Source organism: Triticum aestivum, chromosome 2A (genome assembly GCF_018294505.1).
Source record: "Triticum aestivum cultivar Chinese Spring chromosome 2A, IWGSC CS RefSeq v2.1, whole genome shotgun sequence".
Lineage (NCBI taxonomy): Eukaryota > Viridiplantae > Streptophyta > Magnoliopsida > Poales > Poaceae > Triticum > Triticum aestivum.
Window position 1 is genome coordinate 276,630,087 of NC_057797.1, and position 72,089 is coordinate 276,702,175.

Sequence of the window (72,089 nt, forward strand, 5' to 3'; positions counted from 1 at the left end):
CGAGTGGCTTACTTCATAACGCCCCGCTAGTGGAACTCTTCTCAGAAGCCGAAGCAGAACAAGCCCATCAGGATGCTGTCGACCTTCTAGAAGAATAAAGAGAGTTGGCGCTGATCCGGTCGACCATCTATCAGCAAGACCTGCGTCGATTCCACGCCAAAAAGGTGAGAGGTCGAACATTTCAAGAGGGAGACATGGTTCTTCGAGTGTTTCAGTAGAAAGCACACAAGCTTGCTCCTGCTTGGGAAGGCCCCTTCATCATCACCAAAGTACATCACAATGGGGCTTATCGCATCTACAATGTGGAGCACAATAAAGACGAGACACGCGCTTGGAATGCAGAGCTGCACCACCCCTTTTATACTTAAGCATTCAGATTATCATGATGTAATAAGAAATACATTCTAGTTTGAGTATCAAAGACACAGTTTCACATATGATTGTTGTTCCTTTTTTAAGTGTTCTAAATCCCCCAGTGGGTGTCTTAGCTGCAAATCTGCTTCACCTAAGTTTCAAAAAATCAAATCCTACCGAGTGATGAGCAAGTCTCTCACTCGGAGGCTTAGCTGCGAATTCGTTTCGCCTAAGTTTAAGAAATCCTACCGAGTGGTGAGCAAGTCTCTCACTCGAGGGCTTAGGTGCAGTCCAGTACTCGCCTAAGTTTAAGAAATCCTACAGAGTGGAGAGCAACCCTCCCACTCGGAGGCTTAGTTGCAGTCCAGTACTCGCCTAAGTTTAAGAAATCCTATCGAGTGGAGAGCAACCCTCCCACTCGGAGGCTTAGCTGCAGTCCAGTACTCGCCTAAGTTTAAGAAATCCTAACGAGTGGAGAGCGACCCTCCCACTCGGAGGCTTAGCTGCAGTCCAGTACTCGCCTAAGTTTGAAAAATCCTATCGAGTGGTGAGCAACCCTCCCACTCGGGGGCTTAGCTGCAGTCCAATACTCACCGAAGTTTGAAAAATACTATGATCTGTCCTCGGAGCTTCGACAAAAATACAAGGTCCGCTCCATCCTTACCCATAAGGGCGGTGAGGTGCAGGTCGACCACGATCTGTCCTTGGAGCTTCGGCACAAATACAACGTCCGCTCCATCCTTACCCGTAAGGGCGGGGAGGTGCAGGTCGACCACGGTCTATCCTCAGAGCTTCGACACAAATACAACGTCCACTCCATCCTTATCCGTAAGGGTGGCGGGGTGCAGGTCGACCACGATCTGCCCACGATTCACTCGACTGAACCGCATAGTAGCTCAAACTTCAAGAAAGAAGTTCTAAGCAAAGAGTCAAAAGATTCAAAAGCAACCAAAGTTCAGATAAAATCCCAAGGTTCCAGAACACGGATTAAAGTACTCGGGCATCAGGCCCGAAGGAGTTTAATGGTTACAAAATCACTCGGCATTTCGAGGCAAATTTAAGGCGAGGCATAAGGTTTGTTCATTCCGCAGGAGGAGGACTTGCAGGCTCGACGAACTCGTCCAGATCAATTCCGTCATCAATCCGAGTGGCAGCAGCAATGAAGGTTTCTATGAAGGATCAAAAGGGTTGCCTTTTGGTATTGGTAACCTTGATCCCAGCCAGCTTTTCCTCTCGAGCTTCCTTGAAGTGGACACGAACAGCGACAGAGCCACATCAGTACCGCATCGGGCAGAAGACTTATTCCATTCTTGCAATCGACCAGGGACCTCATTGAGTCTAGTCATCAGGGACTCGAGGTCATTTTGAACTGTTGCCCTTGGCCAAAGTGCTATATCGATGCAGGACACCGCCACCTTCAGGCGAGCAAGATAGCTCGTAACACTGGCAACACGGAATTCCAGTCGTAGCACGTTCATGACAGCATCATCACTGATGGGAGAAAGGACGGGGTCCAGACCTGTCTCGACCCGCCCAGTCTCTTCTTCAAAGTTTTGGCAGAATTCTACAATCACAAAGAAATAATGAGTCGACAAATGCCTGATGAATCGACAACAGCTAAACAGTCGAGCAAAGGGAAATACCGTCGAGCATAAGGAACGGCTTTTTGGCGAGTGCCCCCAGAAAAGCCTCCAGGTCATTTCTCTTACGAGAAATGCCTTCGATCTTCTCGTTAAAAGCAACTTTGTCCTTCTTCAGACGGGTCGCTTCTTTGTTGGCCTCGGTGAGCGATGCCTTTAGTTTGGCGTTGTCTTCCTCCAGTGCTCTGACTGAAGCCAGCTTCTTGTCGGCAAGTGCGGTCTTCTCCTTAGCCTCCTTTTGCGCAGCTGCAAGGTCAAGATCCTTTTGTGCCAAGGCTTGCTTCATTTTCTCTAAAGAATGTGCATTCGGGTCAAGGAGAGGAATGAACAGATAACTTGAGCGATGGTCAAAATAAACAGTCGACAGGTCGTTACCTTCTGTACTAGCTACTTCGTCTTGAGCCATTTTCAAGTTTTGATTGGCCAGCTCCAAATCAAGGTCGAGTTGCCTCTGATTTTCCTCGAATTTGGCGAACTTGGAGATAAGCTCACATGATTTCTATAGTCAACAAAAGATACATCAGTGGACAAGATCAAAGATCATTTGCTTTCGAGTGAATAGAATTCTAAGACTACCGCAGAATCAAACATTCTACAATAGTCTCGGGGACTACACCCAGCGGGTGCACTTATCGTGCCCCCACTGATTCGGGTTCCACTCAACATGGCCTTCCTAGACCGAGTAAAAAAAGAGACATACTCAGACTCCAACTAACTGCCAGGAGTCGACTGCGGTCTCGGGGACTACACCTAGTGGGTGCACTTAGCGTGCCCCCACTGGTTCGGATTCCACTCGACATGGTCCGCCCGGACCGAGTGGAAGAGTGAAGCAACAAAGACATTTTTTATCAAGACCTCCGCTGGATCACACATTCGACGGTGGCCTCGGGGACTACACCCAGTGGGTGCACTATGCGTGCCTCCACTAACTCAGAACTACAACCGACACAACCTAGTCGACTCAACTGGGAAAGTTACTCGACATAAATTCCAACACCTAGTGGGTGTGCAGATGTGAAGTGCAGAATAACAGGACAATGCACAAAGAAATTTTTTCAGGTAGCATATGCTAATAGAACAAGCAACAAGATAAGTGTTCAGTCGGAAGCCAACTTACCTGGACATTGGCTCAAAGGGCCGCACTGGCGTCATAAGCAACCCGACTTTTTTCATGCACCACCTTCACTCGCTTCATCATTATGCCAGCTTGGCGAATGGCTGCTGCGGCGGCGCCTGCCTGGTCTTTTGGAATGTGATGAGTAGTGAAGAATGGGGTTGGCGGTTCAGTCGCGGCAGCTTGAAGTTCCAAGGCATGAGGCTGGATAGTTGAAGAAAACACTGGTGCAGTCGACGATGTGGGGCGTTCACTTGATACTGGAACATCAAAAGTAACAGAAGCTCGAGTCACATCTTCAGGCTATTGAATCCTGGCTCTGCTACCGGCACCGATTGGGACGTCTTGCCAGTCGATGCCTACTTACTCCTCCTGGGCCTCAGCGGCACGTCCTCGTCGTCATCCAGAAGATCAATGACATGGGAGGAGCTACAAAAAGTATTAGTCGTCAGAATTCAGTCGGTCAACAAAGTGGCTGAAAAAGCAAACGCAAGTTTGCAAAGGTCATACTCGGGTTAGAAGTGACCATGTCTTCTACGTCCTCATCATCATCCCTGTAAGCAGAAGTCCCAGAAGTAGCAGCTCTGCAAGTATCAAGATTCACTCGGACAAATGAGAAAGAGAGTCGACAGCACAAATCCTTGATCGAAAAGTGGGGACAAGACACTTATGCAGAAGCGATAGGGACGTCGATCTTGATCTTGGGTAGGGTCTTCTGAGGCTCTGGTTCTGCAACTTTTTGTTGCTTTGATGCCTTTTCAGTCGGCACAGGGGAAGAGGTCCGAGTGCGCTTGGAAGTCTGCCAGGTCAGCCTAGCTACCTCTCCACGGACACACACTGGGTCGTGCTTATGTTTGGAACGCTTTTCGGTGCGAGCCGGTGACTCGACTTCTTCACCACTGCTCGAGTCCTCGCTTTCCTCCTCCTCTTATCCTCCATCAGATTGCCAATCCATGCTTTCGCCTCCGCTTTCCTCTCCATCCTGGTGCTGCTCTTGCTCCCCGTTCGGCATTGAGTATGTCTCAGTATAAACCTGCAAAACAGAAGAGCTGACCAGAGGATAGTTGACTCAGTAAGCAACTGCAAGTCAGAATGAAAGCACTCGGAGATAAGAGACAAACCTTGTCTAGTTGGTTGTTGGTGTTGAATGGTAAAACTTTTCGGGACCCCCTGGGGTTGTCTTTGTTCCCTGTCATGCTTTGCACCCACAGTGCCACCGTCTTCTCATCAACGTCCTCCGGATGGATCTGAGTGGAATCTTCAATCCCTGAGTACATCCACATGGAGGGATTACGAGCTTGGAGGGGTTGAAAACATCGACTGAGGAATACCTCTAGCAGATCTATGCCAGTCACTCCCTCGTGAATCAGCTGAACTACTCGCTCCATCAACATGGATACCTCCACCTTCTCTGCTGGAGCCACTCTCAATGAAGTGTGTTTCTGGACTCGTGCCAAGGAAAAGGGGGGAAGACCTATCGAATGACCTGGGGTCGGCTTGTCTTTGCAATAAAACCAAGTCGACTGCCACCCTCTAACCGAGTCAGGAAAAGTCATTGTAGGAAAATCACTCTTCCCCCTCATCTTGATACCTAAGCCCCCACACATCTGGATCACCTGGGTTTTCTAATCACTTGGATTGGCCTTTTTCACAGTTTGCGAGCGGTACGTGAAGATGTGCTTAAATAGGCCCCAGTGCCGTCGACAGCCCAAGAAATTCTCAAACAAGGAGACATAAGCCGCAAGGTATGTGATCGTGCTGGGGGTGAAATGGTGAAGTTGAGCTTCGAAGAAGTTCAAGAATGCTCGTAAAAAGGGTTGTGTAGGCAAAGAAAAACCGCGGTCGACGTCAGTGGCGAGCAAGACGCACTAACCCTCCTGAGGCTGCGGCTCAGATTCATCCCTCGGAAGCCTCCAGCAATCGTGCTCGATTAGCCCACTGTCGGTGTCAAAACCGGTGGATCTCGGGTAGGGGGTCCCGAACTGTGCGTCTAGGCCGGATGGTAACAGGAGACAAGGGACACGAAGTTTTACCCAGGTTCGGGCCCTCTCGATGGAGGTAAAACCCTATGTCCTGCTTGATTAATATTGATGATATGGGTAGTACAAGAGTAGATCTACCACGAGATCAGAGAGGCTAAACCCTAGAAGCTAGCCTATGGTATGATTGTTGATGTGTATGTTGTCCTATGGACTAAAACCCTCCGGTTTATATAGACACCGGAGAGGGTTAGGGTTACATAGAGTCGGTTACAATGGTAGGAGATCTGAATATCCGTATCGCCAAGCTTGCCTTCCACGCCAAGGAAAGTCCCTTCCGGACACGGGACGAAGTCTTCAATCTTGTATCTTCATAATCCAGGAGTCCGGCTTAAGGTATAGTCCGGCCAACTGGACACCCCCTAATCCAGGACTCCCTCAGTAGCCCCTGAACTAGGCTTCAAGGACGACGTGTCCGACACGCAGATTGTCTTCGGCATTGCAAGGTGGGTTCCTCCTCCAAGTACTTCATAGAAGATTTTAAACACAAAGATAGTGTCCGTCTCTGCAAAATAAGTTTTCCACATATTTCCCTAGAGAGAATAATATTTACACAAATCTAATCTGCTGACGTATCCCGTAGTGTGACACACCACGGCCAAGCCTCTATCCGAGTCGTTTCATTATCCCACCTCAGCGTGTCATGCGAGGCAGTTTCCTTGGCACGTCTTGTCAAAGCAGAGATCGTGTCCCCTTATTCTGGGATTCTCATCAATACGGGCGTGGGTAACCCAACTGCGCCTTTGATTACGGCACTTGGAAATAAGCGAGTTTTACCAGGCTGGTGGGGACATGTAGTTGCATCCACCCATATAAGGTGATAAGGATCCACCTTTTTACCCATGCCTTCTTCCTCCTTTGCCTATCCATTCTTGCGCACTCGAGCTCCAGCGCCCAATTCCGCACTCCCAACTCAACCTTCTCCAGTCATGTCCGGAGCGGGAGGCAAGTGGGTGGTCTCCTCCGTCACGGAGGGACACATCAAAAAGCTGAGGAAGGCCGGATACTTGTCTAACGACATCGCGCACCGGCTTCCCGAAAAGGGGCAGCTCATCCCCACCCCTAGGCCCCATGAGAGGGTGGTATTCCTCCCCCATTTCCTCCGCGGACTGGGCTTCCCTCTGCATCCATTTGTCCGGGGCTCATGTTCTACTATGGCCTGGATTTCCATGATCTGGCCCCGAACTTCGTCCTCAACATCTAAGCGTTTATCATCGTGTGCGAGGACTTCCTCCGCATCCACGCCCATTTTGGCCTATGGCTCAAGACTTTCAATGTCAAGCCGAAGGTGGTGCGCGGCAGCCAGGCGGAGTGCGGAGGTCCCATGGTGGGCAAGATGGCCAACGTCCTGTGGCTCGAGGGCTCCTTTGTGGACACCCTGAAGGGGTGGCAATCGTGGTGGTTTTACATCACCGAGTCGCGCAACGCCGAATGGGTCGCACCCCCTGAGTTTTGATCCGGCCCCCTACGCGGCTCACTTCCTGGAACGAGACGGGCCTGTCTTGGGGGTAAAAAAGGAGAGCTGACCGGACTCCAAACATGCATCCAAACCCTGGCGGACAAGAAACTCAAGCTTGTCAATGTAGTCCAGGTTATGCTCATCCGCCTGATCCTCCCGTGTCAACAATGGGCCTTCAACCTGTGGGAGTTCGACCCGGCACAACACTAAACTCTGAACAGGCTCTTCGACACGACGTACGAAGATGCCTGGAGGATGCTTTTCAAGGGCGCCGAGGCTCCCGCATCCACTACCGAGGATCGCAAATTCAGTGCGCAGCGTCACGCTCTCGTGGTAAGCTGTTTTTGTCCTTTTATAGGGTATCAGTTTTTCATAGTTTGACTCCATGCGGGATCTAAACTCCCTTACCTTTGACAGGACTGGCAGGCAACGTCCGGACAGATCAACTGTCTAGCTCCTTTGCCCGAAGGCCCAGCGGACGCTCGCTTGGCGAAGCTGCTGGTTGTGGCACCCTGTGTGGTGCGGGAGAAGAAGGCCGCGAAAAGGGCCACGGGGACTCGAAAGAGTGCCCGGCGCCAGGAGGTGTGGGATTCATCACCCGACGGTTCCGAAGCGCATTCCTCTTGTGAAGACGAGGAGGAAGAAGAAGAAACCTCTCCCCCTCCAGTGGGAGGAGAGAAGAAAAGGAAGGCCGCCCTCTCTGAGGAGGCCGGAGGGTCCAAGAAGGGGAAAACCCTTCCTCCGGACTACTCCACTGACACCGACGATGGCGAAGAGGGGTGGCAGCTCAGCGCCAAGCCCCTGGCAAAATCGTAAGTATCCGGATACCAAAGTAATTCATAGTATTCATTTATTGCGCAGATTTCCCTTACGTCGAACATGTTTATGCAGCCCACCCAGAGACCGGCTCGACGCGTCGTCGAGCGGCACACTGGACTCGTCGGATGTGAATTCGCTACCGACGGCTTTCCCCCCCGCCCTACGGACGACACCGAGGTGTTGTCCCAACAGGTTCCAAGCAGGGAGGAGGTGGTCCTGGAGGCGCCGCAAGGTGACCTCCCAGACTCCAGGAGTAAAGGGGATGAAACCCCCAGGGCTCCAAGTCGGGCTCAGGGCCGGACACCGCTCCGGAACCTTCAAAGGTTCCAGAGTACGGTGGGCGACCTCCTTCCAAGAGGAGCAAGCCTACCGTGCCGGTGACCCCCGTCCAACCGGGGGCGCCGGACAATCTGTTGGAGGTGCTCGAAGGCGCCTCCATCGACGAGGGACACCGCACTATTATGAGTGCGGTGGTCCAGAAGGTTCAGTCCGCCAAGAGCGGACTGACTGAAGCTTGTACTAGCCTGTTGACAGGCTTTGAGGTAAGTAAATAATGTGTAAATAATATTACCGCATAGATAGTAGCCCCTGATGCTCTGTTGGGCGTTCGGGAAGAAAAGCCGAATAGATGATCAAAGAAATCGCAGGAGTCTAACAAAAGAGTCAATATGCGTATGCAGGCTTCTCTGCTGGCGTCCGCCGCACTGACTACGGAAGTGGACACGCTGAAGCAGAGCCTTGAGAAGTCTGAGCAAGAGCTCGGGCGTGCGAAGAAGCAGCTCGAGGAGAAGGAAGGTACGAAATACCTTGTTTGAGTATATATATAAAAAAGATGCAATTGCAAAAAATGACAGGATTAACGTGGCTATTGTAGGGGCCACTTCTGAAGTGGCGACCCTTAAGCAAGCGCTGGTCGAGGCCGAGAAGAGTGCGGGCGCGGAGCGCACCGAGCGGGAGAAGTATGAGGCCGAGGTTGGAAAGGTGCGGCAAGAGCTCCGGGCTCTTATGGAAAAACATGAGAGTTTGGAGCTTGACTCAAAGACGCGAGCGTCCGAGCTTGCAGTGGCTATTGAAAATGCCAAGTCTGCCAAGGCCGAATCCTAGAGGACCCTCCAGGAGTTGGATGAGGTGAAGAAGATAGCGGCGGGTAAGGCATTCTTTATGCAAAGTAAACACATAAACGTGAGTTACTTGATACTTACCCGAATCCGGAGCTCTCCAGGAGCGTTTGCAGATCTTCCCCGGAGTGTATCCGATGCCGCCGCATTCTATCGAGCCGCGGAGGGTAGCTCGACAGAGAAGGTGTTCTGGTCTCAGTACACTGAGGCCGGACACCCGTGCCCCTGAGCGACCAGCTGAAGCAACTGGTCGAGCTCCACAAGGTGGCCGAATAGGCCATGAAGGGCCTCTTGGTTCAACTGTGGCCTGGAGAGGCTCTGCTTGGGAGCTATTGCGGGCTGGTGCGGCGGCTGGTGGGGACCTGTCCGAGGCTCGAAGACATCAAGCACTCCGTCTGCATTGAAGGTGCCTGTAGGGCCCTTGCCCGTGCTAAGGTGCACTGGGGCAAGCTGGATGCTGAGAAGCTTGTGAAGGACGGGCCACCGCCAGGGAAAGAGCATCGCAAGCCCGAGAATTATTATAAGGATGTTCTGAAGGGTGCCTGCCTTATGGCGGATGAATGTAGCAAGGATGTATTTTTTTGAGTAAAACTCGCTCGTGTTATCCTGTGCGCTGAAAACTTGTTCATATGCGCTGAGCAATGCTGTTTGAATTTAAAATATTACCTTCTGTGCGGCTGTTTATCAATTCTGAGAGATGGCGAGTCATCGGCGTCTGCCCCCGTGCCGCTAGTGCTGGGGTGTTCGGGGATAAACCTGGGCGCTCTTTTTCCCATATTTGGATCCTTAGAGGGAGGCGCTAAGCCCAATGAACAAGGCAATCGGACTATAATGTGTGCACACTCTCACTTAGCCATAGAATTCTATAATTTTAAACTTCGGCGATGCCCCTAGTATTCGGAAGACCGAGTTTGGGGCGCTATCCACGCCTTGGCCGGACAGAGCCGGTTCTTCGCCCTAAGCGGCATAAGCCGTTAGGGACTCGAAAAAACCTCTCGACCAGCGACCAGCTCTCGCTTCATCATGACAGTTAGTTTTAGCTTTCTCCACTGTAGTGGTCGGCCCAGCTCAACTGGGGCACAATCGCAGTGGTTCTCCTAGTGCTACCTTAGCCGATATAGCGGAACGTAACGCGCCAAAAATAGGCGCCGGGCAAACCCAACTATTGACCCAAGACATGATTCGGAGCCGATGCATATAATGCTATAAGTTCGAGGTGCTGCACTTGTGAAAGTGTTCGGACTTCTCACACCATATTGAGGGGTACTAAAAGCCCCTGGCGTATTTTGGCCGTACCAAATTGTACGGGTGCAACATCTCGTTAAGGAACATTTATTTATAAAAAGGTATTGCAAAAATAGACAAAAGCTATGCATTGTTTATTAAAGATAGCTGCGATCAAAGCAGAACGATACAAGTAATGCGATAAACAAAAAGTTGGACTATTTAACATGTCTGCTCCAGGGGAAAGCTGCGGAATAGTATGCGAAATAGGTATACTGCTCGTGATAGAGACCACCTGGGAGTTCCGTAATGCGGCATGGCTTGTCTGCTTCCCTGGTTCTTGCATCGTTTGTGCGGCAATTGAACTGCCGAACAGGCCTTCCAAAGAGTAGAGTCCTGAAACTAAGAGAAAATTAAAAAATCGGCAGCCCCTGGTGCGGTTTAAGACGTGTTTTGGGTGTGCCGTGATGGTGCCCCTCCCCCTATGCCCTTGGTATTTCTAGAGCGTAGTTATGTACGCAAAGTACTGGCGTCGCCTTTTTGCGAGGGTTGGGGTTGGGGCCGCATTGCTACGCCTGCTCGGAACGTGCCAGGCGGTCTTGTTGTGGGTTACTCCGGGCGCGCTTGACGGTGTCCGGACGTTTAATGGCCGGACTGGAGAACTGCCTGGAGAGGCTGCTTTGTACTTCTGCTGCAAGGGCCGCCGTGTGCTCCTCCGTTCGGAGGGAGCGTTCGGTGTTTCCATTGACCATAATTTCTCCACAAGGGCCTGGCATCTTGAGCTTAAGGTATGCGTAGTGAGGTACCGCATTGAACTTGGCGAATGCGGTTCGTCCGAGCAGTGCGTGATAGCCACTGCGGAATGGGACTATGTCGAAGATCAACTCCTCGCTTCGGAAATTATCCGGGGATCCGAAGACCACTTCAAGTGTGACTGAGCCTATACAGTTGGCCTCTACACCTGGTATTACGCCTTTAAAGGTTGTTTTGGTGGGCTTAATCCTCGAGGGATCTATGCCCATTTTCCGCACTGTATCCTGGTAAAGCAGGTTCAGGCTGCTGCCGCCGTCCATAAGGACTCTAGTGAGATGAAATCCGTCAATAATTGGGTCTAGAACCAATGCGCCAAATCCGCCATGATGGATGCTAGTGGGGGGGTTTCTTTGATCAAAGGTGATCGGGCAGGAAGACCATGGGTTGAAGTTTGGGGCGACTGGCTCTACCGCATATACGTCCCTTAACACGGGCTTCCGCTCCTTTTTGGGGACGTGGGTTGCGTATATGATGTTCACCGTCCGCACTTGTGGGGGAAAACCCTTCTATCCACTATTGTTCGGCGGCCGGAGCTCCTCGTCGTCATCGCTATGCAGCCCCTTGTCTTCATTTTTGGCATTTAGCTTGCCTGCCTGCTTGAACACCCAACAATCCCTGTTGGTGTGATTGGCCGGCTTTTCGAGGGTGCCATGTATCTGGCACAAGCGGTCGAGTATTCGGTCCAAACTGGACGGGCCCCTAGGATTCCTTTTGAATGGATTTTTCCGCTGACCGGATTCAGAGCCTCTGAATCCGGCATTAACTGTCGTATCCTCAGCATTGTCACCGTTAATGCGGGCTTGTGCTTGTTGTGATGCGACCTACCACTAATGCCCCTAGTGTCCGAACTACCTGGGTTCTTGGTCATATTGTTGCTACGAGCAAGCCAGCTGTCTTCTCCCGCGCAGAAGCGGGTCATTAGTGTCGTGAGTGCTGCCATAGATTTCGGCTTTTCCTATCCAAGGTGCCGGGCCAGCCACTCGTCACGGATATTGTGCTTGAAGGCTGCTAGGGCCTCAGCGTTCGGACAGTCGACTATTTGATTTTCCTTTGTTAGGAACCGTGTCCAGAATTGCCTGGCCGATTCCTCTGGCTCCTGAATTACGTGACTTAGGTCATCGGCGTCTGGGGGTCGCACATAAGTGCCCTGGAAATTGTCGAGGAATGCGGCTTCCAGGTCCTCCCAACAACTGATTGAACCTGTTGGCAAGCTGTTAAGCCAATGCCGAGCTGGTCCTTTAAGCTTGAGTGGGAGGTATTTGATGGCATGGAAATCGTCTCCGCGGGCCATGTGGATATGTAGGAGATAATCCTCGATCCATACCGCAGGTTCTGTTGTGCCATCATATGATTCGATGTTTATGGGTTTGAAATCCTCGGGGATTTGATAATCCATTATTTCGTCTGTAAGCATAGTGGGTGTGCGGCGCCTATATACTGGGCGATATCATGACGTAGCTCCAATGAGCTTTGTCTACTGTGTTCGGCCCTGTCGAATTTGTGGTCGGCGTGACGGTTACCGTCTCGAGTCGTTGGGCGCCCACGCGATCCGTAGATCGATCTTGTTTGCCTTGCCTTGTCCTCCAACATATCTCGCAGGTCCGGCGCATTTTCCCGTGCGTTGGTACGGGGTGCGGCTTGAGTGGAGGGCCGAGAGGCCTCTCTGTCGCGGCCACGAGGTGGCCGATCGGCTGTATCGAGTGCAGGTGATGCAGGTTTGAGTGCTTCCTCCTCTAGTCGGGTAGCAACCTGCGCTTTGGGTAGCTCTTGGAGGGGCGTTCGAGTTTATGCTCTTCGGCCGCAAGGACTTCAGTCCATCTGTCGACTAGCAAATCTTGATCAGCTCTAAGTTGTTGCTGTTTTTCTTGAGGCTTCTTGCCGTGGCCATAGGCCTGTGTTGAAAACACTCTTGCTCAACGGGATCCTCTCGCACGACAAATTCGTTGTCGTCGAGGCTTGCCTCGTCTTCGGAGGGAGGCATATAATGATTGTCCTCGACCTCTCTATCTGCCGCTCTCTCATGAGGGCTTGTTTCTCCATCCTCCTGTGCTATGTCTTACTGGAGGGGGTTTTCTTCGGCACATTCCGAAGTGTTATTGTCTCCCGTGCTGGAATGACCGTTTTTGTTTTGGCAGGATTTTGAGCGGCGCCGCTGACGCCGGCGCTTAGGCTGTTTCTTGGAGGGGTCATCGTCCGCTGTTCCATCGCCATCTCCCTCTTTTGGGGTGTCCACCATGTATATGTCATATGATGAGGTGGCTTTCCAGGGCCTAGTAGGCACTGGTTCTTCATCATCTCCTTCATCGGCGTCCATACCGTCGATGTCTTCGGAGTCGAAGTCGAGCATGTCGGTTAAGTCATCGACAGTGGCTACAAAGTGGGTGGTGGGTGGGCTTTGAATTTCTTCATCGTCCGTACCCCAACCTTGCTGACCGTAGTCCGGCCAGGGCTCTCCTGATAAACAGAGAGACTTCAGTGACTTCAGGATATCGCCAAAAGGCGAGTGCTGAAAGATGTCCGTGGCTGTGAACTCCATGATCGGCGCCCAATCGGATTCGTTCAGCAGGGGCACGGAGGGTTCGGAGTCCGGAGAGGAGTCCGGGTCCTTGGAGTCATGAGTCTCGCAGAGTACGGGGCTGGTGTTTGGCTCAATCGCCATTAGGGTCGCAGCCCCCGAGGTGGCGTCCAACCGCCCATCCTCGATCGGCGACATTGGCTCCGAACTAAGGGTTAGAGCCGATGCGGGTGCGGCCTCCAGGGCACTGTTCAGCGGCAGAGCTAGATCATGCTCGTCGGGACTGTGCGGCGCGCTCGGCAGTAGCTCGAATCCGTTGAAGATCAAGTCCCCGCGGATGTCAGCCGTGTAGTTTAAACTTCTGAATCTGACCTGACGGCTAGGGGCGTAGCTTTCAACCTGCTCCAGATGGCCAAGTGAATTCGCCCGCAGTGCGAAGCCGCCAAAGACGAAGATCTGTCCGGGGAGGAAGGTCTCACCCTGGACTGCATCGCTATTGATGATCGTAGGAGCCATCGGGCCTGATGGCGACGACACATAGGAACTTTCCATGAAAGCACCAATGTCGGTGTCAAAACTGGCGGATCTTGGGTAGGGGGTCCCGAACTGTGCGTCTAGGCCGAATGGTATCAGGAGACAAGGGACATGAAGTTTTACCCAGGTTCGGGCCCTCTCGATGCAGGTAAAACCCTACGTCCTGCTTGATTAATATTGATGGTATGGGTAGTACAAGAGTAGATCTACCACGAGATTAGAGAGGCTAAACCCTAGAAGCTAGCCTATGGTATGATTGTTGATGTGTATGTTGTCCTACGGACTAAAATCCTCCAGTTTATATAGACACGGAGAGGGTTAGGGTTACATAGAGTCGGTTACAATGGTAGGAGATCTGAATATCCGTATCGCCAAGCTTGCCTTCCACGCCAAGGAAAGTCCCTTCCGGACACGGGACGAAGTCTTCAATCTTGTATCTTCATAATCCAGGAGTCCGGCTGAAGGTATAGTCCGGCCATCCGGACACCCCCTAATCTAGGACTCCCTCACCCACTCTTGGGAAGGTCTTACAGATCATCCAGCACGAGCATGGATCGAATCCAGTCACACTGGACCCAGCCGCGCGGCAGGCCAGATCTTAACGACGACCCGCCCCAACTCATCTTCTTCCCTTTCGCTTTCGCCGTTGCTTTCTTCGCACACTCCAGAGCGGTGGTCTTGTCCTTCCCCATTACGACGGAATGGGCTCGAGGTGGGAGGCGGCGCCGAGAGTGGGGACGGGAGCAATGGAGAAACAGAGGAGAAAGAAGCAGAAAAAGAGGCGCCCTGTGCAAATCCCCCAGCCCGACGTCTTATATGGAGTCATTTTCGAGTGACTGACGACTGGGCCCGGGCAATCGTGTCAAATCCTGCAACTGTCGCCCGCCTAGTACGTGGCAAAAAAGGCAACGCAGTGATCGAGGCGCCCCTGCCTAATCAATCCTGATTACTGTGGCCTCCTTCATCCCGCGCGCTTCCCAAAATTCGAATCCCGTAAGATCCGAGAACTGCAGAGCAACCTGTCAGACTAAAGATTTCTTTCATATCAACACTCGGAACTTATCAACAAAAGTTCATTCGACAAAACTAAGAATGGATCAAGGCGACTGAAAAAGAATTTGAAGCCATCATGTTGTTCATTGATCCTAACAAGACACTTCTGAAGTGTAAAAATTGAGTCAGAAGTATTTTTCAACTCCTCCTCCACTCAAACCCTGAACCATTCAGGGGCTAATGATGAAGCTATGTACCTAGGGTAAGGTCATAGGCTTGACCTAGACACCCTCCCCTAGGACATCACCCTAAAGTCAGAAGTATTCAAGGGATACCATCATCCACTCGACCAGAAACGTTCCACTCGCAAGACTCTATGTCACTCGGCCATGGAAATGATCACTCGACAGACAGAAGATCGAAAGCCACTCTAAAAAGCAACGGCCGGGTGTTTACTCTATAGACTTAGTGGTCATTTATGTCACTTTATTACTAGCGTTACCAGAAACGCCCCATCTTTATGGACCTTAAACCCTTTGTAACTGAGGGCAGGAGGGGTCTGGTGAAATCTATATAAGCCACCCCCTCCTCAGGGACAAGGGTTCACACCCCCTGTAACACCACACACATATAATCCATTCGACCGCCTCTGGGCACCAGCCTAGGGCTATTACTTCCACCGTGAAGGGCCTGAACTCGTAAATCTTGTGTGTACAACTTCACCATAGCTGAGATCTTGCCTCCTCATACGTACCCCCATTCTACTGTCATTCTTAGAACCATCACAGCGGCCACTAGCAAACCGCAGAAAAAAAACTGCACTGACTACAAGCAAACAAATAAACAAGACAACAAGGAAATAAACAAGCAAGCAACTTACGCTAGGCTATCACGGATATTACACATATTACATCCACTTGGCATCAAAGTTCACCACCAATGCAAATATAGGGAACAAAGCCACATACCATATACACTGGTTGTCAAACTTCGCGACTAGTGCAAATAAATGCCACAGAGAAACAAGTCCAGAACTGAAACCACTTCAGAAGAGCTCAAGAAACAATATCCTGGGTACCCGTAATGCTGGCAAGATGCTTAGCAAGCTTATTAACTTTCTCTTGTTTGGTGCTTAAATCCTCCAGCACTTGCTATTGCACAAGAAACTACGCATCTAAATTCTGCAGGGACTTCCTTAGTCCTTCGGCTTCTTGCCGCAGCATAGCTGACTGATGCCTTTTAGCTTGTAGCTGAGACTGAAGAAGCCGAAGTGATTCAGACAGCGAGTTCGAAGAGCTTGTGCCAGCAGTACTGGCCAGTAACTCGAACACTACATCAACGCATGACTGTGGGGTTTTCTCACTGTCTACAAGATCATTTTTATGACCTTTCTTGGAGATTAACAGGGTTGTCTCACTATCTTGAACCTTATCTACATTACTTTCCCTACCATTGCATAGTGGGGTGCTCTTCTCCAATATTCTGTTCGCATACTACAAGAGAAACAAGCAGACACATCACAGGTTTAGCATGTAGTATACGAAACTCATTTTGGTAAACCGGTTCAATAGTATAGTGGACAGGATAACAGCATGAAACAAACATATATCTATGTACTATGGTCACTGTATTGTCCATATCATTCTAGTTTATGTTGCCAAATCAAGATAGAGACACAGTTCAACTCATATATTTTTAAGACACAATAGCATAGACAGAATATAAGTGTGAGTAACTACACAACATTGGCAACACTTGTAATGTGCATCACATGAGAACATAACTGTTTATACAACTGAAACTGAAATCAACATAGAGCAAGAAGTTAGAACATCAATCCTGTTAAAGAAATAGGTTTAAAACATACATGTTGTGCCATTGGAGTTTCAATTGGATCCTTCAAATTTGAAAGTAGTTGGTATGAGTAAATACAGTGATGCAACAACAAAGGAGTATGGACCATAGCTACGGAATCTGACCTGAGAACAGTTGCTCTTTTGCTTTAAACGTGGAGTTTGGGTTCGCTGTGGTGGTCTTTGTGCTTTGCGCACTACAGTTGCTTTACAAACAACTCGTGTGGGGGTACTCTATGGTGGACATGGTGCTTTGTCAACTAGAAGTGGTTTACTAGCCGCTAGGGTTGGGGTTAGAAAGGTTGTAGCTGGTTCTCTTCCCGACGGTGTAAGTCTACAATCTGGAGGAGTCTCGATTATGTGTGGTGGGGCTAGTTTGTGGGCCAGTGCAACCATGGTTCTATCTGCATCGACGGGTCGCACTGCCTTTTGTGAAGAACGGGTTTTTGCTCCCTTAGACAGTGCCATCACCCCCTCCAATTCAAATGGCTGATAAACAAGAAAAGAAATTGAATGTACATACATTGTATGATAGAAAAATGTGGTAATTCACATATATGTTGTCTAACCAAACAAGACAACATGACACAATTTCACATATATGATGCCTAACCAAATAGGATAGCATGACACAATTTCAGATATATGATGGATAACTTATGATGAGTATCTAAACAGGATGACATGAAAAAACTATATGATGTCTTTCTAAAATAGGTTGGGATGAAATAATTCACATATATGTTGTCTAACTATACATGATGGCATGATACAATTGATATAATTGATTCATATACTAAGCAGCTGGCACTCACATGTATGATCTCTAAACTAAGCAGATGGAATTCAATATTGTGCATATGATGTCTAAACTAAGCAATGCAAGACACCATATGCATGATATGAGAAATATAAACATTACAACTTAGAGCATACACCTCAGGTGGGATATAGGACTGGTCATCTCTCTCTCAATCCTCCTCTAAGGAGCTCCCTGTAACCATCGAGATATATGCTTCAACAGGTACCATTGCCTGCTCTAAAGACCTTGTTTTCACTACTGATTTTTCCATAACCGGCTCAAATGGCTGATACACATGAAGACTAGTTCAATATACACAGATTGTCGACAAATGGAATATGTAATGAAAAAAAGATGGCATGAGATAATTCACATATATGATGCTTGGCTACATGGCGGTGCATAATTCACATATATGATAACTAGCTGAAAAACATGGCATTGCATAATTCACATATCTGATATCACTGGTGCGCGTCAGTCCTAAACAAACGTTTTAACCCTTTTCCGCGATGGCATTTGGAACCGTCGCCAAGTGAGTGTGGGCGATAGAGGGGTCCTTCCCACACGACCCAGAAATAGTCGGGGATAGGGCCCCTACAGTACTCCTACTCATTTCTGATCGCAGTGCCATTGCAGACGGTATTCTGTGCTGCTACGGTTATGATGCGCGACCCATCACAAATGGTTCACTATTGTAGAACGTGTATGATGTGCGGCCCATCACAAACGGTTCACCGTTAAGAAGATTAGCTAATCGTCGTACGAGTGTCGGCCAGGATTATGAAACATCGGACTGTCGTAACATCATCGTACACGACAACTATCACACAAGCTATCCTGTGGTGCAACATTTATGATGTATACTTCATCAGAAACAGTTCGTGGTTACGAATCATGTACGATAAGGCAACTATCACAAACATTTAGTTTGCCCGCACCGTTTGTGATATTGTTTGACATCGCACACGGTTTGCAAATGGCAACTATGTGCATGCTTGCACACGTTTCCTCTCTGTGAAACGTCTCAGATTATGGTGCATATCGCAAACGTTTGTGTGTTACCAACCATGTGTGCCGTAACAACCCAGAGAGCGTAATTTCACCCTAATTTAATTGCTGCTTTTCCAAATTGTACCGGATTTGGATTTGAATTTGAATGTATGCTACAACATTATTCATATCCATCAGGTTCAAACAACCAATGCATTATTCGATTCATAGGTACATGTGTTCAAGAATTACATAAGAACCAAATAAAAAATGATGAACCAGAGTTTTATACTTGTACTATCAAAGAGGGTAAAGAAAGAGGCGAAATATATTCTGGTTGCTGAACAAGGTGAAGCGAATGCCCATATTGTGCCCTCCTCCATGCAGAAGGCACGCACGACTCTAGTCCAACCCCTTGTGATGGCCAACCGCCCATCCTTCACGGTCTTCATGAAAACATCTAGATAATCATCGTGTTCTAGTAGAAATACTTTAACATTTGCATGCCCACCAATCATGTAGTTTGAGAGGTAATCCTGAGTAAACTACTTTGGCAGCCACTTCAAAGGGAAAAGATTCAGATATTGCCATCTAACACAACTCATTATGGGCAGTAAAAAGAAGGCTGCAAAGTTCTTACTTACCATCCCGCAGTTCTCTGTTGTCTTGGATAAAGTGTAAACAAATAGTTTAATTGCCATCTTTGGACCCATTTTACTAACAATCTTTATCAGATTCCTCACTTGATGCTGGTTCATCGATATCTCATTGCCCCATATGCAGAAAGGATCGAAGAGTGGATCTTTACCAATGACATATGTACCTAAAAGCACCATTTAATATTCGAAGCTAAACAACAATTGCACAATGATGTAGCACAACACTCTTTTATAATATGTCTATATACATCTGTATGTGGTAGTCCATTTGAAATCTCTAAAAAGACAAATATTTAGGAATGGAGGGAGTATCTTATAACATCCAATATGCTCACATATTAGATGAATTAACATCTTATATTATGGGCCAGAAGGAGTTTAGTGCATTCTTACAAATTATCGGCTGATTAACTACTGTTGTATCCAGGGGTTACAGTTAGTTTGAACTAGTTCAGGCTCAAATAGCCCTAAAGTATATCTAAACTGAGGGCTAGTTTGAGCTAGTTGCATCTATAACCCACCCAAAAAACTATCAAACCCAAGAGGTGCTAATTGGAGCTAGTTCTCCTAGTGCATTTATTGTCAATATAACCCTGCCATTCAAAAAACTCTTTGGATGGAGTTAGTTCAGGGTGAGTAATGTGCTAGAATCTAACTCTAACCTCTAGCTAAGTTGAGTATCCAAACAGGGTTGTGTTGTTGTTGTTGTTGCTGTTGCTGTTGCTGCTCTTCTACGTATATCTAGAATCAGTAGAACATTAATGTGACACTCTTCCTTGTTGCTATGTAGCCTAGGATTCCATATTTCGACATTAAGTATAGTGCATGTTGCTATGTAGCCTCACATATATTACTTATGGCCCTAGTTAACCTAACGATAAGTAGGTTGCAGATATATTCAATTAAAAGTCCGATTCACCGATTAGTCGCTTATCAGCCACCGGCCAATATGGTACCAGCTACCGATATCCTGAATAGTGAGAAGATATAAGCCATGGGATGAAACTAACCTCGATGGAAAACAATAGTCGTTCCCAAAATTGTCCTGTGTAGGTACATCGAGAAGCATGTTAAGCACAACAGTTCATACTGGCACATATAGAACATCACGTTGTGAATAACTGGAATAAACAAGGCATACTATGAAGAACCAAAGAGAGCATTTGAAACCGGACATATTCTAACTACAAACAACTGAATAATCAAAAAACTTTCAAAGAGGCATATGCGAGCTATAATAGGCTTAACAGCAAGTAAATATATGCATTCCTATCGGTATGTTTAAAACTGGATTGATGAAATGTACTGCACAATAAATAATTGCACATATAGAGCATCACATTGTGAACAACTGAAATAAACAAGGCATACTGCAAACAAACAGATATAGCAATTAAAACTGGACATAATCTGAGTACACTACAAAAGGGACTCGACAAAACAAATCATGGGTCTCCTCCTATGAAGAGGCATGGCAAAACAAATCATGGGTTTCCTCACTTGTCACAGATGGGCTCGTTCCCGTGGGAAGAGCACAGACCCTGGATGCGCTCCATGTTGTCGCAGATGGGCTCCTTCCCCTTGGAAGAGCACAGCTGCAGGGTGCCATCCCTGATGTTGAGGATGGGCGCTTTCCCCTTGGAAGAGCAGATGGGCTCTTTCCCCTTGGAACAGCCGGAGAGGGTGCCCTCCTCATGGTCCTCGTCGTGAGGTCTGACTTGGCAGCTGTGGATCCCAAGCCAATGTGGCAGAATGTGTCCTTCAGAAATGACAAAAGGGGCTCAATGGTGATGTAGAATGGAAAATTGTTGACAGGGAGCGAGAGGAGATCTGCGGCAAGGCCATGGATGAGATTGACGGAGGATGAACCCGAGGGGTTGGGTGTGGGCCACTTAACCTATGACATAGCCCGCCTCAGGCCGTCACTATAGATAACCTCAATGTCGTAGCCGGCGGACAAGACATGCCCGCACATTCTAGGCCATTGCTTGAGTGTGTGCCGCTAGTAATGGTCGCCAGCTTCCTCAGCAACATCGGGCGAAGAGACCGCTATACACCTCTTTTGGTCCAATCGCTCCTCGAGCTCCATGGGAAGCGTAGCTGGGCTTAGGCTGCGACGCTCTGGAGTGGGGGATAGGGATGGGGATCTGTGGGAAAGGGGGCGTTTGGTAGGCATCATCTAAGAAACTCAGGGCGGCCTAGGTATGTACATCGGTGGGTAAGCAGCATGGGCAAACCGGCAGATGTTGACAATGGAGGCCTTGCGGCGGCGGCGGGGACCTTGCTAGGATTTCGAGCATGGGAGGGGGTGTGTGTGTATGTGCGCACGGACGAGGAGGTTTTTGTGTGTGTGTGTGTGTGTGGAGGGGGGCACGGGGTGTTTGAGGAAAAGACGCGGGTACTGAAAATTTCACTACGCGGGAGTCAAACGCGGGATTGAAATGTCGGGCTATTGAAAATTTTGATGATAGTGCATCGCACACGTTTCGGAGATAACAACCATGTGTTATGAAACAGAAAAACCCTTGAGGCGGGCATATATTTTCTCAGGATGCAGGAGGGATTGGGAACAAGAAACATCACACACGGTCCGGAGATAACAACCGTGTGTTATGAAACAGAAAAACCCTCAAGGTGGGCATATACTATTGAGAGGGGGAGCCTCGTGGATCCCAATGTACTGTGCGGATGTGTGCGTGACAGGTGCACCGGCATGGCACACATTTAGTTTGAGTGAACCGTGTTTGTTGCGACATCCGACTTATCTAATGTTCATAAATTTGGCAAAAAATGACGCGGGAGAGGGTCAGAGAACGAACACACTTGCATGTGGACCAAATTCATGTATCAAAAGGGTGGTTTGATTTTTAGATACCAAATGCAACTTCGATGTGGCACCTCTCTCTCAAAGCGCACTATATTGCTTGCCCCCACCCCCCTCGTGTCGGCACGAAGGGAATCCTAAGCTATGAATGCATGCCCCCTCCCCCCCAACCGAGGTTCACCCTAGGAAAGTGCGAAGTAGCTAGAAGCCCCCCTCCTCCCTCGTGTCGGCACGAAGGGAATCCTAAGATATGAATGCACCCCCAACCGAGGTTCATTCACCTAGCAAAGTGTGAAGTAGCTAGCAGCCCCCTCCCTCGTATCGTCACGAAGGGAATCCGAAGCTATGAATGCATGGCCCCCAACTGAGGTTCACGCTAGCAAAGTGTGAAGTAGCTAGCAGTCTCCCTCCCTCGTGTCGGCATGAAGGGGATCCTAAGCTATGAATGCATGCCCCCCAACCGAGGTTCACCTAGCAAAGTGCGAAGTAGCTATCAGCCCCCCTCGTGTCGGCACGAAGGGATTCCTAAGCTATGAATGCATGCCCCCCAATTGAGGTTCACCTAGCAAAGTGTGAAGTATCTAGCAGCCCCCTCCCTCGTGTCGGCACGAAGGGAATCCTAAGCTATGAATGCATGCCCCCCAACCGAGGTTCACCCTAGCCAAGTGCGAAGTAGCTAGCAGCCACCCCTCCCTCGTGTCGGCACGAAGGGAATCCTAAGCTATGAATGCATGCCCCCCGACCGTGGTTCACCTATCAAAGTGCAAACTAGCTAGCAGCCCCCCTCTCGTGTCGGCACGAAGGGAATCCTAAGCTATGAATGCATGCCCCTTCCCCCCCAGTCAAGGTTCACCTAGCAAAGTGCGGAGTAGCTAGCAGCCCCCCACCCCCCTCGTGTCGCCACGAAGGGAATCCTATGCTATGAATGCATGCCCCCCAACCGAGGTTCACCTAGCAAAGTGTGAAGTAGCAACCCCCCCCCCCCCCACACACACACACTTTCAGTCGGCGAGCCAAAGAGGCATCTATCTTTCCAAGATGGATCATAAAATGGACCAAGAAAAATCCACCTTGGTCGTACAACCTCTCTCTTGTTGTTGGTCAAAGTGATGGCCGTCCATGCGACCCCGGAGATGGGCTAGCTCGCCAATAATCACCCAAGTAGCTAGTCCTCGAAGACAACCACTTCATGTGTGTGGCCCAAACATATGTTTGAATAGGTGTGTTTTTGAGTAACAAAGGAATAACTTTGATGTGGCACCATGATTTCGAACTAGAAATCCCCAGACTGAGTGAGGGTTAGGTTGACGATGCATATGTATGTTACACCACACTTCAAGCCAACGACGGGGATTCATGCATGCATGCGTGCATAGTATATATGCTCAAACTTAATTAGGTCTGAATCTCACCATGACCTATACTATGATAACACGAACCAAATGAAGAATCCACCATGGTAACCTATCTTGTTGTTAGTCAGGTGATCATGGATGCCCACGCCGGCCCCCGAATATATAGGCATGTCGCCGATAACCACGCGAGGGAGTGTACCGTTCGAAGGCAACCACTACATGTATGGAGGTGACGAGTGCATGCATGTTTGAATACACAACATTGATGTGTCACGTGTGTCAAAAATCATACACTAGCTCCCCACACAGAGCGAGATCGGTTCATGATGTGTTGTTGTACTAGCCTCTTCAACTCGATGGGAGGGATTCATGCGTACACATGCATGTGTGTGTGCTCAAGCGGTATCATGCATTTCATCCCAGAGCAAAAAAAATAATCACCTCCTAAGTCCAATGAACCTCTCTTGTTGTCAGGAAAAAAGTAGTGATGGACCAAGCGGGCCCATAAATGGAAAGCATCGATATCATTGATAACCGCTTAAGTGGGTGCGAGAGGACAACCACCACCGCTTTGCGTGTGGGCCAAACATATATATGTTGAATAGCAAAAATGCACAACTTTGATGTGCCACATGCCTCAAAAACCGTAAACCATGCACCCACACAGAGCGAGGTTCATATCAAGCATACTACATATGATGGTCCCCTTGCCCCTCTTCACCACATACTATATGCTCCTGCCATAATATATGTAACCCAAAAGAATCCTCATTGATGGTGAAATTAATTAATCTCTCCTGATGTAGGTCAAAGTGATGCATGCATGCATTGACGATGGCCTCGTGGGCCCACAGATGGAAGCATCACATGTGAGTTTCCAAGCTAGGATATGCATGTGGCCCAAAAAGGTGTTGTGCGATGTTTGAATAACCAATTTCACAATTTTGATGTGGCACGTGCCTTGGAAACCAAAAAGTGACACTGAGTGAGGTGTACTTGTTCACGGACGCATGTGTATAATACATATGCTAGTCCCCTCCCATCTCTTCAACGCGTACTATATACCACCATAAAAAAACAAATAAGATTCTCCCTTGCTGGTCAAATTAACCTCACCGCCGGCTGTTCATCAAAGTGATGGACGACGACCTCAGGGGCCCACAGAAAGCGTCACACGCGAGTATCGAGTGTCGTGTAGGACAACCATTGACTGCATGTGGCCAAAACATTTATGTATGACATGCTTGTGTAATGTTTTAAGTAACAAGTTCACGACTCTGATGTGGCACCGGCCTGCCTAACAAAACGACCAACCCACACGGTGGCTCACAACTCGTAGTGTACTACAAGCCACCCGCCACCCCCAGACGCACACACCCACACACACACCACGAATCTACTGCAACTACGATGCATGTTAAATTAATTATCCCACGGTGAACATACATGTTACCAAATGAGGGCATTTTAATTTCAAAAAAATCACAGAGATCGTTAAGACGTTTTAGTACATTGATTGATTGATTTTCTATGGGTATAATGTGCAAAAATCAAATTTGAGCTACATGCACACGTGACAGTGCACCTAAATAGATTGCAAAAACACATGTGTCTCACTGGGTGCATGTTTACTCCCCGTTCAACAAATTTCAAACATTGAGAATCTTGATTTTTAAATTCTAGTACATCCCAAACTTATTTGAAGTTCATGAAACTTATCGTGTTGTCATATGGACACCAATACAAAGTGGCATTGTACTTTATTTTGTCAAATTTGAGACCAGTTTTGATGTAATCTTTATCAAATTACATACGGGAGATTATTAATAATTGGGAACCAATATCCCAAACGGATTATTTATTCAAACTGTGAGCGTTAGACCAACAATGGATACGTGCCATGCTTCGGTTAAGCAATAAAGCGACAACATTAATCATCCAAATAGAAAAACAATATACATGCTGCCGCGCGACCCGTCTGGCATGCGAGCATGCATGAATTGATGGGACGCGTCCGCCACGCAGGCAGACGGGGAGCCGTGCGTGCAGGTGTGTGAATTGACAGAGGTGTGCTCACTGTGCAGTGTCATTGGGAGGCGTGTGAGGAGTTGTGTGAATCTTTGGTAGGCATGCCAGCAGTCCGGTGCGCAGGCTCACTGGGAGGCAAGCCATCGGTTTGACCGCCGCCCGCCTCTCTCCCACGAATCCCACTACTCCATATTAATGGTGTGCCCAAGCGGCCGCACCCCCCATCCTCGTTGCGCACACACAATACTCTCTCTCTCCGCTTGCATCCTCGATGCCACTCTCAGTCCTCAAAGCCGTCAGTGTATGAGGATGTCGCCGAAGCACCTCATCAGAGGGAGTGGCGACGCCGGGGCTGCTAAAGCACCAGAGCATGGCGTGGAGATGGAGATAGAGGTTGTCGTCACTGCCCACGAGTTATCACTACACACTGACATCATCGACAGCATCTAGCTTCCATAGCCGGAGGCGGAGTTCCACACCGACTCCGACGACCAGTCCGGTGATGACTTTGACGACCACTCCGGCGACGACTCCGACGACGACGTACAGCTGGTTAGTCATCTATACCCATTTATGTGTCAATTAGATCATAGGGTTTCTCTGGTTACTCCTGCCTCCCCCTTTTTGGACTAGAAATTCTATGGTTATGTTCTCCCAATCCATGAAATCTGAGTAAGTTTCCTTCGATTCGTGTAGTGTATTGATTGTTTGAATGGTAAAGGTGATAAGTGATTAGTTGTTTCATCTGTGCAAATGATTTCTGCTAGTAATCCAACTAGCGTTAGTGTTCGTGCTAATAATTCCTAGCCATGGCTTGACAATTGATTTTCAATGACTTACATATGTTTGTTCCATTATTTTCTTCAAGATTGGTCTGTACATAGATGACTATGCTTAAAAATTGAACCATAATCTCTGGATATGTATAAATAAATAGCCATAAATTACTAATCCTACATCACGACATGTAATCATTGATTTGATGCCAAATTTGTTTAACTATTTGTATAGGTGTTGTCTGACGATGTGGATAACAAGGATGAAGATGTCCAGAGGAGGTACAACAGGCAAATCCTGAGGGAGCTTTATGCGGGAATGCATAACAGACGTATTAGGACCTGGAACGGCAGCTACGGATGCCCATTTTGCAACCAGAAGCTTCATGACGTGTATCTAAGTGTTCTGGCGCATGCAAGAGGACGGGCCGTTGGCTCCTTCAAGCAAAAGTATTCTCGCAGGGTGGCGCATAGTGTGTACGCCAAGTACTAGGAGAAGCTTCAGGATCGTGCCGGCCTGTGAGATAAGATGTGGGATGGATGGAACTATATATGTACGCTTGAGTATGCTTAATACTATTGAACTATGTACTACTTATGGTTGAACTATGCTTATCTACATGTACGCTTATTATCTATGTCTGAGTATGTTAAATATTTCACCAAATTTTGGTAAAAATTACAACGGGGGACCAATAAACCAGGATGGAGGTAGTACGTCAATCACACACGGTTCCCAAAATTGGAACCATGTGCAAAGACTTTCATTTTGCCTGTTGCGTCAATCACACATGTTCGCTCTAGCAAACCGTCGCCCCCAAAATTCTTTGGGGGACAGAAAACCCTCACCGCCCAATTCAAAAAAGAAAAAATAAAACCCTCACCATCCCCACATCACAAAAACCCTCACCCCGCCCGCCACCCCCTCGGCCGCTCCAATACATTCCTCATTCACACCCGCACATGATCCTCCGCGTCTATGCCATGGCACCGCCTAGCGCGTCGGTAAACACTTAGCTCGACGCATGCCACCGCCAGGCTGCGGCAAAGCCCACCGCATTTCGCCACTTCCGCTTGCCGTCGCCTATCGCCATCGACTTTCTGGACGCTACTCGCGGTCGACTCAGCTCCGCTCGGTTGGGGAATCTACCGTACTGAGGGTTCTTTCTCATGGACAACAAGGTAACTAGTTTAACAAGATATTATCTCATCTCTTATCCCAGTTCATCTGCCTCCTTTAATCACCTGGCGGAAATCGCCGTGAATTCATTTTTATTTGAGATGATCTGAGGGTTTTCTTTCATTCATTGAATGTATAGTGCGCCGACACTTCAGGACTTTGCGACCGCCGCCAAAGATTCCATCTCTCCATACCAGATAGCATGAGCACGCGCGCGGTATGTTCAATCTCACCCTAAATCGGTTAGCATGGCCTACTTTCCTGAACATATTCTAAATATTGCTACATTTGGATAAAAGGTGCCACATGCACCATATACGTCAAAAGGGATTTCCCCCTCTTCTTTCTGTATTAGGAAAATTAATGATTTATTGTTCTTTCGATTACTCTCATTTTCCATGACATCATGTTTACCCTATCTGTTTAATTATAGACTTTTGTCCTTTGATTTCAACTGATGTACAGTTCTTTCAATCTGGGCCCATATTTGCATGTTACCATATTTTCTTTAATAAGCCTACCATTTTCTGCAAAACATCCCTCGCCATGCAATAGATTATGTAGTGCACAAATTTTCCCTTTACATACATCAAGGCTCCACGGATGTCATACTGTACACAAAACATGGATTTACAGTCGTTGCTACTGTAAGACTTGATGAACGTGGTGACTCCTATTTTGGCACTGGCTTTTGGAATGAAATTGCAAAGTTTTATGTACTGAAACCTGGCACTAAAATTGCACTACACATAAAAGGGCCTGGTCATGAGATATATGCTAACTTTCCCAACAAAATCATCCATCCAGACTTTGTTCGTTGTAAGTTTTCTTTCCAACTATCTACATATGTTGACTTACGCCGCAATGTCAAATGAATTGTGTATTATTTAAGCAACCAATTGTTATTCCCTTTTCTTACCATATCCCTACCTAATAACTTCTAGTTACCAATACACTTTTCTATTGCCCTGTTTTAACAAATATTCCCTGTACTCCCATTTCTATCAGAAAGCGCCGCTGACAAGGAGACTCCGGCGGTGCAGTACGCGGCTGCCAACAAGCATAGGCGGTGCGAGCTAGAACCTCAAGCAACTCCAGCATGCCTAGACTTAATCAGCAGCCTCCCTGATGATATGTTGAGAGTCATCATCTCCCTCCTCCCTATCAAATATGGGGCGCGTTCAACCCTCCTTTCTTAGAGGTGGCGCCCCCTATGGAACTCCAGCCCTCTCGACCTCATCGACACCCACGAGCTCTGCCATGGCTATCGCAAAAGCTTGGATATGTTCTCCAAGATCCTCGACAGTCACGTTGTCCCAACCAAAGGCCTCAGAATGGGCAAGTTCCGTTCCAAAAGCAAGGACCCAGCCAAGCTTGACGACTGGTTCCAATCCCCCATCCTAGATCAGCTCGAGGAGCTCACTTTCGATGATGGGCATATGCGGTCGCTACCAACGTCCGCACTCCGTCTCGCACCCATGCTACGCGTCGCCAAGTTCAGGAACTGCCATTTCCTGCCCCTTAATGATGCGCCCGCTCTTATTCTACCACGACTGAAGCACCTCGAGCTCCTCGCCGTCTGCCTCTCAAAGGCTGACATGGAGCGCCTGCTCCGTGGCTGTACTGCACTCGAGTACCTTCATCTTCAGGCGATCAATGGGTTGAGTACCTTCCACATCACCTCCATGACTCTCCGGACTATTTACGTGTGTTGTTGGTGCGGCAGGAAGACAACACAAGATGTGTACCCTAGTATGGTCATCCAAGACACACCCGCACTTGAGAGATTACTTGTAGTTGATCAAGAAGGTCCAACAAGAATCAATGTCATTTCTATGCCAAAATTGACAGCGGTGGGCTACTCGTCTGACAAATGCTCCGAACTTGTTATTGGATCCACACCCGTTCAGGTACAACACCCGCCTTCTAATTGTACTTCTACAAATTAACATTATTTCTAATTTTGAAGATGTTTGTTCGTCTGTCATTTAGAAAATGATTCTGACAAGCTTGACCCGAAACTGCGCACAGTGAAGGTCTTGGCACTAGAATCTATTTGGCCACACCTGGAGCAAGTTGTCAGTTTCTTGAGATGCTTTCTGTTGGGGATATACCCCATGGTGTAACCCGACCGGAAGTATGACCCTGCCGGACTTGGAGCTTCATCATAACCCGCCAGAGGACTGGCGATTCATGGGTTTGGCGGTTCACTGGTCTGACGATTCACGAGCCTGGCGACTCACGAATGACCCCGACGACGGGTCAGATAAAGGACTAGGCCCAAGGCCCAGAAGGCCGGTTCATGTTATGGTGGGCCGCCTTATGAGAAAAGCACAAGGAATATTCTCCTACAAAGGAAGCAAGACTAGGACTCCACTTGTAATAGAATAATCCTAATCCAACTAGGACTAAGTCATGTAAACCGCCCCTTCAACATATAGGAGGGGCAGGGCTCTCTAAAGAGGGAGAAGCAATAAAAAATAATCTCTAAGGATAAACACAACTAATGAGAGCCGGTTATGCGGTGTATCCCTCATGAGCATAATGAGACCTAGCCACAAAGAGCATGTAGGGCTATTACCGGATGATTTTTCCCAGGGCTGAAAGCTGTCTAATTCCTTGTCTTGTGTGTTGCGTCTCTCATCCCAATCAACCCCTCTCAAGCTACCACATAGATGCGTGGCCTCATGACTAAGTCCTCACACTAGGACATCTGCCGTGACAATTCCACGACAGTTGGCGCCCACCGTGGGGCTCGTGCATGGTGGTGATGAGTTCTTGGAGGAATCTCTTCGGGGATTGAGAAGCTCGTGATGTGCCAGTTAGGAAGAATCTACATCATTGACGAGCGGTCAGAACAGCATTACGAATATTAAGATTGAAAAGGTATTTAGGGTTGCAAGTTAAGCTGCCGCCACCATGATTTCTCGATCAAAGATGAGTTGGCATGGAAATATCGTGCAGAGTAAACCTAGCGTGGGACAACCTTGGACAGAGCCGGCAAGCTGCTGTACGACGCCATTGCACCTGTACGTCGACAAGACCGACAAGAATTCCATCACATGCGGCAGGTTCGGACTTCGGAAGTGCGGACACGTTAGCCATTTCCGAGGCGCTCCCCGATGCAGCGTATAAGTGGACATGAAAGCAAGTCGGCCTCCTACCTCAAAAATAAAACAAAAAGGGGGTTCTACTTCCCCGCATGAGATACCTCAGGAGGAATAGTGATTAATTGATCAGACCCTTGAGCTAAAGGTAAAAAGTGAGCTGGTCTGATTCTAGTACAATTCAGATTTTTTTATTCTGTTTACGACCGAGAGCGGGCATCCGAGACAATTGGGGAAGTGCTCAAGTACTACTACTGGATCATCAAGAGGGAGAAAAGAGCATACGGCCAACATAGGACCTAACACTCCAAATTTCAAGACCACAGCCTCGGGCGCCGCGCTTCACGAACAGGCTGCGCATGCATGCACTGAAGCATTTGCAGTTCCTCTTCTTCGCCACCGGATTATGCCTGAATAGCCGTGGCCTCGTTTTACCTCTGTCCCAACTTTCCCCCGAGTGACGCCGGCCGCCTCACTTCATTGCCGCCGACGGGTCGCCATCCTCCGTGCCAAAATGCTATGCGCCTGTAGTCCAGTACTCCTCCCGAGACCACATTCAGACCGGATTCAAACACCTCGTGAGGAGCAAAGGAAAGAAGTTGTGGCCGAAGAACAGTGCGCCACTATGAGCCGGATTAGTAATATTGATCCATTATTAAACAATTCGACCATGGAGTACTAGTGCTTGTTGCCATAACCCCACGTGAAGCATCAGTCAAATGGAAGATGGTGCATGTACACACAATTTCTAGATGGCATTAGACTCAGCCAGTGCGCCAAGTCGCCGGCCTCTTCGACGCCCTTCTACTCTAACGTGAGTCACCTACGTGTAGACATAGGCACAAGTCATCTTTTGTCCAAGAAAAACATGACAATGTCTCACTGTTTACGGAGACATGACGAGATCATCTCTCACGTAAAAAACATCAGGTGATATCCGTTCAGTCTGTTTTAATAGCACATATTAATTTGTTGGAACAATTATTTGTTCCGTAATATTTTTACGCAGGATAGTTATTCATGACAAAGATGTTGTACGACGGATATGGAGAGCGCACCAGCATAACTCTGCACTGGTGTTCGTTCGTGTCATGTTACTCGACGGATACACGTGCAAGTCGCCACCCCCGATGTTCGGTTTACATCCGTCCGCACCTGCGGCCGAGTCACCCGTCCGCGTGTCTTACCACGCCTGCAATTTACCCTGCTTCACCGTGGTAATCATCAACTCTGTGGTGGATAAATTCTGGTTTAAACATATCAGGTGAAATCCATCCAGCATATTTTCATATTGCATAATAATCTCTTTAAAAGAGCAATTACTCTGGCTTGCGATATTTTTGGGTACAGGGCAAATGATCATTGCAAGAGCGATGGTTATATAAAGGATATCATGCATCTGACCCGCAATAATGATCTATCAATATATGTGCAAGCCACGGCCTCTGTGGCCCTGTTTACATCAACACAACGACACGATTGACCCGCCAGTTCGTGCGGCTTACAACGCCGCTGTCGACTCTCTCTTTCGCGCCGGCTTACAAACGCCGCGGCCGACCCGCCCGTCTGCACCGGATTATAATGCCACAACCGACTTAACCACCTGCACCGGATGATTCAATGGATAGGGCACATAAGTCACCACCACTACATTTTGGTTAAACAACCAGCTAGGATCAACCGTTGGCCGGATTACTGACACAAATCATACGGAGTCATTTATAACCCTCCATGATTGACCTCAAGTTTCCGTGGATTCATATTGCGTTATCAATGCCAAGGATATACAATGAGTGTTGCGAAGATCATTAATTCGCCACCTTGCTTCCAGCTTCAACATATGACAGCAGCCCGTTCTTCAGCTATACGCCGGTTTATATCATGGTCAAGCATGGAAAGTCTCAAGACAACTCCTCGAGTCGTCTAAAGACTCGAGGGCTATGATGACATGACATAGCAAATCTTGCCTGTTTCAACAAATTTAAGAACCCCGGGATGATGGAGGGAAAGATAACCCGGTCTCGGAGGCTACTACTATACTGATGAAAATTTAAAGGCTGTCAGAAAAATTCCGTCTTAAAAAGTATATGACAATTACAAAATCCTGGCTCAATGAAGAAGTTCCGGGTCATCAGAAAGGATACCGGTTCAAAATCTGGTTCAAGAGACATCTCTCTCCCATAAAGCGTTGAAGCTCTCAAATATCCGGTTTAAAATCCGGCTCAAGGGACGTCAGTCTTACTGAAGCTCTCAAATATCCAGTCTACAATCCGGTTTAAGAGGAAGCTATCCCTCACAAAGCTCTGAAGCTCTCAAATCCGGTTTAAGAATTTCCGGTTCAAAAAGAATTAATTTCTGGCAAGTTCGAGTTTAAAGGCCGCCAGAAAATTTCCGGCTGAAAATGAAGATTCCGGTTTAAAATCCGGTTTAAGGGAAAGTTGTTTCCCACAAAGCTTTGAAGCTCTCAATATCCGGTTTATCATCCGGTTCAAGAAAAAGTTATCTCTTGCAAAAAATAAAGATTGCCAAAGAGATCTCACTGCCATGATGCGCGGTTCAAACATGGGCATCATGCCTTATTGGTTTATCATATTATTGATCACTTGGGGGCTTCCTACTTGTTGATCCCAACTATGAATACCCTATTAATACGGCTATTAAGCCAATATTATCATAAGAGCACAGCTCTGGTTACTTCGGTAATCCGGCTATCAAGCCAATATTATCATAAGGGGCCAAAGAGAGTCTGCTACACAGCACAGCTCAAACATGGGTATCCCTTGAGCACAACTCACAATATCAATTGGGGTCTATGTTCGAACCACAGTCACACTTCTTGATAGGCTTAAAGGCCACCAGGGAAATCACTTGGGGGCTCTGGTCGTATCCGAACCATAGCTTATATCCTTTTGATCGGCGTAAGGCCACCAGGATAATCATTTGGGGGCTCTGGTCATATCCGAACCACAGCTTATAACCTCTTGATTGGAGTAAGGCCACCAGGGAAATCACTTGGGGGCTATGGGTTCGAACCATAGCTACACCTCTTGATAGGCATAAGGGCACCAGGGAAATCACTTAGGGGCTTGGTCATATTCGTACCATAGCTACACCTCTTGATCGGTGCAATGCCACAATTATGACTACTTGGGGGACTCTGGTCGTATCCGAACCATAACTTAAACCCTCTTGATCATACACATACATCATCATATATTGCATCACATATTGCATCATCATTACATCATCATAGCATGTACCATATGGGCAAGGATATACCGGTTTATATGGCAGCAATCAGTTTTCAAACCAGGTTATATTATTTAAATCTTCAAATAGCCAACATGGCTGTATTTTATTATGGTTATCAATAACCAGTATTATGATTAAGGTTTTCAAAGTCGCTTTAGCGCAATGGCTATCATATTATCAATGGATATGATTTATTCTACAATTGAAGGAATAGTCCCCATTTGCTGCAGCCTTACAACCCGGCACTTGGGGGCTACATTATTCAAATTAAGATTACATCAAATATACAAGTCCCACGTCACTGCCAGCATGCACCATGGCACTTGGGGGCTAATGCAAAGTCATTTTTTTCATCACCTTACTGAAGACCCGACTCATCATATTGTAATGAGCCTACCTTTGGGGGCTACCAATTGCTCCTCTCAACAAATTGAAGGTACACAAGTCTTAATCCATTATATTGAAGGGTCCATTCCTAAGTTGCTAAAGCACAAAGCTCTTAACCTTATGGACGTGGGTTCAAGCCCCATGATGGGAGTTACATCATATGATGTTATTTTCAATGAAGTTTATATATAAAGTCCCAACTCAGTATTATCTTGCTGAGCCGGCCCTTGGGGGCTACACGTTGCTGCTCAAGTTTACATGATCATATCTACAAAGTCCTTGCTCATTATTGCATAATAACTCGGCCCTTGGGGGCTACATTGGTTGAATTTTTTTGACCATCAGGCAATTACAAGTCCCAGGTTGCTGCAAGCATGACAACCCGGGACTTGGGGGCTACATGTGTGGAATATTCAGTTTATATGATTGAGATGAACAAACCGGATTTCTTCAAGGTTGCAACACTTATTGGAGCAAGTCTTAAGTTATCACTATGTTCTCCTCTTAAGACTTGGGGGCTACAGGTATTATGCATATAAAGGAGGAACATCTTCAAATTAATCAGTTTTGAGCAAATCAGGAAGATCAATTACATGACCCGGTGTGAACAACAATTATGACTCGGCATCGTCTATTTTATAATCCGGCAATTTTGGTAATGATAAACCGGCAAGTTTTACATCTTCAAGCCGGCTGAAAGTCAGGAGACCAATGTTAGCAAAATTTTCTTTGAAGCTGGCTTATTGACCCGGATTTTCTAGAAGAAGGAAATGACAAGAATTTAAGGAAGTTTAGGTGTCGATTTACAAGAATTCTCAAACCGGGGCAGAACCTGTCAAATTTGTTCTTGTGTTTATTTTGCAGAAATAGTTTAACATGGATAAATCCAAATTAAACTGGGGGCTAATGTTGGGGATATACCACGTGGTGTAACCCAGCCGGAAGTATGACCCGACCGGACTTGGCGCTTCATCATAACCCGCTAGAGGACTGGCAATTCATGGCTCTGGCGGTTCACTGGTATGACGATTCATGAGCCTGGCGACTCACGAGCCTGGCGACTCACGAATGAGCCCGACGACGGGTCAAATAAAGGACTAGGCCCAAGGCCCAGAAGGCCGGTTCATATTATGGTGGGCCGGTTTATGAGAAAATCACAAGGAATATTCTCCTACAAAGGAAGCAAGACTAGGACTCCACTTGTAATAGAGTAATCCTAATCCAACTAGGACTAAGTCATGTAAACCGCCCCTTCAACATATATAAGGAGGGGCAGGGCTCTCCAAAGAGGGAGAAGGAAGAAAAATAATCTCTAAGGATAGACACAACTAATGAGATCCGGTTATGCGGCGTCTCCCTCATGAGCATAATGAGACCTAGCCACAAACAACATGTAGGGCTATTACCAGACGATGTTTCCCGGGGCCTGAAGCTGTCTAAATCCTTGTCTTGTGTGTTGTGTCTCTTGTCCCGATCAACCCCTCTCAAGTTATCACATAGATGCGTGGCCTCACGACTAAGTCCTCACACTAGGACATCTACCGTGACAATTCCTAGACACTTTCCATGCATGGAGAAGCTATATATTGAGGTGATGTTCCTTTCCTATTAAATGTTAACCACAAGGGAGTTCAATTTGTGACACCTTTTTCCAAGTTTACAATGACAATGTACTCCGATTTCTGAAGTTTCTTTTGGACGATTTCAGTACATACATGTCCCCCCCCCCATATTGGTTGCTTGATCCATATGGTTACAATCAATATGCATTTCTCCTTTGGATTCATCTGTACTAGTTTTCTTAAGGAATTTTTCATCCACTCAAACCTCTTGTGAAGAAGGCTACATTTATGTAGAATGTACTCAAATTCTCATGTTAATCATGTCAGATCGAAGATGGCATGTTAGTGCATTTTACAAATCCTGCAAACCAAATAGCTAGGCATGTAGTAATGTTCAAAACTACATGTAGGCACTAACACGTTTTCTTCTTTTGCAGATAAGATTAGGTCTAGTGGTGGATAATGTGATACAATATAACAAGCACGTCGAATGCCTAGATCTGCATCTCTCACAAATTACTTTGAACTCCTACCGAGGGACCTTACCAGAGATTATATTCACCAGGTTCTTTGTTCTCAGAGCAAGGGTGCTGAAGGAAATGAGGTTTGCCCTACATTTATTTCGCAAAAATGAATGGTTTATTGATCAGCACCGGCACCTGCGGCAGAATGGAGTAGGCTCCAAAAATGCTGAATTTCATTTTGGAATTTCAGATGACAGAGTAATCGTAAGTCATCGTGTCAACCCCATATATGACTTCTCAGTGACTGACCCCTTTGAAAAAATTGTGAGCTTTCGAAGCTAGACTTAGAAGCGGTGATATTAGTTTGAACCTCTCTGATATCCATGTTCAGCAGACCAGCGCGAGTGTTTGTAGCTGATGAGCTGAATTTCATTTCTAATATCAGTTTGAACCTTGTAATATTCGAATTTGAGCAATATAACTCTAGAATTTGAACCATGTAACATTTTGAGCTTTTTTGGTAAATCATTGAAATGGCATCGCATGAGACTCGTATATTGCTAGCACTATTTTGACCTTAATATGTAATGGTCTTAGATTTTATTAACCATTCTCGAATTAGATTACCTTGTCGATCTGACAGCACACGATCTGTATAGCTAACTCAACTGCGATCTTCGACATTATTGCACACAGTTGGTTTCCTCCACCGTGTTCACTGTAGAGCACAGAATTAATCATCGCACTCGAGTGTCCATCATCACCCTTCTATGTAGCTTTGACCTTATCGCCCAAGGGTAAACTTATGACCAAAGTCATTCCACACACTTCATTTTTACAAAGCTTTTTGCCAATAAACACCCACGATTTGTCCTTCTTCTAGCTGACGCGTGGTCAAACTAGCCGGGCAGAAAGCTTGCACAGTAAACAGTGCGGTAGCCCAGGAACAGGCTCACCGATCATACATTTGGCGCCTCTTCGAGCCCACGCGTGCGGTGTGGTGTTGTCAAGTGTGCATTGGAATCCTCCGCTATGAACGCTGTGACAAGACGTGACGCTTACAGGCCGGCCGGACCCCATTTATTACATCAGCCATTTAACCTACCCTTTTGTCTGTTCAACCTTTCGATCGCTCCCCACCATTGCAAGAAGCACACCCACCACGAGAAATTCTTAGAGGGTATCCTGCGCGGCACCAATGGCGCTCCGAGCGGCTGCCGACGACGAGCAGAAGTTCACCATGTGTGCCGTGGTGCACACCCACAGAAGGTTCATGGACCTCTCGGTGGTGTACACCAACGACCCGGTCTGGGTGGAGCACTCCATCCACATCATGGAGCTGTTGCTTTCCGTGGAGAAGTACAAGGTAGTCAGGTTCGACCTCGAGTACACCCGTGCTTGTGTCGGGTCTCGTCCCAAGGTCGCTGTCGCCTAGATGTGCGTGTGCAACCACGTCCTCGTCTACCACTACTGCCTGGCCACAAGGCCTTGCGAGCGTTTTGCCAGGTTTGTCAACAACCCCCACTACATGTTCGCTACGGTGGACATCACCAACGATGTAAAGGCGCTTGAGAATTCTGGCATCGCCTGCCAGAATCTTGTCGACATCCAGGGCCAATACAAGATCTGTGGCAACAAGGAGCATGAGAAGGACTCATTGGTTCACCTCGCCAAGGCCATCATCGACCCCTACTACAGAAACATGAAAGATTCATGCAACAAGGACAAGCATGCCTGGCACTAGGCCTGGATGGAGAAACTTGACAAAGCTCACGCCGTGTACGCGGCCAAGGAGGCGTACACGAGCTACGACATGTACAGGCGGATCGTTGACAATCGAAGACTGTAGATGTACATGTCTGTGTTGTTATCGGTCTTCGCACACGTTTTCGATTACAGACCTGTTTGCCTCATATCACACACATCTTGTTCATTTGAATTGTTTCTGTTCTCATGTCTCAAAGCAAAAGGTTTATCCGAGTGAACCGCATGTCATATATCGCACACACCTTTCATCCGGCTGACTGTTTCTTTTGTGTTGCCTAATCACAAACAATTCATGCGAGTGAACTATATGCTGTACATCGCACACACCTTCATCTGGTTGCCAGTTTCTTTTGTTCCTCCTCATTGCAAACGGTTAACTGAACTGAACCGTATGCCCTCAATCGCACACACAACTAAAATCTGAACCGTGTTTGATGCATCCTCCATCGCAAACATTTTGCACCTTTTTTGACGGTTGTTTTACACCACCGTTTGCGATTATGGCATCACACACATTTTCGTCAAAGGGTCTCTGATCGTAGTGTCGCGTTAGCAGCATCCTGCAGTAGTGTATAGAAAGCAAACAAGAGGCATTCACACAAAGCATGTCTAATCTAAGCAGATAGCATGGCAATGCAAGACACCATATGCATGATATGAGTAATATAACCCTGCTAAGTTAGAGCATGCACCTCGGGGGGGGGGGGGGATAAGACTGGTCATCTGTCTCTGAATCCGCCTCTGAGGAGCTATCTGTAACCATCAAGAAATCTGCATCAACAGGTAGCACTGACTGCTCAGAAGACCTTGTTTTCACTCCAGATTTTCCCATGACCGACTGAAATGGCTGATGCACAGGAAGAGTAAATGAATGTATAAAAATTGTTGAGGAATGGAATACATTATGAAAACAAAATGGCACGATACAATTCACATATACGATGACTGGCTAAACAGGATGGCATTGCACGATTCACGTATATGATGCCTCGCTAAAGAAGATGGCATTGCATAATTCCCATATACTCCCTCCGTTACTAAATATTTGTATTTTTAGAGATTTCAAATGGACTACCACATACATATGTATATAGACATATTTTAGAGTGTAGATTCACTCATTTTGCTCCGTATGTAGTCACTTGTTGAAATCTATAAAAAGACAAATATTTAGGAACGGTGAGAGTATGATATAGAAACCAAACAGGTGGCATTCACACAAAGCAAATCTAAACTAAGTTGATGACATATAAGATGTATAATGTAAGCAATACGAGGCGCCATATGCATGATATGACCAGCATCAGCATGCCAGGTTAGAGAAAACACCTCAGGTGGTAAATAGGAGTGGTCGGTTCCCTCTGAATCCCCATCTGAAGAGACTTCCTCTGGAATACAATGTGGAATGGCGGGAGGGGGGGCACTTCGCCCACCATGGAGTGGCGTATGCATGACATTATATTCCCATGCAATGGTCTTCTCTTGTTCTTTACATGTTTAGTACGATTTTGTACAATAACTGACATGCTTAATAAACAAATAGTTAGATTTTATAAGGCCTAAGGGGTGCATGCAAAAATTAAGACTGATGGTAGCAAACGAGTGGATAGATCCAAAACTACTGATAGTAGGTAGATTATAGCTTCAGTTTTAAAAAGATAAAGAATGGATCATCTACTGTTTGTTGCCCACCCAACATGAACCACATAGAAGACCCTAGATGAACTAGATAGTAGATAGATACTATTTGTTGCTGCCTCGATATGAGACCCACATGCATTTTAAAACTCAAGTTTGAATGATAAAGTATCAGGTAATAATAACCGATGTATAACATAAGCTAACACCAAAGACTGTGACCTCTCTTCCGGAACTATGTAGTCCTCATGTTCATCTGCTCAGTCGATGATAGTAATGCAGTTGGTGTGGCTGCCGGCAATGGGGAAGATGATCTGAGGCGGCGAAAGAAAGTCTGCAGGGGAATCTCTACTGCAATGAATGCTTTTGTCGATGGTGCACCTCAGGTGGGGTGGATGACAACACGGTAGGAGCAGGACATAACACACAGAGTTTTCTTTGGCGCCTATCTGAAAATGAAGTAAATCTGTTAGGGCTCCTTAGAATTGGAGGATTATATAAATGTAGGAAAAGGAAAAACACATGAATAGGATAGGAATGCACATGCAAAACAGAGCATTTGGAAACATATGATTTCTGTCAACCTGAGTGTTTGGTTCACATGAATTGAAGAACACAGGAATGGAGAAACATGGTCAAATTAAAGTCAAACCATGTGAAAATGAAAGAAATAAGAATCTTATTATGCTAGTAATGCAATTAGTCTTGTTCTTCATGCATATTAATTTGAAAAGGACGTCCAAGTGGATATTATAATTCCTATGTTTTTTCTTTGAAAGAGACACCAAAGGAAAAAATTCCTCCAGTTTTGCTTTGCCCCTCTCCTTCTAACCAAATGCATGAATAGTAGTACCATAGTATTTCCATAGCAACGGATCCCTGAGGGGTCGACATGAATGCAGAGTAACGAACTGATGCAACAATTGTACAACTTCTTTGGCATAGCCTTGTCGACCTCAGCATCATTGGGTTGGATGTGGAGGATGGTGATGCTGGTGTGACTGTCGGAGGCGCGGAAGAATACCTAAGGCCTCTAGAAACGGCACCGAGGGTACTGAACCACTGTGATGGACGGTTCCATCATTGGGGTAGCTCCGATGAGGTGTACAGCGGTGATGCTGAACTAGGACAAGACAAACAACGTTAATCTGAAGTGGGACCCTAATATCATCTGCAATAGATGATGTCAAATACAACACCAAAAAGTGCTAGATGTGAAACGCATCAACCGCATCACAGCCGCTCCGACATATGCTGTAAATTCTGCTCACTCTGAACTTAACTGAAGAAACTGAACTTTGTAGTGGAAACTGAATTTTACTATCGAAACTGATTGAAGTAGTAGCAGAACATTGCAATAGATGTTTAGGGCGTTCGAGCACTAGTAGCAGAGAAGCAGTGATCTAAATCAGCAGACGCTCTAGCAAGGAACGCACTAGCAGAGAGCAAGTCGTGCAGCAGCACCGCGAGCGAGTGCTAAAGCAGCAACTCCTATAGCTACTGAAGGTTATGTAGCAGCAGCAGCAGCGCGAGCAAGAGCAAGAGCAGAGCAGCAACACGAACGAGAGTAAGATTGGAGCAGCAGCGCAACCGACAGCAATAGCAAAGAAGAGCAGCAACACGAACGAAAGCAAGAGCAGTGCAACAGCGCGATCGATAGCAAGAAAAGAGCCGCAGCGCGAGCGAGAGCCGGAGCATTAGCAGCATCACGAGCGAGAGTCGGAGCAACTGTAGTTTGTGCCAGTGTGGAAGTCGCCGCCGAGGAAGCAATGACATGGGGGAGAGACGCCGTGGATGAAGTGGCCGGTGACGGCACCGTCGATGGAGACCCACCATGGCTTCTTGGTATCGAGCACCGGCAGCCCTGTGACATCAAATAAAAGGTAAGATGCAGCGGTGAGTGCAGAACCTCCTTGGTGGCATCAGGTGGGCCTCGTCTTCATCGGAGGAATTGGTGAGGGTGCTATGGTTCTGGTGGGGCAGGTCAAGACGACGCTGTGGGGATGGAGGTGGCGCGACAGACGAGGCAAACGTCGGGGCAGCTCCTTGGAGGTGGAGGACGGGGCGGCTGATCCGGCGAGAGGATGAGATCGACGATGGATCCTCACCCGGTGCGGTCGATGAGAGACGGCGAGATGTTGCGGTGGACGACGTCGTCGGGGAAGAGTCTCCAGTTGGGCAGTGGTCGGGAGGCCGACGGAGGAGCGTGGGGTTTCACGGGTTTTGGCGGCCTCAGTGTACGAATAAGGGGACGAAGGGGAAGGTAGGGGGAGCCATGGCTTAGGGACGCGCTCGTCCGAAATGTGGGGTAAGTTACCAGCATACCCCCACCATTTTTGACACCGCGACATCGAGCTAGCATTTCCAGCTGAGGGGTAGATGGGGGATTTCACGTGTCTGGGCTGTGGGACCGATTTCAGATGAGGAGGGAATTTTCAGGTGGGTCAAAATTTCGGGATAACAAGGCGCGGCGCCAGTTGAAGAGGCGAGAGTTTCAAAGAACATGAGACAAAAGATATTCGATCTTGAAAATTTCGGGATAACAAGGCGCGGATTCCTTGTTCGGCAGGACAAACTTAACGTGTACAACAAACAATTCATACAAGACACAAGAGAATCATGTCCCCTTTTACTATATTGCTATAGATGTCATTGAAAAAACTACAAGAAAAATGTAAAAAAATTTGGGAGAACAAGATTACCATGTACAGTACCAAATCAATTCGCACTTCCCTCAACAACAACAAAAAACAAATTAATTCCCACAAAAAGAAAGAGTCATGTCGCTTTTTATATGATTACAAATGCCAAGATCTCGAATTTCAATTTTATAATCCATGTTATGTTGAATTCAAATATATCATTAGGTGACCTTGCGGTTTATAATGGATGTAGTCCTACATTTTGATCTTCCATCATATATGAACATTTTACTCCACCCTATGAACAAATATATTATCGTCTACCATATGGACTAAATTTGAATAAATTTTCCTTACTTGAATAGGATTGTTGTGAAGTTATACAATAATTTAAATATTATCTTGATAACAAAAAACATGCATATAGCAGTAATCATATTTCACTATGAACTAGATGCACCGTACGACCTCCAATTCGAATATTTGTATCCATTTTATGTTGAATTCAAATCAGAGTACATTGGTCTAGGTAGCGAGATGTTCGGGATAATCTAAACCCTATTTTCATATGTATATTTTTTGGCTGAATTGGGACAAGTTTTGGTATAAGCTTCTTGCAAAACCGGAGATTCTCTCAACAAGCCTCGTGGTTCCGAGAGGGAACGTGTTACCTTCGTGTGCGAAACAATATACGATGCCTCCCCCTAATTTTCTTTACACAGGCAACATAGAACTATATGAGTCCCTATTAAATTTTAGAATTATTCTGGGTTCATTTGGCCTTTTTATACATTAATTGAGTTTTTGGACATTTAATGTGCATAATCCAAATTTGAACTGCAAGCACATGCTCCGGTGCACCAAAGTTGGTTGAAAAATCACATGTGTGTCCTTGGGTGAATTTCTAGGTCCCATACAAGAAATGGGAATGAAATTCAAACATCTCGGCGTCGTGCCTCGGCCGAGAACATTGAGAAACTTGGTTTTAAAATTCATGTAAATCCAAAACATGCCTGAAAATCATGAAACTTGGCATGGTGTCATGTCATGGTACTACCATGTCGTGGTAAAAAATTGGCCGAATTGGAACAAATGTTGGTATAAGCTTCTTTCAAACCGGAGCTTCTCTCAAGAAGGCTCGTGGATCTGTGAGGGAACGTGTCACCTTTGAGTGCGAAACAATATACGCTACCCCCTTGAGTTTCTTTACAGAGGCAACATAGAACTACATGAGTGCCCTTTTAAATTTCGGAATTATTTTGGGTTCGTTTGGACTTTTTTATACATTAGTTGAGTTTCTTGTCATTTAATGTGCATAATCCAAATTTGAACTACAAGCACATGCTCCCGCACACCAAAGTTAGTTGAAAAATCACATGTGTGTCCTCGGGTGAATTTCTAGGTCCCATGCAAGAAATGGGAATGAAATGCAAACATATGAGCATCTTGGCTCGACCGAGAACATTGAGAAACTTTGTTTTAAAATTCTTGTAAATCCAAAACACGCCTGAAAATCATGAAACTTGGCACGATGTCATGTCATGGTACTACCATGCTGTGGTAAAAAATTGGCTGAATAGGAACAAGTTTTGGTATAAGCTTCTTGCAAACCGGAGCTTCTCTCAAGAAGGCTCGTGGTTCTGACATGGAACGTGTCACCTTTGAGTGCAAAACAATATACGTTACCCCCCTTGAGTTTCTTTATAGAGACAACATAAAACTACATGAGTGCTATGTTAAATTTTGGAATTATTCTGGGTTCGTTTGGCCTTTTTTATACATTAATTGTGTTTCTGGTCATTCAATGTGCATATTTCAAATTTGAGCTACAAGCACATGCTCCCGTGCACCAAAGTTGTTTAAAATATCACATGTGTGCCCTCGGTGAATTTTTAGGTCCCATGGAAGAAATGGGAATGAAATTCCAACATCTGGGCATCGTGGCTCGGCCACGAACATTGAGAAACTTGGTTTTAAAATTCTTGTAAATCCAAAATATGCCTGAACATCATGAAACATGGCATGGTGTCATGTCATGGTACTACCATGTTGTGGTAAAAAAATTGGCAGAATAGGAACAAGTTTTGGTATAAGTTTCTTGCAAACCGGAGCTTCTCTCAAGAAGGCTCGTTGTTCTGAGAGGGAACATGTCACATTTGTGTGCATAATTCAAATTTGAAATACAAGCACATGCTCCAGCGCACCAAAGCTGGTTGAACAATCACATGTGTGTCCTCGGCTAAATTTCTAGGTCCCATGCAAGAAATGGGAATAAAATTCAAACATCCGAGCATCGTGGCTTGGCTGGAAACATTGAGAAACTTGGTTTTTTATTCCTGTAAATCCGAAACACACATGAAAATCATGAAACTTGGCTTGGTGTCATGACATGGCACCAACATGTTGTGGTAATTTTGCTGTCCGATTTGCGAAGGCGCACACATTAACAATCAACAAAGTCATTTTGGAACAAGTGCTATTATGTTACAATCGGAAACACAAGTACTATTGAAACCTTGGGCGTTCTATTTACAATTTACGTGCCGCCATGCATCCCCTTTTTTATTAGCTAGGAGGCGTCGTGCAGGGTAGCTATTTGAGTACGGGAGGCGTGCGATCAGACCCCAGCGCATGCTTATCGGGAGGAGAGCCCATTGACCTCCATCTGTTGTCCACCTCTCTGCCAAGGTCTCCATTAATGGTGACCGAGCCTTTGTTTAATGGCGTTGCTATGTCTCACTCGATTGAGATTTAAGAGAGAAAAAAGAAAATCTGAAAATAAAATTTTGCACGGATCTTGATGTAAGATCCGACGGACCTATATAGCATCTACTGCAACTTATAGCAAGACTGATGAATATATATATAAGGACAAAGAGAGTGGATAATAATTGTCTTACATAATTAGGAAGATAATTAAAAAAAGCAACATGTGGCTATGCCCGAAATACACAACGGCAAAAGAAGAAGGAAGACGCATACAACGATCTGGCTCGCTGGTCTCTACTTTCTTTATGCGTTGCAGGTCACGAAGAGTAGTTCTCGCGGCGAGCGGCGATGATCTCTTTCATCAGTTTCATGTCCTTAATACGCCGCATGGCAGCATCCCGTGCTTCCTCCACTAGCCTTTCACGCTCGATGCGGAGAATGGCATTCTCGTCCATAAGTTTCTTGACGATGACGCCCGTCCTCTACAAGAAGGCAGCGGTCTCCTCCACCTGCTTTGCCCTTCCGGCGATCTTCGCCCTCAGCAGGTCTTGCTTAGGCCGGAGCTTCGCATTGCCCTCCCCAGTTGTGGAATGACGCCGGTAGCCTCATCCTGCAACCTCGCCCAGCAGGAGATCTGATCCATCTGGCTATGGACGATCGCATACATGTGCCTGTAAGAGTCCTCGCCTGCCCGTGAGAAATTTTCCCAGGCCGCCGCGGCACGGCGAGACCTCCGTGCTGCTTCAGCAGCACGGCGGGTAATCTTTGCTACTTGCACGGTGCAGCCAGACCAGTCTGCTACATCGACGGTGTGGCGGGACCTCCGTGCTGCTTCGGCGGCGCGGCGGGACCTCTGTGCCGCTACTACTGCGTGGTTGTACATGTCGGCTACTTCAGCGGCGAGGCAAGACTTCTCTCGTGCTTACTCTTCCATGCTCGCCTCCCCTGGTGGAAATCTGTCGACCCAGAACTCACGATGGCCATGACAGACACAAAGGAATGATGCTGAATGACTTTATTTTTTTTTGTGGATGAGGAGTTGAGGAGGAATGTGGAGTCATCTTGTCATACTAGTATTTATAACCGCGTACTACTTATACGCTCCTAAGTGGGAAACCGTTTAGGTTGTGATCAGTGTGAACAGGTTTGCAATTAAATATAGTGTGGTAGTAATTTGGAATGTCACGAGACGCAAGCTCAAAATTTATTGACGGTTCTAGTTTCGAAGTGCGACACTATTCTCGGATGGCGTAACGTGGGCACGTGTTCTCGGCCGTGGTGTAGCATATGCCATGGTACTACTTCTTTTTCTACTGCCGTGTACGTGCAATAACTGGCACCATTGGATACATATCTTACGGTTATTGGGTTGTTCAACAGCAATAGCCTCGTGGCGAGGTACAGACTAGTCTTTTTTTTCACACGCAATACATCGACACATATCATCTCTCTCCCTCTTTCCCATGCACACACCTATCTCTTGGGACTTCTCACATGCGCCATCTCTAGCTCCCTAGGTCGGTGCCACCCACATACACTTGCACTCTGAGTTTAGTACGTTATACAGGAAGAGAAGAGGTGCATGCACGCACTCGTCCTCTCTCACACATGCATCTGTAGCTACGAATTGTAGTGTTCTTAACCATCCATTTGGCTCTATCATAGGTTTCACGTTGCTCCTTGGCCTTGAGATTGAGAAGTTTAAAACGCGGAGGCTAAGATGGAGGCGCAAGGTTTTTCTTAATGTGCGGGCCGCACACTGCACCAACACGACACGAGCTTCGTCTCCCTGGTGTGCCTGCAGTCGGGTGAGTTGTCCAAGTATAGACACAACCAGGCCCTCCTTGGTATCCGCGCCTCGACTTGTACTAGTCACAGTGTGGATTAACTTAGAGTGGTAACATGCACATATTACTAGTCTATGTTACTACCTGTCTGGGGTTTGGTGCAACATATGCCAAAGGATGGCTAATCATGATGGGGGCTAGTAGGACATCGTCGGTGCCAGGAAACGGGATGAGGCGGAGACATGCACACCGGTGAATCTTACCCAGGTTCAGGGCTCTCCTCGGAGATAACACCCCTAGTCCTGCTCTGCGGGGTCTCTGCATGATCACTAAGGCACTAGCGAGTACAATGGTGCTCCTCGAGCTGTATGCTAGAGGTACAAGAAAGCAAGGCTAGCTCTCTCCTCTCTCTATGTGGGTGTCTAGGTCTAACATGTTGGGAACCCCTCGCATGGGTGCACTAGGGGTTTATATAGTCCTACCACCAGGGGCACAATGGTAATCTGGCACGGTGTAGGACCTGGCTGTCAGTGTCTCCTGTCGCCGGATCCTTCGCCGGCCGCTGGGGCCCGCCACCTAGTGGGCCCTGCCAGCTGGTCTGCTACGGAGCCGACATGCCGCCTTCGCTACTTGCGGGCCTGGCGGCTACTTCTTACTGTAGCCGTAACACTAATGATGCATGCTTGGTCGGGAGAGGGCATGGCTACAGTCCCGCCGTCTGGTGGGAGATCACTGTAGCCACACCGTGTCTCGTCTGGTTAATGCCGCGTGGCCTCCGATGGAAGAGTGGGCCGCCTGCTAGAGACTAGCCTCCCTCGGGTCCGACTGGTCAGGTGCTGCCGCCCTCTGAGCTCTCGCTGCCTGGTAGGGCCCGCCGCCTATAGGCCGTACCGACAGGCCATCGTGGGAATAGGGTTCCACCTGACAGGAGTGACGTCAAGGGCAGGACGACAATAGTGTCGCGTCGTGCGGAGATCTTGGCCGGTATGGGACATTGTGGCCGCGCCCCGCCCTGGATATGGGGGTGATGGGCTACACTGTAGCCACATCCTATCTTGTCTTCTTTATGGGGGCTCATACTTTGAGGGTGCCGTGGGCCGCCTGCCAGGAGCCGGCCTCTCAAGAGGCCGCTTGCTGGGAGGCGGCTCGTCTCGAGGTCGTCTTCCGGTGCTTGGCCGTCTTCTGGCAGCCGGCCACTAGAAGGCGGCGCTTCATCTTTTGACGCTTGAGGGGCGCAGCCGACCCAATGTATTGAAATACTCAGGGGCTCGGATTAGGCTACCCGTGGCCCATTACTCCGACAGTAGTCCCTGAAGCTAGTGAGGCGTCGCGGCTGACAGGTCGAGGTGCCTCAGCAGTTTCCTTCTCTGAGTGCTCTTGCTGAACGCTTCATCTGTCTTCTGGTAAGCCGCCTGCCGGGAGTCGGCCTTGACCAGGCCAATTGGTCAGGTGACTTTGAATTGTCAAGGCGGGAGTCAGGTGGCGTGCCTTCTAAGCTTCTAGCCCGCTACTCGTTGCAAGCATGCCACGCGGCGCCAGCTACCCAGGCCAGCCTGCCAGCCCACGCACACGATGGGATGCGTCAGTAGGCTGGGCCCATCAAGACCGGGCCTCGGTGCACGAGCGGATCCGCTGCGGCTGAGGCGGACCATTTTGATTCCGTGATCCCATGATCCCACGCCCCGCCCCCATGGCTTTGCAGCCCAGGGGCTATAAGTAGGGGGGAAGGGGGAGCGGCGGACCACACGCGCCCTCCTCCCCTTTGCCATTTTTGACCTCCTCCTCCTCTTGCTGCCGCTGCACTTATGCGCCCTATTGAAGCGCTGCCACAGCTCGTCGCTATCAGCCTAATCCACGTCGAGCCTCTTGCTCCGCCGGGGTCCTTGCCTCCGCCGCCGTGCTACTTCCCCGGCGAGCTCAGGCACCATGACGCGCGAGAAGGGAGGGGACTGGGATGGCTCGGTTGTCATCGATGACCACCTCACCTTTCTTCGCACCACACGACGGCTGCCTGGCATGGGCTACATCAAAGTGCGCGTGCCGCTAGAGGAAGAGATCTCGCCGGTGCCGTAGGGAGGCGAGTGGATTATCTTCCGCTCACACTTCCTCCGCGGCTTCGGCCTACCAGTGAGGGATTCTTCCACTCCTGTCTCAACTTCTACCACCTTCAGCCGCATCACCTGACGCCCAACACCGTGACGTTGGTATCCGCCTTCGTCATGATGTGCGAGGGCTACCTCAACATCCTCCCCACCATCGATCTGTGGGGAGCATTCTTCTACACCAAACTGGGCACCTCCGCCAGGGAGAAGGCAGCCCAGTGCGGTGCCTTCGTCGCGGTGCGCCGCCTGTCCGTGAAGAACGCCTTCCCCGCCATCAAGCTGTCATTGTTGGTCAAACTGTGGAAGAAATCATATTTCTATGTGGAGAACGTTGACCCCGCCCTCGACTTCATCAACTTGCCGCCCTATGAGGCCGACCCTCCGACCACGCCTCGGGCCAACTGGGGCTACAAGCTGAAGCCCTTGTCAGCCGACGCCATCGCCACCATCAACCGGCTCCGGGTGCTGACGAACACGGCATGCCTCAAGGCGTCCGACCTGCTGGTCCCCTTCGTCGAGCGGCGGGTTCTCCCGCTCCAAGGCCGGCCTCATCTGATCTGTCGAATGAGCGGGCACGGGACCCGAGCCGGACATGCACGAGGGACATGCCGACTGCCAAGGTCGCCCGCATGGTGAATGAGATCTCTGACCTCAAGCTGTCGGAAGGGCCTTGGCGGTTCGGCATGCGGCCATACTCTCGGTCCAGTCTACCGCCTCCTATAAGTCCTTGAACTCTTTCCTTTTTGGTAATTTTTTGGTTTTGGTCTTTCCGTCTTGAATAGCCGGTCTTGTGAACACAGATCTTCATGTCTCCGGCGACGACCACCATCGTAGGGCCAGGTGGAGACTACATGTCAGACTGGGCAGTGAGCGATGTGGACGACCCCGACTTGGGGGCGGCCGCCCTGGAGGACGACGCCATAGGCGGCGACGACGGAGCGGGTGCCTCCGAAGACATGGGTGGCATCGAGACCTGGCCCGATGACGACGAAGACGAGGATGAGCCGCGACCTGCACGAGGCACCGGCAAGGCGGACGTGGGCCCTTCTACCGATACGGCTACTCAAGGCGGCACGCGCAAGCGCAAACAAGGCGTCGCCTTGTTGGGCAGCGCGCCGAAGAAGAAAAAGAACTCGACCACCGTGACCAGGCAGAAGGAGGCCGCTGCAAAGGCGGCCGAATTTCAGAAGCTTCTGAAAGTGCCCCCAATGGTGTCGGCGTCAGTGTATTTTCCTTGTGCCTTCCTTTCATGTTGATTTTATCTAAGCTGTTATGCTTTATTTCCTTGACTTAGGGCTCTACTCTCTCTTGAGAAGTTGGCCGCCGCCTCCGTCATCGGGTCGAGGGAGACTTCTGCCACCACCCGGCGAATTGACCATGCGGCCGGCCTCTGGGAGGCGCAGGAACAAAATGCGTGGGAGGTGCGCGAGGAGCGGGAAGCCGCCCGCAGGGAGCAGGCGGAGACGGACAAGGCGGAGGCCGCCGCGTTGAAGAAGCTAGCGGAGGCTGAGGCCGATGCCGCGGCGAAGAAGCTGGCCGAAGAAGCCGCGTACCGCCAGGCGTCGTTGTTTGCCATCCCCCTGAACTTCGCGGTGCCGCCATCAGAGTTCACGGCGCCGTCTGGGGGAGCCGGTGACGAACAGCCGGTCATGGAGAGGGGAGCTGGCGACGCCGCCATGCCAGAGGAAGCCATGCCTTCGCCGCCGCCATTTGACGGAGCACGGGACAAGCAGCCGGCCGCCCCGCCAGCACCGCCAACCGGAAATGAGGTGGTGACGGGCCCGATTCCTGAGGTCCACACACCATCGTGCCGCCGAGGCATGAAGGCGACTTCGGCGCCATGACCACTAGAAGCCAGTGCTGTGAGCTCGTCAGCCCCGGATGCCAAAGCAACCAGCGCCGCTCCCGCTGAATGAGTGCGTGGAGGCAGGATTGGCGCTTTAAATCAAGCGATCCTAGACGTCCAGGCCAAACTCCGAGCTGAGGCCACCGCTCTTCAGAAGTGCAATGAGGCGTTCCTAGATTCGCGAGCGGCCATTCGGGTACGTTTCTTATTTCTTCGTCTTTGATTCTTGTACTTCTTTGTGGGGGCGCGCCAGCGCATCCACTTGGTGTATCCCCCGAGTTTCGGGCCGGCTACTGACCAGGCGGCCCAGAACTTTACTTGGTGAGCTCGGAGTGCTAACGTTTCCTTCTATCTTCATTGCAGGACTATCATAATCTTCACGCGTTCACCTTCAACTCCAATGTCTGAGATCTGGACAGGCGGACCGCCGAGTTGGCGGAAAGCTCGAGTAAGTCATTGTTTTCTTTCTCTGCAGGGGCGCAATAGTGCACCTATGGGCTGTAGTCCCCGAGATTCGGGAGGACTGCTGCAAAGTCGGGCCGGATCTCCCCGGCAACTATACTTCTTCTTTGTTGGTCATTGACATCTTTTTTCTTTTTCCACTCTTGTAGAGGCCAATGCCGCCTTGTAGCGGCAGCTGGGTGAAGCCAACACCGCGTTGCGTGCCAAGGAGGTAGAGTGCAAGGAGCTGGCCTAGGAGGGTGATCGACTGCTCATGCAACTAGCGGAGCAGGCGGAGCTTCTCCAGGCGGCCCAGAAGCAGGCAGAGGTGAAGGAGTCCAATCTCCTCGCTGAGTTCGAGACTGAACGCTCCACTTCGATCGACAAGGAGGCGCTGCTGAAGTACGACTTCGACAGGATTGAAGACATGGTCAATGCTAAGCTTTCTTATTTTTCTTTCTTTGGGTTGCCATCTGCCGATCGAGCTGGCTTCCAGCTTCTGGCTTCAGATGTTTTTGCTTTCTGCCTGAGCGAGACTTCTTTCCCGGCCATTCTGACACCACCAACGAGGCTATCGAGGATTATCATGAGGAACGGAGGGCGGATGGCGTGTAGATTGCTGCTGACGCCCCCTGGACTCTAAGCGGACAACTTCTCAGCATCCAAGCCCGCCTCCGGCCGGCTCATCGGATGCTGCACAATCGTCAGCGTGTTGGGGCCCAGGCGATCTCCGCCCTTTGGCCAGACTTGCCGGCCCCGCGTACTCCCAGTCGGACTGCCGACTGGCTAGAGGTGGCGGCCGGCAGCCTCGGGGCTTGGAAGGGTTCCTCGGCCCGAGCTGGAGCTCGCCGGGCCTTGGAGTTCGTCAAGGCGTGGTATCCTGGGATAAATCTAACCCAGTTGACCATGTTTTGGCAGGAGGCCCAAGAGGAGCTGGTGGCGGTGGAGCGCGACCTTGTCTGATGGGCAGCGGCGATTGCCGACTACACCGACACCAGCATCTTCATTCCTGAGCTGGCTGAAGATGGTGCTGAGGCGCCACCAGAGTGGTTCGGGCTGAACCCGGAGGATGAAGAAGACTCGGTCGAGATGATCGACTCCAGCGATGAGGGAAAAGACGTGGAGGACGAGGAAGGCGAAGAAGAAGCGCTGGAGGTCAGAGCGGATGGCCAGCCCCAGCTTGATCGTGCCTCGAACAACAAGCCGCGCTCGAGTGCGCCGACTGCTACTAGAGGCGACCAAGCGGAGACTGACCAGCCGTCCACTCCACTAACCGGCGCCACCGACTCCTCCACCCATCCAGACCCCTCTACAACTCCCTAGGCCGCCGACTTATCTTTATTTTCCCTGTTTTATCAGTCCCGACAAACTTTGTTAAATTTGCGCAATTCCACCCGTGGGGTGTACTTCAAGCTCTGTTGAATGCTGGCCAAGGGCCTTTTGACATGTAAATATGCTTTCTCAGAAGTTGTGCTTTTGCCAGGTTCTGACTTTTCTTTCTTTCTGGTCCTTGGCCTTTTTCCTTTGCCGCCCTCCCTTGGCTGCCGTCTTGCCAGCCAAACAGCTGCTCTGCGGACTGTGGCTTGGTCAAGTACTTAGCTGCTTTCGGGAGGGCAAGTACTTAGCTGACTAGAGCGTTAGCAAGTTAATGTACAGGCCGGCCGGCCGGCTGTTTTCAGCAGCCGGTCCATGAGGCAGGGAGCCGGCCTGAACTATGTGCATGCTTGGAGTCCTTAGCGATTTTTCATGTGGACACCCTTTCCTGCGTGTAACTCCTACCCACCGGACAGTCGCTCTGCAAGCTGCGGCTTCTAGCAGGAGAAGGCTTAGGTGCCAACACACTACTTGTCCGACTGCAGGAAGCTTCACATAGTACAAGGCGGCGAGCCCTCGGGCCGACTGGTCGAACCCCGTGCCAGGCGGAATAATGAAATAACATATTCATAGGCATAATACTTATTATATATAGAAAAGAGGGTAGCCCCCGAGCTCTTCTCAGGGGACCCGGAGTCTTCGTACTTAATACAAAAGATAGTGTGGTACATACTGCATCAACTGTAAAATCTTTGAAGGAGGTTTGCATTCCATGGTCGCTCTGTCTCTTTGCCGGAGTCGTCTCTCTTGCGAGATCTGGGCTTCTGAGCATCGATCAGGTAGGAGGAGTCATTGCCCAAAACTTTGCTACTGACGAATGGGCCTTCCCAAGGCGCCGAGAGCCTGTGCTGGCCGGCTGTTCGCTGGATTAGCCAGAGCACAAGGTCTCCCTCCTGGAATGATCTTGGCTTGACCTTCCAGTTGTAGTAGCAGCGCAGACTCTGCTAGTAGATGGCGGACCGGCTGAGTGCTAACAGTCGGCCCTCCTCCAGCAGATCGACGCCGTCTTCGCGCGCTTCTTTTGCTTCCGCCTCGGTGTACATGGTGACGTGAGGTGAGTCGAACTCAATGTCCGTAGAGATGACGGCTTTGGCACCGTAGACGAGGAAGAAAGGCGTGAAGCCGATTGACTTGTTTGGAGTTGTGCGCAGTCTCTAGAGGACGGTCCGCAGCTCATCAATCCAGCAGCCGGCCAACCGCTCCAGCGGCTCGACTAGTTGGAGCTTGATGCTCGAAAGGATGAGGCCGTTTGCTTGCTCAACTTGGCCGTTTGACTTTGGATGGGCAACGGAGGCTAGGTGCAGTCGGATGCCCTGTGTTGCACAGAAATGGGCCAAGGCTCCTTTGGCAAAATTTGTGCCATTGTCTGTGATGATGTTGTGTGGTACTCCATACCGAGTGGTGATATCTGCAATGAAAGTCATGGCAGTCGGACCATTCAACTTCTTGATTGGCTTTGCTACTATCCACTTGGTGAATTTGTCCACGGCGACAAGCAGATGGGTCATGCCGCCATGTGCTGTCACTACAAAAAATACACTTTCGTGATGATAAGTGTTTGTCACATTAGGTCACGTTTTCTGTCATGCATGTACATCCATGACAATTTTATGACAGATCAAGATAGTCATACCTGTGTTGTCCTAGAAGTGTTCCATGACATTACCAAAATTATCATCACGGAAGTGTCCACTTCCATGACGACAAATGGCGCGTCACAGAAGTGCTTTCGTCAAGGGTCACCGAGACGTGGCATCCACCGTAACGGAACATTGTTAAGCTATGGGTCCAGTTTTGGATACGATAACCCGTTAACATCCCGGACAAATGGGGATTTTCCACGTGTAAAATTCTAATTGGCTGACGGAAACACATGTCAGCTCCGCGTTGGCACATGTGTCACTCATCCAATGGGCGAGATGCACCTAAGATACGTTGACACGTGGGTCGGCACAAAAGTGGCCCATAAAGTTTAAATGGGCCGGTCCAACTAAAGGCCCGCAAGATTTTGCGGACCATAATGGGCCGGCACAACTAAAGGCCCACGAGATTTTGTGGACCATAATGGGCTGGCCCAGCTAAAGGCCCACAAGATTTTGCTGGCCATAATGGGCCGGCCCAGGTAAAGGCCCACAAGATTTTTGCGGGCCATAATGGGCCGGCCCAGGTGAAGGCTCACAAGATTTTTGTGGACCATAATGGGCCGGCCCAGCTAAAGGCCCACGAGATTTCGCCGACATTAATGGGCTGGCCCGGCTGTAGGCCCACAAGATTTTGAGGACCCTAGTAGGCTGGCCCATTAACTGGCTGCCATGTTTTGGGCCAAATGTCGGCCCATATTTGATCTGGTCCATTAATGGCCTGCCATGTTCCGGGCCTAACAATGGCCCATATGAGATCCGTCCCGTTAAAAGCCTACCACATTCTGGGCCAAATTACGGCCCAGATCAGGTCTGGCCCTTTAAGAGGCTTTGGGCTGAATTATGGCCCATATCAGATTCGGCCCATCAACTAGACGCTATGCTTTTGAGCCCACTTGCTAAATTCCCATTTAGTAATTCGGCCTGTTAAGGGCCCGTTTAACATTTCGGCCCTATATTAATTTCGGCATGTTAAAAGGACGTCATATAGTTGGGCCTAACTACGGCCTGGTTTGCATCCGGCCTGCTCGCAGCCGATAATCTGATTGGGCCAAACAAGGACCGAGATAATTTTGGCATGTTAAGAGCCCATGATTTGATTGGCACAATCATGGGCTGGGGTCCATTTCAGGCTGCTGCCGGCCCGTGAGCTGTTCGACACGTTTTAGGCCCAACCTACTTCTCAGCCTCCTAAAAGCCCATTGAGTTTTCTTGCGAAAAGAAGGCATGTTAAAGGCCCAACCTACTTAATCGGCCTATTAACGACCCAGATCTACTAGTGTGCCCGTTTACATTTAGGCCTTCTAACGTCCCAAGATGACGGGGCCCATGATGCGGATCATACGTCATGATTGCATGACGGCCCGATTATGTACCGTAATTTGACGGTTTGGCCGGTTTACTGCGAAGACATGATATATATATATATATACAGTAAAATAACTACATCATCGTGAATAAGAAAAAACCTAGACTATAAATTAAAGAAATTACGGCATATTACATCCACTGGGCATCAAAGTTCGCCATTATGATAATAAAGCACAAGCAGACAGCATATTACATACACGGGGCATCAAAGATCGCCACCAGTGCAACTAAACACGCCGACAAAATAATATACAAAACTGACAACACTTCAATGGAGTTCAAGAAAGGTTAGCCCTGCTGGGGAGATGCAGGGCAAGCAGTTGAGCAAGCCGATGAGACTGCGCTTGTTTAACACTTATATCATCCTCACTCTGAAAGATAAACAAGCAGAATATGGCATTATGATGTAGTGGGTAGGTTCACCACACCACTGGATTACAGATCAAGAATAGAAGCATACATGCAGTGCAAAAGAAGATCACTTGCTCTATATAGTTTAATTTACATGGTATGAAGAAGGAACTTGGTTGTACAACTGAAAACTTAAATTTAGAAGGACAATCTTTTGTTTATGAACTACATAATAAATTTTATACATGCAATTTAATGCAAACACAAAAAATAAACAACTGTTGCAGTCATGCCTAACAAAATATGCACAACAAAGTTTGAAGGCTTGAGAAGTACAAACTTACATTATTGGTGAAGGCAGGTTGTATAAAGCCCTTATCCATGCTGATGGGGGTAATTCAAGAAGTTTACCACATAATCTTCTTCATAAGCATTGCCTTTATTCTACATTTTGTTAAGAGTAAATATAGATGTGACAATATAAGAAAAAAATGGAGAATATTTAAGATAAGATGAAGAGTGATGCCACATAACCAAGTAGCTATAAATGTAAGTACAACGATATAGGCAAAAGGTACAGCAAAGAGCAATGCAGAGCTAAACTTCTTAAGTACCATCGGTGTTATCCAACCTTATGGTAAGAGTAAATATAGATCTTATGTATAGAAAATGGAGGGCAAAGGAAAATAAGCTGCATAGTGATGGTACATGAACAAATACCTATCAATATAAGTACACTGATAAAGAACAGCAGGTACTTATAAAAACAATGCAGAGCTAAAAAAATTCATTGGCATTGGATATTCTACACTAATGTAACCATTCATACAAATCAGATAATTTGGAGCGAACAATTGATAAGCAAGCTATCATGCATACTGCTGTCACATAATGAACCAGGTATGTGTGCAAGTACAATGATACATGACAACAGGTACTAACAATAGCAAAGCAGCGGGTAGCATATTTGGGATATCCTGTCATTCTTTTCAAACCATAATTCTTTTTCGAGCAGATTTCCTGCAAAAAAGATCCGTAAGGCACATGCGGAAATGTAGAAGTTCAAATTGTCATGCGATATCATGGATAGTACCTCATCCTCAGAACGAGACCAGTGCATAACAAGGTTTTTCCATTTAATGTCTTCTAAATTTAGCACAGGAGACTTCACCAGAAATTCGTTTATAGACTTTCCATCAAAGTGTGATTTCCTCAGGTAACACCAATACTGCTGCAATGCTTCCTTGAAAAGTGCAAGCAAGCTTTGCTCGTCATGACTCTCTAGATTGACCATCACCTACTTACAACAATGTAATGTAAATCATTGATGTGTTCAATCAGCAGAAAATAGGAAAATAATCACCATGAATAATAGCACTTACACGTAAGTGGGACAGGAAGATGTGAAAATGGTGTTTGTCTTCGCTATAATCTTCCCATGATGGGATATATGCATGTAGTCCCTAACAACATTGAAATCATTGTATTTTAAAATGGGAATAACTGGACTGAGGTTCCAATCTGCAGGAATTGGCCGTCTCTGTAGTTGGGATAGGTCTTCGGCCGGTGGACTTGCTGTACTTTTTGCTGGAGTGGGATTTTTCTGTGGTACGACTGGTGCTATGGCAAATGAAATAGGCATACCTTTTGCTGGAGTGCCGGTCCTGTGTGGTGTGGCTAGTGGTGTGGCCAGTGAAGTATGGGTACAGTCTGCTGGAGTCGGTCCTATGTTTTGTGTCACTGGTTGTACGACCAATATATGTGCGGTGCTGCCTGATTTCTCCAGCACAACCACATTTTTCAAGAACTTTGCTGGTGATCCTTCAGGTTCGGCAATAACCCTCTTCCTCTTTGATGTCTGATGCACAAGAACAACATTTGAGTGGAAAAACATGTTATGATAACAGATGGAAAATGTATTGATAATGGATGGGCATGGCATCTCGACATATATGATGAGTAAACTAAGCAGATGGCGGTGCAACTAAGTAGAAGAAATGCAAGACAACATATGCAAGACACACGAAATCAATAAAACCTTGCCAAATTAGAACATGCACCTTGATAGGTGATCAGGACATGCCATCTGCCTTTGACTCCTCGATGTTAGAATAGTCATTAGGATCATATTCTGAACAAGAATCAACAGGTGGGGAGCATATGAGTTTCATTGCATGCAGAATGGCACTCAATGCCTTGCTGCCAATTTTGCAAGTCATTGTGGTGTTTAGCTTAAAGAGTAGACTACTGCTAGTGCGACACAAAGCAGCTACACATATCATAGTGTAGATATAACGGGAACACCTTAAGCATCAGAGTAAAAATCAGCAAAGTGGAACTTGCTGGAATATATGTGCTAGCATTGCCGGTACGACTAGAAAGGCTTCAGATACCAGCTCTCTTCAACTGAAGGTGCGGTATTGTTAATATCAGTGTAACTCTCATAGGCGACACAGATCCTCGCATTTCCTTGCTATTCTTATAGGATTCAAGTGGGTAGGCCACTACAAATCCTATTCACATGTTTACAAAATCCTAGAATCAAAGAGGCCTGAAGAGTTCAAAGTGTCCATACCAACCGACCGTATAGACCTCAACACTGCAAATGTCCCTGCTCATCTTCACTACAAGGAACATACTGTACTACTATCATACTCCCTCCATTCCAAAATATAAGTCTTGGTAGAGATTTCCACTATGGATCACAAACAGATGTATCCAGATACATTTTAGAGTGTAGATTCACTCATTTTGCTCCATATGTAGTCCATGGTGGAATCTATACAAAGACTTGTATTTAGGAATGGAGAGAGTACTTATTAAAGAAGAACGGAAGAGGAACATGCTAAAGAAGGGCAAGCAAATTTTGGATAATAAATTGTTCATTGCATAGTGCCCACACATGATGAACCAGAGCGCATTAATAAATCAACTCCCTGATGTCTCTCTATATGTGGTGCACGTGCTTTTTTGAAAGTAAAGTAGTAACATTAACTGACCAATTACATGTTATCTATTTTAGTAATATCAGCATCATATCAGATTCGTACTTGAGCAACTAGTTTGGAATTATGAGTGGTACATTGTTTAGCTTGATGGATTTTGGAGCAGTTCTAAGCAGGTACGATGATGGTACTGAATATAAAGGCATGTCTGCATGCAAGTCGCGTGACCGTTGTCATTTGGGCCAGTCGACCATTTCAGGAAGTTGGATGAAGATCCTACATCCCCTAACCCTTCTTCATCCTCGTCTCTGATTCTTCCCATATAGAACACTGCACGGGCCGCCGGCCGGACCACCGGCCCCCACCAACTGTGTTCCTCCGCCACCCCCAACCCCCACCCCGCCCCACCTGCTTCGAGTTTTCTTTGTTCGGCGAGGCCCCACCACCGCCCCCCACAACCAAAGTCCCCACCCCTTCATTCGCACCGGCGAACTCCGGCGAGCTCTGAAAAATCGACTGACCCAATTTTGAAATTTAGTCTACTGTGATTTAAGTAGTGTGTAATATAAAAGGGGAAAACCATAAGCGTTTGGAGTATAGTGTTGAACGTGCCATGGCGGATTTGAAGGTGCAAACCAGACAAAGGCAACTTCGCAACCAATGTTTGCTTTCAACTAGCAAGTAAGTGATGGACAAGAAATCAGAGTAAAGCAGTGGTGATCTATTTTCTTGCCGCGCTAAATAAGTTGAGCAGATACGAAAGAGTACCGCCTCTAGTGTGGCACCGTGTATGCATCTGCTGAGAATTTGACAGTGCTACGATAGCGATGGCTGTCGGCAGCGTGGAAGCAGATCTAGGAGGGTAGATGGTGGCGGCATGGCGCGGTGGACGAGACGATCGTAGGAGCGGCGCTGTCAAGGTGCACAACGGCGGGGATGAAACGAGAGGACAGGATGCAAGGATCCCGGACCGAACCGTGGATGAGAGAGGTCGATCTCTTGTAATGGATGGCGACATCGGGGTATCAACTCCGGCATGGTGGAGGAAATGGCGGTGGATGGGGTGGCGGACGGAGGAGGCTGGGTTGGAGAGGGTGTTTTGGCGCCCACGTAGTATGAATGGGGAAGTGGAAGTGGAGAGGAAGGGGGAACCATGTCTTCAGGGCGCGCTTGTCTCAAATGTGAGAAAATTTACAAACTTAGCCCCCGTTTCAAATTTCCTACATCACAGCAATATTAGTCGGTTGGGGATAGGACGGTAATCTCGCACACACTGAATATTTGCCGACGAGAGTTTGTTTTTGGCGCCCACCGTGTATGAATCGGGGAGGGAGTCGATTTCGGCCGAGGACCCACTGTGCTTTGGCGCCCAACTTGTATGAATCTGGGTGAGAGGCGGTTATGTCACGTTTAAGTGAAATTGCAAACCTACCCCTATCGAAACCTATAGAAATCAAGAAGATAGGCTTTGGGTGGCAGGGATAGGCAGTAGTAATTTCCATCTCGCATATTTTGGTTTCGGGTGGTTACTGTGACTTTCCCTGCTTCGTTCAAATTTTGTAGAGTGCACGTTTACCGTGCCAACTCAATTCGAATCCCATTTGTATTCTATTTTTTTCGGGCAGGATCCATTTTTGATTGGAATAAAATTCTATACACATCATTTTATATATACTTTCAGAAGCACAACAAAGAATTATGCTCCTTTATATGTATAATATGATTTACAAATACAATGATCTAAAAATCATAAGGATGAATTCAAAAAATTAAACCAAATTATGTTCTACTAAAATGTATGGATCAGTAATATCTACATATTAAATAACATAGATGCGCGTGAATTAATATGAGTATGCATGTTTGATAGATCAATTTTGGTTCGAGTATGGATTACATGTATCATCGTCTCGAATTGAAATATTTGAATCCCTTTTATGTTCACTCCTTTCATGCCCATCTCTCTCGCATGCATGCTCCTTAATGTAGCTATCACTCTCTTTTCTCCAGCTCACCCGCACGCTCACTTCATGATTCTCCTATCCTCGCAAACATGGTCTCTCGATGTCTCCCTTGAGAAGTGTCACACTCTCCCTATCATTATACATTACATGGTTTCATTTTTCTCTCACATCTCTACCGTCCTCTCACATTACTAGGTACCTAAGCTTTCTTTTTCACCACCACACACAGTCTCCACTCGTCTTTCACTTTGTCTTTCTCTCTATGGGATTCTCTCACACACCATATATGTCTCTAGATATGAATCATACCACTAAAATTAGTCTCTCTCTCTTCTCTCTCTCTCTCTCTGTCGTGTAGACACAACATTTGTTGCGGTCTCCTTTTCGCCTCCATCCCAGACTAACATTATTCATTTGTTTACCGATCAGACAAACTCCTCTCTCTCTCTCTCTCTCTCTCACACACACACAACTCCTGCTTCCACTCCCCTTCCTGACTACCGTCTCTCTCTCACACACACACAAAACTCTCGCTTTCGCACCCCCATCTCGTATTTCTCTCAAAACATTTATCGACTAGCCTCTAGATAGGTTTATACACCTGCACACTCGTGCTTCCACTATCGCATACATGTCTCTCTCCCGCTCGTTGTATCTATGTAGATTTTTCTTCCCTTCTTGACACACGTCCTCTCGATCATGCACACACACACTATCGCCTCATTTTAAGCTGATACCTCTCACACACACACTCTTTGTGTCTTTGTCACACATGCACTCCGTCCTCCTCCTCTCTCCCTCTCTCTCACACACATGGGCTTTTTGCAACAACTAGCAAGATGCCCATGCATTGCACGGAACATGAAGATGCATTTGTATGAGTAGTTTATCTTGTGGGAGAAAAGGATGAACAAGGGAAGGCCTTATTTGCAAGTGTGGAGAGGGGTGTGGGTATCTTTTTGCAAAATTGACATAGTTTCCTTCCTATCCGTCAGATATAGATTAGACAACCTATATTGCAGGATGGCAGGCACACGATCATCACCGACTATGCTTTTTATAAGAGTAGGGATAAAATACAGAGTAGGTGATGATGGTGGGCCTGCCATCCTACAATATAGGTCGTCCGATTTATATCTGACATATAGGAATGAAACTATGGCAATTTACCCGCACTCCTCTCCACATTTGCAGATAAGGCCTTCCCTCATTCATCCTTTTCTCCCACAAGATCTTGATGTTCCGTGCAACGCACGAGCATCTTGCTATTCAGAGTAGAAATTAGACATATACCACTTCTCGAACCTTGAAACCAACAACATTCCACCCTTATCTCATCAAAACTGCCAGAGGATTATATTTTGAGTGAAACATAACATTCTTTTTAGTGATATACATATTTCAAAAATAGACCTTTTTCTATCAAATCGGTGAATATGTATTAATCTACTCTGATCGTGTGGCAACACATTGGCACATTGCTAGTAGTTATTATAATTTTTTGGACACCAGACAAACAGTGGAGTACAAATACGAACAGAAGAGGCGCACAGACATAGTTGGTCTCTCGCTGTCTCGCACACATGAGTGTTACGTAAAGGCAATGTTAATAAATAAACCCTAAAACCCTAGGTGCACGATTGCTGCATTCGTAGGTACCGGGTACATGGTGGAGCGCACCTTTGTAGGAATAGTCATCTCGCGTGATAATTTGATCCATAGGAGTTGATGGTCGGGACCACAGGTGAACGACTTGGAGGCGGTGGCTCGCCAGTTTCCACAGATCGAGTAGCCATGTTTAAAATATCATTTTTCACTGGCGCGTTATAAGTACTAATTAGTTTTTAGAACGATTGGTATGGAGCGAAAATGGAATTCATAGTACTACGTACCTCCTTGGCGTATGGTTGTATGGATTTATGTTGCGAGATGTTGAACCTGGTAGTTCTAGGGAAAATACTATGGTTTAGATTTAGATGTTGGTTTTCAGAAATGAAAATCAGAAGGGGGAAACCCTTCTTTGATTAAAAAACTACTACCTCCATTCTGGTTTACTAGTCCCCATCGTATTTTGGGTCAAAGTTTGTGCATGATTTTTACTTGTAAAATGTGAATGGAAAACGATATTTTGTTATACGAAAAAAAGGACTGGAGGGAATGATTGCTCTGACACAGACGCGACCTCTCATAGCGCAAGCATTGAACAGGCGCGCCGGCCAAGAGGGCCCCACTCGCTACAGGCCCGGCTGAACACGCCTCCTGGCTGCATGCAACCGGCTTTAGACTGCCCCCCTGCCTTCATTGAATCCGCGCGTGTGGGGCCAGTTGTCTTGCCAGATCTTTACATTTCCTTTTTGGAACACCAGATATTTACATCGTATGATGATTTTTAAACTCACACACAAATACACACAAATTGATTTTCGAACCATTATGGTTAGTCGTTGCATCTAGATGTAGTTCAAATTTGAATTACGGTCATTAAATGGCAAGAAAAACACTAAAATGTCTTCAAAAGGTCAAATGCCCCTAGAATTTTCCAAATTTTCACATGACAGATGTATTAGTGCACATTAAATGTAGAAATAATTTGGAGGCCATAAGAGGAAGCTATCTTAGGTTCGTCCTCAAACATACATCGCTCCCTCTTGGAAGCACGAGCCTTCTAGTGAGTTGCTCCAGTTTGTGAGGGGTATGTGTCCAAACTTTTGTCAAACGGGCCAATTTTTTTACCACATTATCTTGGTGGCATGATATTACATCAAGCAAGGTTCCATGTTTTTATGTTCATTTTTAAATTTTTTGGAATTAAAATTCCATGGCACTCCATGCATGTGACCATGTCATCACACTAATATGTTTTAAAATACCTTCTAATTTACTGCAGATGGAATTAACTCGCACACAAGTACACAAATATGATTTTTCCAACAGTTATGGTTAGCCCTTGCAGATGTAGTTCGAAATTCAATTATTGTCATTAAATGGCTACAAAATCACTTAAATGTCTTTAAAAGGTCAAATGAGCCCTAGAATTTTCCAAATTTTCACATGACAGTTGTATTAGTGCCCGTTAAACGTAGAAAAAATTTGAAGGCCATAAGAGGAAGCTATCTCTCGTTTGTGATCCAACATGCATTGTTCCCTCTCAGAACCACGAGATTTCTATTGAGTTCCTCCGGTTTGCGAGGGGTGTGTGTCCAAACTTTCGTCAAACAGGCCAATTTTTTTATCACATCATCTCTGTGGCATGACATTACATCAAGCAAGGTTTCATGTTTTCTGATCATTTTTTAATTTTTTGGAATTAAAATGCCATGATACTCCATGCATGTGTCCATGTCGTGAGACCAATATGTTTGAAAATTCCTTCTAATATACTGCACATGGAATTAACTCGCAGACAAGTACACAAATATGACTTTTCAAACCGTTATGGTTAGCCGTTGCATGTAGATGTAGTTCAAATTTGAATTATGGTCATTAAATGGCTAGAAAATCACTTAATTTTCTTTAAAATGTCAAATGACCCCTGAAATTTTCCAAATTTTCACATGATAGTTGTATTAGTGCATGTTAAACGTAGAAAACATTTATAGGCCGTAAGCGGAAGCTATCTCCCGTTTGTCATCAAACATGCATTGTTCCATCTCGGTACCACAAGGCTTCAAACAAGCCATTTTTTTACCACATCATCTTCGTGGCATGACATTACATCAAGAAAGGTTTCATGTGTTTCTGATCTTTTTTATTTTTTTGGAATTTAAATGCCATGGCACTCCATGCTTAATTGTGTCATAGCTGGTAGACCAATATGTTTGAAAATTCCTTCCAACTTACTGCACATGGAATTAAATCGCACACAAGTACACGAAATATGACTTTTCAAACCATTAGGATAAGCTGTTGCATGTACATGTAGTTCAAATTTGAATTAGGGTCATTAAATGGCCAGAAAATCACTTAAATGTCTTAAAAAGGTCAAATGGCCCTCGAAATTTTCCAAAATTTGACATGACAGTTGTATTAGTACTACAAATCTTCTCGTACATTTAAAGCACCATCCGTTGCCACTTTACTCCAAATTCGTCTTTCACAGCTAATAAAAAATATCAACAACATCACACACAAGTTTTTGTAGGAACCGTTTGCGATGAAAATTCCTGGGTCTATTTAAGTCTTCCTCCTTAAGCTTCACCGGCTCGTCTACTCTAGTGCCAGCAATCCCCGAATCCACAAATCCCAATCCCCATTGCCGCAACCCGTTCTTGCAAAGATGACGCTGTGGAAACGCTTCGTGAAGGCCCATACGATGGCCGCATCCTCCCCGAGCGCCGCCGCTTGCACCCAGAGCGCGGATGCCTACACCAAGAGTGATGCCGCTTTCGCATTTAGCATGGTCACATCGGCTGGGAGGGCGTCTACGGCAGTTGACAAGGCAGCTACAGTAGCCGAGACGACTGCAGCTGCTGCTACGACGGTGGCTACAAACACTGAGAGCGCTCGAGCTGTTGTCCGTGCCGCCGATGTCGCCCTGGCCTGGGTCGAGGCCATCCATGCCAATATCGAGGACGCACACGCCAAGATATTCTTGGCCACCTTGGAATCCAACATGGAACCCACGTCTGAAAAGGCGGCGGCGGCCATGGAGCACCTACTTCCCCATGAGATCGCCAAGTGGGAGCTGGAGATGCAGGAGGCGGCGGTGACCGAGGAGCGCCGGGAGGAGGAGTTGCGCATAGCCGAGGTCTTGGTAGAGGAGAGTCTATCCATCGAGGAATCAGTGGTGGAGTATCAACGCGAGCTCTGGCGCAGCCACTAAGACAAGTACTACAACCTTAAGGGCAACACCGAGGACGAGGATGAGGACGCGGTCGACTTCAGCAGGGGGGAGAAGGAGTCCACCAACAACGTCATATCGCCAGGACAAGTCATCAACATCTCATCTCACACCGGCAATGCATAGGCCGGCGTGGCGGCGGATTTGTTATTATGCATACTTAGGATTTGTTTTTAATGCTGGTCTTTTGTTAGAGAAATGTTTAGGTCAACTAGCTCACTTTAATTACCAAAATTGCTCGATCCAGTAAGTGTGCTCTGTGTGCTAACACTCTTGTGTGACCAAATTAGCAAGCGATGTTAAATTATGTAGTGACATACATGGTAAATTTCCACCAAAAATTGAATTATCAAACTCATTCCATGCGCGTAAAGCAGACGAATCATTTGCGATGCACACAATCGTTCAAAGTGAATGGTGTCCGGCGGCACCGCGTGCAAAGTTTCCCTCCACATTTCAAATTTTTTGGCCTACCGGCGAAATATCTACCCCCGCCCCCCTTCCCCACCCCCTTTTCTCCCTGACCACAAGTCACATTTCCCCTATTTCCTCCTTCGTTCCTTCCTTCCTAAGCTATAGTTGCTTCCTCGCTTGCTTCCTCACTCTCGCCGTCTCGCATCCTACCGTCGGGGTCATCATGGTCTTCTTCAATGACATCTCAAGCGGTTCCTCCTTCGATGACGACTCCTTCACCACCCGGGTATGCCTCTCTTCTCTCTCTCGGGCTATGACTTGGAATGAAGGATTTTAACCCAGCGGTCGATTTGAGTCATTTCTTCCTCTTGTTGCTCCCTAGGACTATCAGTTACAACAAATGGAGAGGGTGGCTGAAGATCTGTCTTCTCGTTGTCACCATCAATCTCCATGAGTGAAGCTAGCTGTGTTTGAATCTATGGATAGTGGGAGGAAGTTTCTAGCATGTGCAGACAAGGTTAGACCCTCTTTCATTGTACCAAATCATTTGTTAGACATGATTCAGACACTGTCACGGTCCCAACCCAATCATACCACACCTTTAACCAAATGCATCCTAAGAAAGTGTCACAGTTTGTACCTAGTATCTAAATATGTTGCCATCTCATCAGCGGTGACATTAGAAAATTATTTCACACTGTTTCAATAATTTGTGCAGCCAACTTTGATCCACACATCCGAGCAGTCAAGCAGAAAAATACTAAATCTTTATGGCATGAAGGAACTGGGCATCGGAGCAACTAGGTGATCTGGAGTCCGGGTCCCTGATTTTTTTCCGCTGCATCGGCTCGCCAGTGTAGGGCACCGGTGTGAGATGTAGCAACAGTTGTCTTTACACCGGTCTTGGCATACATAGTGGATGGCCCGAGTGCTATTAGTTCTATGTTAATAAATTTGTGCGTGTACACACATGTTAGTATCAATTTGCTATCATCCAAACACTGTCTCTATGTTGTTGCAGTTATATTTAACTTCCTCATAAAATTTCCAATTTCTTATTTATAGCACATGATTAAGAACTTGTAGCATTGTTGTAGTTAATTATAGCTTCTGATGTTTCAGAATTTGTTGTTGTCTCAGTAGCAATTAATTCAGTTGCACATTGATCTTTTTGAGAAGATATGTCATAATTAACTTGTTTTTTCAGTTTTACAAAATAAGTATTGGTGATTTTCTATGTTGATATAAACCCACTTCCCCTACAATTGTTACTGATCTAGTTTTAAACATTATAGGATGAACGGAAGTGTTCTTAAATGGAGTGGGTTGATCAAGAGTAGCCACAGTCTTTGAAGATGTGCCTAGCAAAGTTCTGGAGGATATATGAGAAGATACTAGAGGTAGGCTTAGAGAAAGTGTTGTCAATGCTGAAGAATATTTGAAGTTTAGATTTTTTAATCTGACTTTGGTAAGATGGTCTTGGCGACGAAGGGCACTTTACAGTTGGCCAGTGCAAAACAGGTTCTTACTGAACTGAAAGCAGAGGTGGATAAGACAAACCTGGATGATCTCGATTAGGGAAATGTATATATTGTTCTATTATTGTTCTTACGAAGCTGAACTAGCTATATGATCTACTGTGTTGTTTTCAGGTAGCTATCATATTGTGATGTTAAAATGTACTTATGTGCCTGATATGAAATTGGCAAATAGTTGTTCGATATGAAATGTGAATTTGTGTAATACTGTAATTATTAACTGTAATTAGTAAACCTGCAAATGGGTCGTGGAACTTTGCAAAACGTTATAGCAGTAAAAGCACTTGTGATGGATAGCCCAATGCCACATAGTTTTCTTCATCAAATCGTGTGTAAAAGCAAATGGTTAACCAATGCAGAGTGTGTGTGATAGTTACACCTATCACACATGAGCCTATACATAAAACGGTGTGGGATGTACATACGAACAGAAACGTTTCCCTGGATTGACTGTGTGGGATGTACATACGAACGGAAACATTTTCCCTGGATTGACTGTGTGGGATGTACATAAGAATGGAAACATATTCCTTGTATTGATGGTGTGGTATGTACATAACAAACGGAAATGTTTGTTTGGGACTGACTACGTGGGATGTACATACGAACAGAAATGATTGGGTTTTGATGCCTCGCCTGATCGAAGACGATCTCATTTTGCCGTGCGTTTGTGCCTGGAGGGCCTATCCCTGACGGTTTCTGGGTCGTGTGGGAAGGACCCCCCTATCGCCCACACTCACTTGGCGACGGTTCCAAATGCTGTCGCGGAAAGGGGTTAAAAATCATTTGTATAGCACCTCACTGTACTAGTGAAGCAGCCGCGAGCGCCGGACAAAGCTGGCATCCGGGCTGCCGCAAGATGGGCTCCGGGTCGCCGGTGCTTTTGACCTAGCCTTCTGCCGGCGATGGTAGTTGCGTCCCATGGACGAGGATGACTAGGTGGACGGGCCGGAGGTAGGAGGTCACTCGAGGATTTTTGTCCAGACTGACATGTAGGTCCCACAAGTCATAACGCCTAACTTGCCGATCAAATAGAAGGCATTGACTTAAGGGGCGACATGGGTTGGAACGTGCCTATAACAACACTTTGTAGAGTAGTTGTTTCTTGGTAGGGCTGGTTGGTAAGTGGTAGTTTCTTAGTATTAGAGATTTCTTGTAAGGAACAATGTACTAGCGACAAAAGGCGGTTCTAGGTTGCGTTGTACTCCAACGAGTACTACTAGTGGTCGCGGGAGTGTATAGCTCATTGTGTTGGTTCGATCTCGGCCAAACGCACGGCGGCCTTGTTTTAAATGGTAACCTCGTTGCAAGCCAATGTTGTACACTGGTAGGTTGACTTTTGAAGTCGAACGGACGTGTCGCACCATAATTTGGGTGCACTGGATAGCCCGACCATGTTGTCGTGGGAAACCACGGCCACCTATGGGGCCATGAGCCCCTTGTGGTTCGGCAGGGGGATGAGCACATTGCACAAAGAGAGGAGAACGTCACGCAGCACGGCCGAGATCACATGGGGAGTTTTTACCCAGGTTCAGGCCACCATGAGGCGTAAAACCCTACTCCTGGTTTGCTAGACTGATAGTGGATTGTGGTGAAAACGCAGTGCTCTAGCCCGACAGGGTTGCCTCGGGGCGAGAGCAGCTACTAGCGTACGAGTGTACAAGGGTCTGAATCCTTTCTGTGGTTGCCATGGGCCTCCTTTTATAGATCAAGGGGTCACCACAGTGGAAAATCAGTCATTGTGTACTGATTAGATAACAAACAGTGCTATCATACCTAACTCTGCTGACAGGGCAAAGAGCATTAAATGCGTTGCTTAGTGTCAGATCATGGACTTCCCAACAAGCCTTGCCGGGCCACTACACGTCACTAGACGGGTGTCATTTGGAGGTGATTTCCGTAGGAAGTGGCTGCCATGTGGCAAGAAATAGCCACTTACTCACTTGGGGGCTTGACACCACACAGATCTGTAACTTGCATCGTTGGGCGGCGGTGCGGTGGAGCCTTGGCGGGGTAGCTCGCCTTCGTAGGTCTCGGCAGGCCTGCCTGGACCGTCTTGACGTTTGCTTCCGGGGCAACCTTGATCTTGCCAGCCTCGCCTTCCCGGCAAGAGAGGTCTTTCCTTAGTGGTGTCTTGTACTTTTAACTTAACTTGGTCTTCTTGATCTACACTCTGATTCTTCAAAGAGATGATCCCTTGTGCTTGGTCTGGTCTTGGATGTACTAATCTTGCCGGGCTGGTGGCTTCTTGTCCGTACACAAGTCAGGGGAAAACATACGCCCCTGTTTGTGTACCCTGACAGAAGCCCCCGGGCCTGAGCCATACATGCCGCTGGGCATGTTGGTTAGGCCCCAAACAATGCACAGACACGTGACGAGAAACTGCTGCATGTGCAGCTATTTGTCATGATAATTAGTCAATCCAATATCCAACTCGCATATTTACCGTGAGTCGTGGGGTAATGGGACTGTAGTTGTTAATGGGAAATGGTAACTTCTGAAGCGCCGCGCCCTCCCCACGTTCTTCCCTTAAGAAAGGAAAATGTGGAAGGGCACTGCTCATTCATTGCCCGCTCCGCTCCTCCACCATCTTCTTCCGCAAGACAAACAACCACTCTTCCTCCTCGCCCATACTCGCTGTCGGCCTCCCACCAAACGCCTTTTCCCCATCCTGTTCAAAGTCTTGAGGGAATGGGGAAGAAAGCCACCTCCAAGGGAAAGTGGATGACCGCCGCGAAAGAGGCGCTCGCCGAGGGGAGCAAGAGGGCAACGGAGCTGGATAGGAGGCGGAGGAGAGATCTCGTCTTCTTCCCATTGAACCTGGATGGCGAAGTGCTGCAAGCAAGGTACAGATACCTATGGGGGAGGGATGTCCCGAATGGGCATGGCGCACCCAAGGTTCTGCGGAGGGGAAAGAGGACCTTTCAGATTCATACTGATTCTTCTAAGCTATTTCATCTGTGCCCTCTACCCTCCCTTCTCGTATTTCTTCGAGGCAATGATGATGATCTATGGATTCAATCTTCTAACTCCGTTGGAGTTGCTCCCAATGTTGATTTGTGTAGGCATTATTTTGTCCCGCGGGTGGAGAACAAAAACCATCGCTCCGGGGACATATATTGGATGCCACGGGTGGCGTGGGGAAGCTGGGATTACCACCCAGGTCTATAGTATGGCAGGTGGGCGGAATGGAGAGCAAATTGGTGCTAGATCCTGCATGAGAAGGCCCAGATTTTTGCCAAGCACGGACAAAGTGCATTGAGCACGGTAATGATTGGAGGGAATTCGGCCTCTCCGACGACAGGCTCCTCCCAGCAATAATAAGATCAACCGCCTAAGGGCAGCCGAGCTAACTATCAAGCATGTGGGAGCAGACTTCCTCCTCCATCACATCTCACCACTACATAAGAGGGACAGGTTCTCCTGGGAGTATGGGGATACAACAGATAGGATGAGACTGCTCCCTGGCAGGCCCAACAACCTGTCAGTCAATGGCCATGCTTGGTTGTGTGATCAACTATTTGGCCATTACAGGTTGTTCAAGCTACCGGCAAACGTCATCCCAATGAACATCAACTCTGCCAGGGACCAGATCTTGAAATGGATGCTTGATTGCAACGATCATGGTGTTGCTAGTGATTGGAAGTTACCCACGCTCGATGAAGAGCTCGCATGGTTTTCCACACTGGTGGAAAGGGCTACCAGGGTGGAGCAGAATGTACAAGCGTACCTCCAAGGTGGAGGAGGCGTACATCAGGAAGCGGCTGGAGGAGCACAGGGTGCTTCGTGCTGCCATGATAGTGAAGGTCAGGAAGGCAGCAAAGGGAAAAGAGAAGGCTGCGAATGAAGGTACCTCCCACGGTGGAAGAGAGCGCAAGCCACGAAAGAGGTTGCCAGGGAGGATCCTGCCGGGGCAAAGCACGCCGGGGATGAGCCTTTTGGAATGGAATCTTTGTACACTACAGTGGCTGAGGCCCAGGAGGATGAGTGGGTGGAGCAGCCCAATGAGGATTGGCTCACGGCAGGCCCTCAAGCCCCCAAACCAGATTTAGAACAGCGCCCTCGCAGGCGGGCTCCCAATTGTGGAGCGGTGGTTCTCGATCCTACGCCTACTGCGAAGAAGGTGAAGAAGACTTCCTTCCAGAGTAACAAGCAGGATGTGGTGCGTCAGCAGTCCTTCCCCCTTGCCGAGGACAAGTCCTCTCCCACCAAGAAATTTGCGGATGCCGCAGTTTTCTCCAGCTCCCAGTCCGTCTCGAGCTCCTCGCGGAACTCGTCTTCGTCAGAATCCCCTGCAGCTGGGCGGAGTTCAAAGCTGCTGGGGAGTCCCGTTCTACCACCCTAGAAGAGAGGTCGGGCGCCCCCACCGCCCATTGAGTTTGAGCTGAACTCCGTGCTCATCGACGAGGATAAAGAGAAAATGATCCCTTTCTCTTGCAGTTGTTTCAGTACGCCTGCTTACTCTTGTTGACTGATCTTGCTTGCCGTTGTTGACAGGGAGGAGGAGGAGATGGAGACTCTCATCCATTGGTCCATACGGCTCAAGCAGGTGGAGACGCCGAGGACTATGGGGGCATGGGCCTGGTGGGGAGCAGCACAAACGACCAGCCACCAAGCCCCCATCTCAGCCCCCTGCGAGGAAGTACGGGATTGGCCCCTCTCATGGGGAGTGATGCAGGAGTTCTCCCAACCTCCTCAGCTGGAAGAGGAGGAGAGGAGATATAGGTTGAGCCCCTCCAGAAAGGACCAACTCCTCCTGCTGACTGAGTTAAGGAGCCCCCAACGACAACTTTGATAGGAGAGCTTGCCCAGGACGACGTCGTGGGTGATGCAGGATGGGACGGAAACCATGGCCC